We start from the raw sequence: 68,035 nt of genomic DNA, 5'->3' as shown, positions 1-68,035 counted from the left end.
GATACACATTTTATAAGGGTGTGAAAAACTTTCTCTAGACGCGTTTTAAACATTTTATAAGGGTGTGAAAAACTTTCTCTAGACGCGTTTTAAAGTTTTTAGGGAAAACCCAAAGCTAACGGTGAGTCTGGACCGTTACAGACCTAATGAGTCAGGATCACGAAAAAGGATTAGCTAGCTCAAATAAATCTAATCAATCAAAATCGACCATTTGTCCAATGACCAATTTGCCTCTTGCAGGTTCCCATATAAACATCATCGTCTTCTCCGAAGAGAAAATCATTCATAAATCAAATTTCATGGCTTCCCACAATCTAATCTTCCTAGCTTTCCTTATAACTCTATCCTCCATAAAACTCACAAACTAGCGGAGTCTCCGTCACCAATGCCGCCGGAAACACCGCGGGCGGCACTCGTTTGAACCTCGAAATCGAAAATTCTAACGCAGAGAATACTCAAAAAAAAATTGCTACCGATTTTATCTTTAAAATATTCCAACCGTGATAAGGATATTTAGTAATAAATTAATAGATTCATTTAGTGTTATTTTCATATCTTTGTAATTTATTTGATTATAAATAAGATAATATTCAACCGAGATCATTTCTTTTCAATGGTTTTTTAATCCTCTAATCTTCTTCTTCACCACCCCTGGTGGCTTTGACGCCGCAGGGGCAGTCTTCATGGCTGCCGCAGGCGGAGCCGATTAATTACTCTTCAGCTCCACCCTATTGACCTCCAAATCACCTTTAGTCATACAACCTCACCTTTTCCAACCCAATCGGTTTTTCCCTTGGCCAATATAGTCTCCCTCATTTTCTTCCCAATCAACCCTTCATTCTTCCCAAAAACCCTAATCTCAGGATTCTTATCAGTGTTCTTTTCATAAATATACGGAATCTCGACAAGCCCATCAACCTTTTGCAGAGATTTACCTTTGTAATCTGGGTGCCGCACTGACCTATTCGCCAACCAAGTTGCCGCTGCCCTTCCTGCCAAAATTGGCTCCTTCGCCCAATGTGGCAACTCTTCCGAGTGCCCTTCTGGCCAAAATTGGCTCCTTCGCCCAATATGGCGACTCTCCTCTTCCGACTTCAACATTGTCTTTGTCCCTTGCTCTAGGTTTCCCTTTCTACTTCTTGAGGTTAGACATATTCTCACTAGAGCCAAGACAACATCGTCGCTAAGTGACAATCCCTCTTCATGGGTTAGACATATTCTCGCCGAAGCCAAGGCAGCATCACCGCTGAGCGGCGATCCCTCTGCAATCTTTGATGGCCAAGAAATTGTTTCTCTACGCCTCCTCTGAACCAGGTTGTTGATATCTTCACGAAAAGTGTTTCTCAACCTCTTTGAATTTTTTAGATTCAAGCTTCACGTTCGTTTAAATTCGACGCTTAACTTGCGGTGGGGTGTTAAGGATATTTAGGAATAAATTATAATTTACCATATATATTATATTTTATATTTTATTATAAGACAAATATTAGATATTTGTCTTATTATCAATATTTTTCTATTTATTTTTATTTTCATTTATTATTATTTCTATATCTTCCAATTTATTTGATTATAAATAAGATAACATTCTGAATGGATTAATCAAACATTCTTAAACACGTCAACGCTGACATAAACTGTCCACAAAATCCGCCTCATCATCGACGCCGAAAACGAAGTCGTTTCCTACACTTCCGGCACTGACATATTCATCGCCGCAAACTACATCGTTGAATATCCGGCGACCTGAGGAGCGAATTCGCCGGAATTTTGTACCAGGAGCTGGGAAAAGTGTGGCAGTGGACTGGAAACGGTGAGGCGCCGGCCGGGCTTATCGAAGGGGTGGCGGAATTCGTGATGCTGAAATCCGGGTTTGTCCCAGGAGAGTGAGCGGCGGCGGGAGATGGTGAGAGGTGGGATGAGGGCGGCGGAGGGGTGACGGCGAGGTTTATGGAGTATTTGGAGGGGTTGGGGAGTGGGTTCGTGGCGGAGCTTAACCGGAAAATGAGAAATGGTTACAGCGAAGATTACTTTGTGGAGCTGATGGCCGCGACGGCCGACGAGCTTTGGGCGGAGTGCAAGGCGGAGTACGGCAAAATAATTAAATACTAATTACAAATGATTAATTAAAATTAAATATTGTTTGCACGTCTTTGTAATTTTCTTCAATATTTTAAATTTTGTTTTGATTGTGTTGTCGGAGCTTATGGAAGAAAAAAAAAAACGTGTTGACATTTTCAAGCACCTTTGAACATGTTGACTTTTTCAAACACCTTTGAACATTTTCTTTCTTCAAAACTTATATCAAATAATAATAATAATGTCGCTGTTATACTTTTTCAATAGCATCGGGAGTACTTCGACCAAAGTCAACCAAGTAAGTGACCTTCCTTTAAGATAGGCTAGAAATTGCATGTGTTACCGTTGTATTTACGATGTATGATGATGTATAAGTTATGATGTTTGAGCTGCATGATAATGTGCATAATTTATATATTTTGATGTATGAAGTACATGATATGTTTGATGCACTTAATGATATTATGATGATGAGTATGATGATTGCATTACTTTTATCTTAATATGTTGATGTTTTTCATATTAAGCATGTTATATGATGATGAGTGTCATATTGCATTATGTCGAGAGATCGATCTAGGACACAACCTTAAGAGCATGGAAATGATATTAATATAAATATCAAACGACCATGTGTTACTTAATGTAACAAAGAGATAAGACTAGAGAGTTATGTCAGAAGAGATGTTAAGATGAGAATTAGAGGGACCTCATGCATGTTGTATGTACATAAACATTGAATACTTCCCTTAGAGATGATGAGTGCGGACGCTCACAGTATGATGAGCACGATGATCATGGGGAGCATGACACCAGGGGTTCCACTAACCTCTAGACGTCGTTACAGACAACTAGCTTGACAGAGAGAGTCCATGGGGTGTGCAAGCCCCCTGAAGATTCACACTTGCACATGTGGATCGTAGGTAGAAAAGTACTACACATCCATAATAGTTCGAAATTGGAGGCCACCGCTAATAGGAGATGAGATAAAGATAGGTCCTTAAAACATGATTGCATACGATTGAATTTAGCATGACTTCTATGGTGGGGTCACTTACTGAGTATTTACTAAAGTTGTGTGTCACATCATTATTCAGGTAAAGGCAAGACGCTCATGTATAAATGACGACGTCATCGCAAATACAGACTACGACATAGGATAGATGCATATTTAGATTTCTAGTCTTAATTTTTCTTGCATTTCATCGTTTTAAATTATTTTTCTTTGTATTTGTTTTATTTTTTAATTCTAGTATTTCGTTTGAAACACGGACCATGAGACATTAGTAGCGACTAGAATAAAAATTACACAAACTACCACACAAGGGTAACAAACCCATTCTTTTTTATTCCAATTTAAAAACTTACCCTTTATTTCTAATACTCAACCACCACATCCTTCAATTCCCAAACGCCGCCTTGTACTCCGCCCACAGCTGAGCCACTGGCTTCCCCTGCAACTGCACAAAGTAATCGGGAGAGTACCCATTTCTGAGCATCCGATTCAGCTCCGACACGAACCCGCTCCGCCGCGTCTCCAAATAGTCCAGAAATCTCGCCGTCTTGTCGTACCCTTCCTCCCAACTTCTCCCGCCTCCGGGCTGAACCCAGTGCCCCGGAATGTACCCCGCTTTCAGTCGTATGTAATCGGCGAACCCTTCAATCAGCCACCCCGGCGTCGCCCCGTTTCCATCCCATTGCCAGACATGCACCATTTCATGGTACAATACTCCTGAAATATATCAAGAAATTTTTTATTTAAGATATAAAGTTTAGTTATGCAATATATTATATATAATTTTTTTTCTTAATTATTAATATATTTTATATTATTTTCATGGTAAAAGTTAATGAAATTGAACTTCCGATTCCGATCCCATTTCTGTTTCTCAATTCTTAATTAATGAATTTTCATGTTTGGTGGGAGTTCAATTAGGGGTAGCTTTATACCTGTTACCTCCCTCTTCACGTCCCCGTTGATGCCGGCGATGTAATTAGCACTAACGTGAATTCGGTTGTCGCTAGCAAACGCCACTCCGTTGTAATCTCGGTCGATCAACAGGCTGACACTCTGCACATTTTTCCGGTCGGCGTCGGTGCTTTGACGGAAAATGCTCCAGATAAAGCCACTGGCTTCTATCAGTGTTTGACGGCAGTAATCCGCTCCAATTTGGGTGTCGAAGCGGTCGCCGCCGGGAGTACCACCGGCGTTGCTGGTGACTGTGTAATCAACGGCGGAAACCACCTGTAGGAGAAGGAGAGAGAGGAGGAAGAATATTATGTTGTTGGAAGCCATAATTGTTGCTTGTGAGGCTGAGGTGGTGAGCTTCGTTGCTTTAAATAAAGGAAGATGGAAGAATTGTCTTGTCAAACTCATTTCCTAGAAATTTCATAAATTTTTATTTCTTTTTATTTAGATCGAGTATGAATCACACCGACCGATAAGCCTTGAAGCAAAGGACGAAAATGAGTGGAATCAATGTGTTTTAAATTTCTAGCCTTTGCACCATCCATTTAATGGACCGTTTGTAGAGTCTGTGACAATGATTGTTTAAATTGTGTGAAAGTTCTCTTATTTATAATGAAATAAATTACAACGATATGAAAAAATAGAAATATATCAAACAAATATCTATATATTTGTCTATATTTACCTTATAATAAAATATCAAATATGATATATATAGTAAACTATAATTTATTACTAAATATCTTTAATAGTCTGAGTTTGGGTCGTGTCTAAATCTCAATGTGGCTGGTCATACTCTCAGGTCCAATGATAAACTATTGTTTAAAATAGTAATTCACGAGCTATAACTATGACTATGGTTACAAAATTATAATCTCTAATTTAAAATAATAGATTAAATAAAATATTTCATCTATTAATTTAATCTTAAACTTTATATTTATATCGTAAAATATTTTTATCATATGGTGACTTAGCTAGTATTTATAATTTATAATCGCATTATATCTTTAATAAATTTATTGAGAAATTTCATTAAAAAAAATAATAATAAGAAAAAGAAAAAAAAGACAGTTGACTGTAAGTCAATCGTCAACCTGGTATTGATTACAGACCAAACAAATCTGGTTTGAAAAGTCTCTGACGACCGTTTCAATAATGCGAGGAACTATTTAATAAATATTTTTTTTATTAAAAAATATCGATAAATTAAAATTTTGTTAAGAATTTTATTAATATATTATCATTAATTGTTAAACGAATGAGTATTTTGTTTATTAATATATATATATATATATATATATATATATATATATTAAAATAAATAAATATTTTTAAGACTTGGTTGACTACTTGACTGTTGACTCTGAGTCAACTACGAAACTTACAGAAGTTTTTAACATATTTGGTCTGCAAAATCTCTATTTAATTTAGGTATAATTATTTAAGAAAATAGAGATATTTCTATTTAATTTAGGTAAAATCAAAATTTAATATTGAAGATCGAATTTTAATATGAAAAATAATTAATATTTCAGAATTAAATATTATATTTGTTTAACAACTTTTTTATATAAAATTTACAAGAAATTAAAATGAGTATTATTTCATATATTGCCGTATAACTTAATTGATAAAAATATAATTATCCATCAAAACATTAATAAAAAGTAGTATTAAAATTAAATAAATATTAGTGATAAACAATTAGGTTAATAATAAAATTTATATGAAATAGTTAAGATAATAATTAAAAAAAATTGGTAGTTATTCTTTATTAAAACTCTTAAATTTTAAACGTAATATTAACCTTTCTTTTTCACAAAAATTTCTACCGACAATCATTTATCATAGCATTAACACTATTTTTATTTAAAAGTTCGTAGAAATTTATACGGTTAATATATAGACGAAAATCATCTATCAACATCGCATAAATTGTCTAAAAATTTTTTAAGGTTAATTTTGAAACATTAAGATTATTTTTTTAAAACCTATTGATAACGATAAAGTTAGAAGAGTATTTTTAAAATTTATTTAAAAATTTCAGATGGTTTTTAAAATAAAATAAAATATTTTCAAATTTGTTTAAAGTTAAAAATGAGTATTTTTGTTAATTTATATTTTACAAAGAAAAAAAAAAAAGGAAGAACGTAGGCCACGTGCCACGTGTTGAGATCATTCTGCAAACTTCTAGAGAGCGGTGGTTTGGTCTAGAGGCATCTACATGGGTGTGGAAGCAGTCAGAAACGAACAGTTTATCCACAAATGGCGCCTCATACGTCGCCGTCGCCGTCCTATAAAAGCCTCCTCCGCCCCCTAATCTACACCATTCGAACTGCAATCAACAAAGCTTTCTGTTCTTTGTATTTGAGAAGACGGCGATGAGTACGGGGCTACACCGAAGCATGGTTTGCATCTTTCTTCCACTCGCAGTGTTCCTGTTTGTCACCCACCAACATGCCGCCCACGCTCTCATGCCCTACCGCTCCATATGGGACATCATGCAACCAGGTAACTTAATATAGACCTCAAATCTGAGTATGTCAGGAATCACGACCATATGATATTGTCTTTTTGATTTCGTATTGATATTGTCTTTTTTATTTCGTACTCATTTTCTCTAATTAGTTAGAGTGGGACTCATTTTCAATAATTTAAAGGTAAAATTTATATGTTTTTAGAGGACGTACTTGATCCATTAGACCTTGAAACTCGTAATTTAGCAACAAAAAAAACTTTAGATCCTCCGAATAGTCTCCTCTTAATTGAGGCTCAGACTTCTTTTTTTGGAGCTCTCAAGTTACATTTTGTCTGTAATGTTCTTGAATGGTCTCTCCTTAATCAGTACTCTTTTTTTGTGGCGTTCTAACTCTTGAATCTAGAAAGTAGGGTTGCTTAACTTTACAAATTAGAGCTCATTAAAGCACGATTCACATTAATCTTTGATAGAAAGAACGGGGAAGTTCTAATAGAAAAATATTAGAAGAGAAAATAATAAAATTGATATTGTCATGGTTGACATGGCTTTGATATGATCTTAAAAATTGATATTGTCGAGCATAAGCTTTTATGTGTGATTCCTTAATCCTTATTAGAATTATTCGGGTGGGTGTCACAGGCGGGTTCTCGGAGGATCCATTCAGAATCCTAGAGCAGAGTCCCCTAGGCGTTTCAAGATCAGCGGTGGACACAGTGGCAATAGCACGCACAGACTGGAAGGAGACAAGCGGGGAGCACGTGATATGGATGGACATTCCCGGCGTGAAGAAGGAGGATTTGAAGATCGAGGTGGAGGAGAACAGCGTGCTGAGGATCAGCGGAGAGATGAAGGGAGAGCGAGAGGTGGAAGGGGAGAGATGGCACCGGGCAGAGAGGAGTTCGTCGGGGAGGTTCTGGAGGCAGTTCAGGCTGCCGGGGAACGCCAACATGGAAGGGATCAAAGCCCACTTGGAGAACGGGGTGCTGAAGGTGACGGTGCCGAAGCTGCCGGAGGAGAAGAAGGAGGCGAAGGTGGTGAAGATCGAGGAAGGGAGCATGTCCGGCGGCGAGGATCTGAAGGCTTCCAGAGCTGAAGTCTAAAATAATGAGACGGATGTTGAAGGATCTTATTTAATAGGTTTATGCTTTGGATGAAATTTTTATGAGAATAATAATTTTGGAATATATATATATGATTTAATAAAAATTTATAGCTATTTTCACTTTATAATTTGTATTTAAAATTAGTTCGACATAAAATTATTATTTTAGTTAAAATTGGGTCAAACCCACCCCATTAAATTTAATAAAATTAATGTATTTTTAATATTAATTTTTAGATAAAGATCATCCATATATATATATATATATATATAGTTTTTTTTTTATTATGAGAATATTAATTTTAGAGATACTTTAAAAAAAAATTACTCATTTTATTTAAAATTAGGTTGAAATCACTTGGATCTAATGTATTTTTATCCCGAGAATATTAATTTCTAAATAAAAATCATTTATACATACAGAGAGAGAGAGGGGATGATTTTGAATAAAATAAGTAAAAATAACTAAATTTTTTATTAATATATATAAAAATTATATATAATTTTTTTTTTATTATTCTTATAATAAAAAAACATTAATTTTATTAAATTACGTATATATATATATTAATAAAGATTTATAATTATTTTTACTTATTTTATTCGAAATTAGTTCTAAATCAAAGAAGGGAAATATACGGATATGTATATTTCCAGACCAATAAGGTAACTTGTTCGAACAATAAATCCATGAAACCCATATGAGAGACGGAAGAATAAGCGATTGATCCGAATGTTGAGTATGGGTTTAGGAAAAGGATTTCCGAATATTGGGTAGTTGTTGTTAAATCAGGTAGAATACCTATAATTGATTTGCCGTACAATATTAGTTATTTTTACTTAATTTATTCAAATTTAGCTCAAAATCATCCTACTTATTTTATTTAAAATTGGTTTGGTTTAAAATTACCCCCATGAAATTATTATTTTATTTAATATTGGCTCAAAATCACCCCATAAAATTATTATTTTATTTAATGTTGGCTCAAAATTACTCATATTGGCCCCTAGAGTTCTTATTTTGTTTAATATTGGCCCATAGAATTATTATTTTGTTTAATATTGGCTTGATATTATCCAATAAGATTATTATTTAATTTAAAATTGGCTTTAAATTATCTAAATTAAATTATTATTTCCCAAAAAAATATCAATTTATGGCTCAAATAATAATTTATGTTCCTTCCAAAATTTGTTCCATTAATGGATATAAATTTGGATTTTCTGCTGTAATGTTTTTTTTTTAATTCCTAAAGAGATTTTTGATTAGGAAACACGTTTTTTCCAAATTAAAATCGTGCCCTTCTCAAGCAAGGAATAACCTACACGCGCTTCCAGTTGCGCGTGAGCGCGTGGGCGCAACCACCAACGGACTCGATGTGTGGAAGGAAGGGTATCTTCTTGTTTCCTCTTTCCCCAGATAATATATATATATATATATAATGAACGGCCAGTCTTACAAGTTCGCGTCTAATTTGGCTCGCTGTTACTTTGATGGTCAATCTTGTTCCTGAAGATGGCGAAGCCATTGATGGCTATGGTATTTCTTCTTTGCTTCTTTGCTCTCCATTCTGCCAATGATTCCTCTTATCGTTCCCTTGAGTACTCGATTCTCCCTCGCGCTCTGTCTGACCAGAAGTCCTTGTGCTCTCAACTTGTTCAACCTGCTGGCTATCCTTGCGCGGAGCATCAGGTACTGTGCTTCTCTCATCTCGGTTCTGATTTTTTGGTTGATTGGCTAGTGGAAGTAGTGGATTAGGAATTGTTTGTGGATGTTAGTGTTCATTGCTCTGTTTTGACTGGTGAAACTGGAGTGGATTTAGTCAACTAATTGGCTCTAATGCTTCTTGTTTGAGAGTTTTTTTTTCTCTCTCTCTCTCTCCTGAGGTGCGAATGATGGAATGATTTTTAATTTAATTCTTAGATTCGATGTCCGTTCTGGTTTGATTTGTTTCTGTCGAGTTTCTGGATAGTCCGATGCGTTTGTATTCTTCTTTGTGTTCATGATGGAAAGTATGAGTACAGAGATAATACGCGAAGGAAAATGACCGTATTGGCTTGATTTTATCAAATTTTCATTAGCTATTCGGAGGCTCAAGCATTTGTAGCATATATTGGATGATGAAAGTGAACGATCATGAGTTTATAATCAAGAAATACTTGGTATGAGGCCTTTTGGGGAAGACCAAAGCAAAACCATGGGAACTTATGCTCAAAGTGGATAATATCATACCGGAGAATCATGTTCAAGACAGCGTATACATATGTATCTTTAAATAGTATCTTCTTTTTATCACTCTCTTGAATTCTGAGGAATGCTATTCATTATTGCAGACCGGGATGATGAATTGTGGTTTTAGTGGCGTACTTAATTACGGTTGTGCATTACTGACGGACGTGATTTTGTTATAAATTTCTTAGATACAAACGAAGGATGGATTTTTATTGGGTCTTCAACGTGTATCTTCATGCGATGGAGATTTGGAAAAGCAAAAGGGCCCTCCAATTTTGCTACTCCATGGACTGTTCATGGTGAGTCTTCCTACAGTTTTGCAACTGTATTTGTAAAATTACTTTACTCTTTATGGTTCAACCCTATCAGCGATAGTTCGAAAGTTTTCAAGGTTGCCTGATATTTTGATTATACGATTGAGACTTATCTCGTTTCTTTGAAATTTTCAACTGCATCATTTCTACAAATTCCAGTTAGATGATTAGTTTTCAAGAAAAAGTAATTATGGTTTTCTTTTAGGTCAGTATTAACCTTAAACTTCTACAGTCCAATTGTTCAAACATGCCTTCGAGTTCGCTTAAAGAATGGTATCGTAAGATGAATGACATAAAGGCTCCAGGAAAATTTTTAGCCAAGAAAGTATCTTATACTTCTGTCTTTCTCTGTATCTTTGTTTTTCTTTTTTTTCCTTGTTATTCTTCTCCCTTCTGTTTGCTGCACATTTCAAAGCATTTTGAAACATGGATTGTGAATTTTGAATAATCTGTAGACTGGGATCATTCTTACAGATAGGAGTTCCAACTACTAGCTTTTTATTTCTTTCATTGCCTGAACTGGTGCTCGTGCAGGGTGGCGATGCATGGTTCTTGAATTCTGCAACAGAATCTTTAGGATTTATCCTTGCAGATAATGGATTTGATGTGTGGATAGGAAATGTGCGTGGAACTCGGTGGAGTCACGGGCATACATCCCTATCAGAGGATGAGAAGGTACTTATAGATTACTTGATTATAATATGCCTAAGGTGGGTAAGATGCTAATTAAATGCAGAGTTAGAATGTATTAATAGAAAATTTCTTCATTGTATTATGTGTATATTGGATGTATCTAGAAAGTTATATAACATACAAACATGCTGCTGCTCATCCATGCTAAATGTGTTGATCTATGTGTTGAGGTGGAGAGTGTCATACAGTTAATTTTGGAGGTTCAAACAAATTTGAGTGAGTTTTTTCGGAGTTTTGCAGTTACATGACAGATTATATTTAAGAACTATTTGTTTCATGCTAACTGTGTTCATTTGCTAAAACCTATTTTGTGTCGAACCTCTGCACTATATTGACAGTAATTTTAACATAAGTTGAACATGTTTAGTTTCTGGCTATGTCTTTGACTCTAGCATATTCTGATTGTAGGAGTTTTGGGATTGGAGTTGGGAAGAGTTGGCTTTGTATGATCTTGCAGGCATGATTGACTACATAAATCCATTGACAAAGAGGAAAATTTATGTTGTTGGGCACTCACAGGTCTCATATACCCTCTTTTATAAGATTCTTTGTTGAGGATTGTTGGGAGGGAGTCCCAAGTTGAGCTAATTTAGGGAATGATCATGGGTTTATAGTGAGGAATACGTCTCCATTGGTATGAGGCCATTTGGGGAAGCCCAAAGCAAAGCAACGAGAGCTTATGCTCAAAGTGGATAGTATCATACCATTGTGGAGAGTCGTGATTCTTAACATTCTTTATCTGAAATCTTTTATCGTTGCTTTTGTGCCATCTTTTGTCTTTTTTCGCAGGGAACAATTATGTCTTTTGCTGCTCTTACCCAGCCAGACATAGCCAAGAAAGTTGAAGCAGCTGCTCTTTTAAGTCCCATATCGTACTTGGAGCATATCACTGCTCCATTAGTACGTCTAATGGTTGACACACATCTTGATACGGTATTCCTGGCTTGTTATTGTGTAATTAGCATTGTTAAATGTATTATTACTGGTAATAAGCTTGTTCCTATATTTTTCTCGGCAGATAATTCTTGCCGCGGGATTTCATGAACTCAACTTTAAAAGGTTGTCATCCTATGCTATGTCCAATTTTGATTTTGCAATTGGTTGCATTTTTTAGCTTCAGTATAATTCATAACACTAATGTCTATCTTTTGTTCCCTACTTCAGCGATTGGGGAACAGCCCTTTTAGATGATCTTTGTGATCGGCTCGTTAACTGCATCAATGTTCTAAGTTCAATAACAGGTTCTCTAAATGCAAAGCACATCATGTTTCTTTCTCTTTTCTTATTTTCCTTCTGTTTGGCTTCCAATCCAGATAGGAAATTCTTGCTACTTTTTGATTATTTAGTAAATTGTCTAGCAATTCAAGAAATGGACTACCTACTAGCTAAGCTTCCATTTTTTACTCTCATGCATATCTGCATTTTCATCCATTTTGTTGAACTTAACTTTATATACATCTTTTTCAGAATTTAAATGCCCTTGGATGGGAAAATTTCAATTATGGTACTTAAAAAAATGTCATGATTCAATGATTATTGATGTCAGGATTGTCATGTTTCTTTTTGTTGTCGAAAAAATTTGGGTCACAACTAGAAAAGAAACTCGATAATGAGTTTTTGATTGGAAAGACTACAAAATGTTGCTTTGTTCTTTATAGGAAAATATCAAATTTGAATGTTCAATCTATTCAATTGCAGACGTTAAATTTTCTAACAAGGCCTTCTTATAATGTGGCAGGTGAAAATTGTTGCCTTAATGGTTCACGGTTCGACTTATTTTTCGAATACGAACCACATCCATCATCAGCAAAAAACTTGCACCATCTTTTCCAAAGTACGCTCTGCAGTATCCTCTTTAGCTTCATGTTCTATTATACTAAGACTTCGATGAATCTATAAGTTTTTCACTTGCACATCTGTTGGGAAGTTACTTTTAGTGGTCCCTTGTGAAGTCTAATATAGATCCTTAAAACATTTGATTGTGAAACTTTGTGAGACTACTCTTGGGAAGTTACTTTTAGTGTTCCCGTGAGACTACTCCATAAAGGGATTTCCATATGCTCTTTAATCTCTTTCCTGAGCGACTTTTCATCTCCAATAAATCCCTCGCTTTCCAGTTTTCATCAACTTTGTCTCTAATTAAACCACCCCTCCAGCTGCTCAAGAAATTCCAGAATCATCATCCCCTTATAAAAGCCCGAGGATCCTCCCATCCTTGATTGAATTTCTACTACCTTCCCTTTCCACCCTTCCCCTGTTCCTTTAAATCAAAGCTCCAATTTTTGCTTGACTTTTTAAATCTTCTTATTTCGTTTCACGTTTGCTAGGTGCAAACAACATGACCAAATGTGAGATTGGGAGGAGAACGAAACACCTTTTATAAGAGTGTGGAAACCTCTCCATAGCAGACGCGTTTTAAAAACCTTGAGGGGAAGCCCGAAAGGGAAAGCCCAAAGAGGACAATATCTGCTAGCGTTGGACTTGAGCCATTACACCAAACTTCGGTTATTATTCCAAGCTGTTTTCTAACGCGAGTCATCTTTGTCGTATCGTAATAAAGTGAGAACATTATTAATGATTTAGGATCAGTTTTTCTGTTGTTAAATCTGTTGATACGATAGAATTTGAAAGAAGAAGAATTAAGCAAGAATGTATTCTGACGTCCATTTCAAAGATTTGGAGATAGTGCTATTTGTCTCTAACTGCCGTATTACCGAACTGACAAAACTGTTAGGAATCACAACTCTCCACGATGGTATAATATTGTTCACTTTGAGCATAAATTCTTATGGCTTTGCTTTGGGTTTCCCCAATAGGTCTCGTACCAATGGAGTATGTTTTGAGGACCAATCCTCAACAAAAACTTCTCCTTAAAAGAAAAACTGATCCTAAACCATCACTAGTATCCTCACTGAAATTGAATTACTGGTTTGAAGAAGTGTTATAGATTACAAATCAATAACTTGGTTTGGAGTATGTTTTTCTCCTCTTGGGGGGGAATGGGAAGCTGTTCGACATGGCTGATTTTACTGCATTCCTTTTCTTTTACCAGTGATCCGCAAGGGTACTTTTTCCAGGTATGACTATGGATTGTTTAAGAATCTGAGAGTCTACGGTCAAAGGAAGCCTCCTGCATTTGATCTCAGCCATATTCCTAAGTCCTTGCCACTGTGGATGGCGTACGGGGGCAGCGACGAGTTGTCGGATTGGACAGATCTGCAGCATACGATCAAGGAGCTGAAGTCGGTACCAGAATTGGTTTACCTTGAAAATTATGGCCATGTGGACTTCATTTTGAGCATGAAAGCGAAGGAAGATGTGTATGATCCTATGATCAAATTCTTGAAATCCTTCGGAAAGTCAGGTAGTTTGTAAAATACAAAAATTAGTTCTGGTTAATGTTATTCATTGTAAATATGTGTTGATGTATGGGGAGTTAAATGTTGTATTTATGTATTAGTTCTTGAACTTTTTACAAACTCAAGAAAAAGAAAATTAAAGAAAATGATTTAATTGTCAGCCCGGTAGTGGCCAACTAAGGCCTCCACATGCAGGCATCGAGTATGGAGATAGCGGTCGAAATCCTTCTTGGGGAAACGTGGATACACTTCTTGATAAGGGAATCCGCGGACCAATGAGGGATGACCATAATAAGGTTTATAAATCGTTTTCTGATGTCATTGAAGGCAAAGATGGAAGATTTCGAAAAACTCTACTTGGCAAATGGGTCGATTATTAAGGACGTTTTATGATTGTTGTAGGTCCCTCACTTTCATTACATCAATGTGGATTGTCTAGCGAGACAATATTTTGTAACCAAGAAAAGTGCATTGTTCTTGAGTTTCTTTTGTCTCATTGATGCTTGTCCTCTAAATTATAACTCAAATTCACTTGTTTTTCTTTATATGTATTAAAACTCAAACGTGTTAAAGTGCAGCTTTATTTAATCACATAAATCTTGTCTTCCTTACTATTTTTTTTTTTAAATAAAGATATACGATTTAAATAAGCATCGTTTAGATTGAGAATAAACTCCTAAATTATGAGTTATTATGAACATAATTTAACGAGATATAGATATATATATATATTAAAAACAAAAGAAAAAAATCAAAAACACATGATGCTTGAAGTTCGTAATTTTCTAGGTAGTAGAGGGACAAGTGACATGGAATCTCTCACCACAACCAATAGACCGTTTCCTAATCTCATCAATGAAGTGTTTGAAATTTCTGTCGGAGGACCCACCTTCAGCCACCGCCTTCTCCGCCGCCATTTGCCGCTCCACAGCCTTCTGTTTTATCTCCACCGCCTTGGGTCCTACCATGGCTTCTCTCAGGCACTTCTCAATCTCATCTCTTTTGATTACTCTGTCTTCTCCGACTCCACGAGACAGGCGGAGACCGACGCCGAAGACATCGACGAGACACTTGGCGTTGGTGAGCTGATCCCCCCACTGCGGAAACGCCACCACCGGCACGCCGGAGCTTATCGCCTCCACGGACGAGTTCCATCCACAATGCGTCATGAAACATGCCACCGATGGGTGTGATAGTACTCGTTCTTGTGGACTCCATTGAACCACCTTCCCTCTCTCGCCGGCCTCTTCCATGAACTATAATAGAACAAGAAACAATATGAATAAAAATTGAATTCATGGTAATCTATTGGTTTAATTTTTGTTTGTTTTGGTGTTTTTTTTTTTTTTTTTTTTTTTGTTGGGTCTAGGGTGATGTTTGTGTTAGGAATCATGACTCTCCATAATAGTGTGATATCGTTCATTTTGAACCTAAACTCTTTTGGCTTTGTTTTCGGCTTTACCCAAAAGGTCTCATACTAATGGAGAATGTATTCCTTAAAACCTATGATCATCTTTTAATTAGCGGATGTAAGACTCCTCTTTTTAATGATCCTTAACAATTTTCCGCGAACAAAGTACATCATGGAGTCTCCTTTCAGGTCTATGTAGCCCTGAACAACTTTCACTTAATCGAGATTCAAATCCTTTCTCTAGAGCCCTCAAACAAAGTATAACATTTGTTTGACACTTGAGTAAGTTTTGATTATACTTTCGAGACTCCCAACTTCTTTGTTCGACATTTGAGGATTTTATTGACATGACTAAGTTAAGAGCATGACTTTGATACCATGTTAGGAATCACGACCCCCACAAATGATATAATATTATCCACTTTGAGCATAAGCTTTCATGACTTTACTTTTGGCTTTCCCGAAGACTTCATATGAATAGAGATGTATTCCTTACTCATAAACCTATAATCAACCCCTTAATTAGTTGATGTGACCACTATAGAAAATTTTACGAACCTCTTTGGGAAGGACATGGCACCTGACCTCAAGATTTGGAGCCGGAGGTTTCAAAACCCACAAGAAACAAAACCCAGAATTCAAGAGTCCATAAGCAATCTCATCAACCTGTTCTTGTTTCAAATACACCAGGCTTCCAAACGACACGTAAACCACCGACCCTTTTGGCTTCGAGTCGAGCCACTCCATACACTCATCAATTCTCAAGAAATCACCAGAAATACTAGTTTTGATTTCATTACAATTCTTGAACAACGGCCCCACCGTCTTAATGGGAAAAATTTTCGACATGTATTCAACGATCTCAGCCTCGAGCTCTTCGAAAGTGTCGATCAATATACAGAAGGGGTTCGAGAGGTACAAAAATTGATCCAAAATGGTCTTTCCAATTGTATGATAAATGTCGTTGGGAAGCAAGAAGCTTGGGATTTCATCGTACTTCAAAAGCGGCAAACAAGGCAGCTGAATGTCGAGATTTGGTTGGGTTTCCGATGGGAAGGGGACAGAGCCATGAAAATGGTGATAATAAATGGATAACACAGCCAATGATTGGACCCATAAGACGGCGGAGGAGATTCCGAGGTGGTCGGCCACGTTACACACCCAAGGCACAAAAGGGTTGCCAATAACGCAGGCGACCGGTCGGTTTTCTTTGGTTTGGTTTTTCAAGATTTGGAGAAGTGAAATTTCGCCTAGTCGCCGGAGCTGCGGCATGTATTGGTCGAAGGAGATGGCGGGGCTGGTGTCGGTGAGGCCGTCGTCGAAGAATTCAAAGCGGAGGAAGCCATTGCCAAGAGGCGTTGGGTTGTCGGAGATGCTACCGGCGTTTTTCATTCTGCAACCGGCGTTGGCGGTGGTGGAGAACGTGACGAGAAGGCCGGTGGCAGCTAGTTTTTTGCCGAGGCGGAGCATGGGGTTGATGTGGCCTTGGCCGGGGAAGCTGACGAGGAAGACATGGGGGAGGGAATCCATGGAAGTCATGTTGGAGGGTGGAATGATTGATGGGTTGCACTTATATAACGAGAAAGTGCCGATCAACGATCACACCTAAATTGTCTAGACATAAATTCTCGTGTTTTTACTTTCGAACATTTGAAATCATTCAAAAAAATCTACCCACTTTGAGTCACGGGAGCTTCCTCTTCATCCCTATACACATCTGATATCTTCTGTTAACATCCTAATAACGCATGAGCAAGGATCACACTTGTTTATATTAAATCAGAGAAAACGATAAGGTCATCTAGATAAAACACAAACGAGCATCACTAAATTTCTCTCTACCACTCACGTAGTTGATTTGAATATGTAGCTTGATAGATAAGACTATAAATTTTGATTAATCGTCGTTTTTTTGGAATACCGTTTCTTGATTTCTTCCAAATGAATGAACAAAAACAAAGCGTTCGATTGAAGATAAGGTTGATGAAAGAAAAGTATGATGGGGAAACCAAAGGCATAAGGACAAGAGCAAAAAAAAACAAAGAATTGGAAAGAACAAAGAGCAATACAAACCCTTTTGTGATGGTAAAAATATATTGGAAATGTCAAATCTTATCCAAAGTTCCATAGGATGCTAACAAATGGCAAAATTTACAGCCTCAGCATCAGTATCATTTCGATTGTCACGTAACAGCCCAAGTTTACCTCTGATAGATATTGTTCGTTTTTGTTCGTCATGTATTGTCGTCAGTCTCATGGTTTTTAAACACATTTACTAGAGAGAGGTTTCTATACTCTTATAAGAAATGCTTCGTTCTACTCTCCAACCGATGTGAGATCTCACAATAGGACTTTGAGGGTCCAGACTAACGACAAGAAAATGAGTTACAAGTTATGTTAACCAATGTGGAGTTAACCATCGGGGTGTTACCATACATATTTTTCATGCCGTCTTCTCTCTTTTATTTTTTGTGTTCTTTAATAATTATAGAAGTAAAACTGAGCCATTAATCTTTAAAATGATAATTAAATCATTTTATGCCGGTTGAGCGGTTCGAATTGACGGATTGAGTATACAAATCTAAGTTTTACTTCTCAATGCCTCGAAAAAGATGTTTTTGTATAAAGACAAAAGTGTGGAGATAAAATGATGTGTCTATGTTTGGACATAGGAATGACATCTGAGCATTGATAATACCTGGCAATGCTAGCGGTGGACTCAAGGGTGTGGAAACCTCTCCCTAACACCTAACAAGAGCGAGGTTGACGGCGGTACAAGCTAAAGCAGAACATATCTCCACATTCCACAATCAAACCCTGTGCCTCTCACATGCGAAGCAAGCGCTCTACTATATGAGCTACACCCTCATGTATTGGTTGATTGATACAAAACATTTTATAATATTCTTAAAGCAAAACTTCTCGCTCCAGTTTCCAAATAATATTAAATTTATTTTTGATATAATAATCTTAGCCAATTGAATCTAACAACTCTCGTAAAACTTCTTTGAGATTTAAATCACTCCACAAACAAAATCGATCATGTTAAATTTAAATAATTTTAAGCAGACAACTTAAACTACATATAATTACAAAGAAATTTAACATTTAATTAAAAGAAAGTACCATCCGTTTTTTTACTACATTTTCTAAGTTTATATTAGAAAGACAACATATATGACCTTATATAACCTTAAAATAAAACTCTTGATCTTCTGGGATATATTTTAAAGGTTGTAATATTCATATTTTATGACCATAATTAGTGATCGGTAAATGTAATATTAAAGTAAATAAATGTAATGTTCATATTTTATGACCATAATTAGTCTTCGTGTAAATGTAACATTAAAATAAATAAATAATTCAAATTTTTTAACCATCCAAAAATAAATGAAATTCATTTTTTTTTAAATTTTATATTACATAATTGAGATGTTTCCGGTCTATCATTTTTTTCTAATATTTATTTATATAAAAATACTGTTAAATTAAAGCTTTTGATTATAGAAATTAAAAAACCAAACTCTCTCTACAATGGTATGATATTGTCCACTTTTAGCATAAGCTCTCATGGCTTTGTGAGCTTCGCAGAAGGCCTCGTACTATGATAGTATTCCTCAATTATAAACTCGTGATCAGTCCCTGAATGAGCGAACGTGGAACTCACTCCCAACAACCCTCAACAATAACTTTTCATTTCTATTTAAAAAAAAATTAATTTAAGAAAATTTTTAAAACGTTTTGAAAACATGCTTTGTTTTGGGGATTGCTTATATAAAGGTGAAATTTGAAAGGACGAAAACTGTGAAATACATATGATGAAAGTGGTCGATGAGATGTGTGGCTCATTTGTGGCCATAACTCATACCTACTCCATTCCAGATATTAAACACATGATACTCACTAACTCAAATAAAATATTCATATAAATCCAAACGCTATTCATCTTTCGATTGATGGTTTGAATTTATTGTCGTCAGCCTCACGGTTTTAAAACACGTCTATTAGTGAGAATTTTTCTCATCATGTTTCGTTCTCATCTCTAACTGATGTGGGATCTCACAATCCACCCTCTCCTTAGAGTCCTGCGTCCTTGCTGACACAGTGTCAAGTGTCTAGCTCTGATACCATTTGTAACTGTCTAAACCCACCATTAGCTGATATTGTTTTATTTGGACTTTCTCTTTTGGGTTTCCTCTCAAGATTTTAAAACGAGTCTACTAGAGAGAGATTTTTACACTCTCTCTAGTGGGATCTCACATGTTGTTTGTAGAATATGATGACCCACGAGCTTAAATTTATGTTCACTATATACAAATCATGGCAATGACTACGTCCTGCATGAATATGATGACCCACGAGCTTAAATTTATGCTCACTATATACAAATCTTGGCAATGACTACGTCCTACATGTCTTGATGAAGGCGACGTATCTGCCAACATCTAGGTTGGCTATGTGATGGAACAAAGACGAGCATGAATGAGAGAGAGAAAAAAAAAACGTGAGGGATAAAAACCCTTGTACAACTCTACTGTTAAACATGGACCCTAAACTTGCACTAATCACCAAGATAACAATTTAATATTTAGCCTTCCAACGCTAAGTTTAAACCTATGTAATTTGACTGATTGAACTCAGTCTCGTTGCCACAACTTGACTGATTGAACTCAGTCTCGTTGCTTCTGTCCTTTTTACGGTCTCATGGCTGAGCTACTGAACCTCACAGGACGAGGGAAACCTGTAGTTGCTGATCTGTTCCAGGTTGATCAGAGGTTCGGCTTGCTTCTTCCCCAATAGCTTAGTTAGTAAAGCAAAGGACTCAAAATCCTCGTATTACCGGTTCAAATCTGGTATGAAAATACCTTGTTGTTCAATTAGGGAGAGAGAGCGAAGCAAGTAGTGAAAGTAAATTCATTAGCTGCTTATAATAAGAATACTTGAGGCTAGGTTGTTAGGAAGTTCATTCTAGTCTTGTAAGGTTAACGAGTTACTTGGGGAACTCTTCACAAAAGTCCTTTGTTTTCTAATAACATCGAAGTCTAGTTCAGCAACAAACTTTTTCACTTCAACTTCACCTACTAATCGAACTATCTTGTCTTTCTTACTGCGCCTTCCACTCTAGAATTGGTACCTCGCAGAAGAGTCCAGACCTATGCATCTAGAGTCAGAACCAGAGTCCGGGTCTGATTTACCTCGTGAAAGAATAAAGAGAGGCCCGAAGCCACGAAACCTTGTTCAATCAGTCGAAGGTAAAGCTACTACGAGAAAGCAAGACAAGATAAATTATCCTTTACAGAAGGAGAAGCCCATGTGTTTACTATTTAGGCAGAATATCGTCACCCATTCTTATTAAGAAACTGAAAGAAACGGAAATTCATGGAAAGAAGGTAGAACAAATTCCTTGCAGCCCAATCACCTATTTCTTCTCTATTAACCGTAAACTCCTGATTCAAGAGTATAATAAGTCAATTTATAATCTTTAACACCAGTTTTGAATCCAACACTTGCTTTAGTTTCTGTTTGTGGTGCAAAAGAGGAACAATGAGTTGTAGCATTTCCTATAAATGGATCGTTGGGGTTTCTCGTCTAAAGACGACAGGAGGGTACTCTATTCGTTACTTGAAGATCCAATTAATTAATAGTCAAGTACAACCCAAAGCGGCGAAAAACAAATAGACATAAGCACCAAATCTTTTCCCGAACAAATCATCTTCATCGCATAAGCCCATTACAAGTCATTTCTAGATGCTTCCTTCGGAAGAGCAGGCCATCTGATACTGATAGTCGACTGCTCTCTATAGAGCTTGATAATGCGTATTCTTTCTTAAAGGTAGTTTTATAAGTCTTTATTTAATTCTCTCAATTTCCTTGCTTCTCTTTTTAGATGCTTACAGGGATTTCAAGGAGCGAGGAATAGGCAATTCTCACAATCACGGTCGATCATGGTTCAACTCCATGTCGTGAAAGTGAAACCAAGAAAGAAGCCACATTCTCTAAAAATTTCAAGCTAAATGTAAGACACTCCTATATGGGTGTAGACACCACGGTAATAACCATGAAGCCGAAACTAGGGTAGATGCGTTCATGATATTTTTCTTTCGTAGCCCTTAAGTTAGATTAAGACAAATACGATAGTCGGAATAAGAAATAGAAAACTAATAAATTATCCAACTCTACCATAACTATTTTATTGCCTCGTATAAGAACATAACTACATTTGAACTAAAATCAGGTTTGAGGTTCTACATCTTTTTCTTTTTTCATCGAGATGTGCATCACTCTTAATGATAGATCTGAATCACTTTCATACATACATACCAACCTTTTCACTTTAATGCACGTAAAATTATCCAAAATGTTTCTAACTTTATGTTACATTTGGACCTAGAGGGTTGGGGTTGGGGTTGGTAAGGAGTGAGTAGGTGTGGAACACGATGGTTATAAAGCACCACTGACGCCTTCCCCTTCACCTCATCCACTGCCCATTTTTCAAGCTCAGAGAAATGCCGGCCGAGACCCAACCCCCTTGCCATGTCTTCCTGGTCACCTTCCCCGGCCAAGGCCACATGAACCCCACGCTTCGGCTCGGCAAAAAGCTCGCTTCCAAAGGCCTTCACATCACCATCGCCACCACCCTCGACTTCGGCCACTGCCTCAGAAACGCCGGAAGCATCGCCGACCAACGTTACCCCTTCGGCGACGGTTTCATCGACTTCCATTTTTGGAACGACGGCTGGGAGAACGATGACCTCCGACGCAGAGACTTGGACCTATATCTGCCGCAGCTCGAGCTCACCGGCAAGGCGGCGCTGTCGCAAACGCTCAAAGACCGCGCCGCTGAGAATCGGCCGGTTTCTTGTCTCATCGGAAACCCATTTGTTCCGTGGGTCTGCGATGTGGCTAATGAGTTCGGAATCCCCTGTTCTGTTCTCTGGGTTCAATCTTGCTCTGTTTTCTCCGTTTATTATCATTTTTCTCGTAAAACCCTGAATTTCCCTTCCGAATCTGATCCGTTCTGTGATGTTGAAATACCCTCTCTGCCTCTGCTGAAACACGATGAAATCCCAAGCTTCTTGCACCCATACGGCGAGTACAAGGCCATTGGTCGGTCCATTTTGCAGCAATTTAGAAACGTCTCTGTCCCATTTTGTATTTTGATGGATACTTTCGAGGAACTTGAAAAAGACGTCATCGATCATATGTCGACGATATGCTCTGTTATTCCGATTGGTCCTCTGTTTCAGACGCTAAAACTCTCCGACGAAAAAGGGTCTCTCTCCGGCGATTTCTTGAAGGCGGACGACTGCTTCGAGTGGCTTGATTCAAAGCCAGAGAAATCGGTTGTTTATATCTCGTTTGGAAGCATTGTTCATTTGAGCCAAACCCAAGTCGAGGAAATGGCTCACGCGCTCTGTAATTCTGGGTTTTCATTCTTGTGGGTCATGAAGCCATTGATGAAGGACATGGCGGATTGTTTGGGGCTGAAATCGCATGTTCTTCCAGATGGGTTTTTGGAGAAAGCAGGGGAGAGAGCTAAGATTGTGAAATGGAGTCCACAGCAGAGAGTTCTGTTTCATCCTTCCATTGCTTGTTTTGTTACTCACTGTGGATGGAACTCGTCGGTGGAGGCTCTGAGCACCGGCGTGCCTATGGTGGTGCTTCCGCAGTGGGGAGATCAGGTGACTAACGCCAAGTTCTTGGTGGAGCAGTTTGGGGTTGGGCTCCGGCTGACACGTGGCGTGACGGAGAAGAGACTGGTTCTGAGAGATGAGTTTGAGAAGTGCTTGAGGGACGCCATTGTTGGGCCTAAGGCGGAGGAGCTTCGGGAAAACGCCTTGAAGTGGAAGAAGGCGGCGGAGAAGGCAGCGGCGGAGGGCGGCTCCTCTGAGACTCATATCGATGAGCTCGTCGGCGAGATCAGGAAGCGATCAGGTACCGTAATCAAGCCCCAGGCAAGCCTGTGCGTCCGTACTGACAATTAGATTTTATGTTATTTTTATATGCCATTTTTTGGCACACAATAAATTAGTTTATTAAAAAAAAAATTAATTATCGCAAAACTCTTTTTTAGATAATTTATTCAAATTTTGTTTTTAATAAAGGTAAAGGTTATCTCAAAAATATTTATTTGTTATTTTTTAATTATTATTATTATTTTTTTGCATTGGGTTGAAATTTGAGTAAATAAGTTTTTGAATTTTGAAAGCTTTTTAAATTTTTTTTTATTGTGTAAACAAATTTTAAATTATTAATTTTGTATGTATTAACTTAAATGGAAAGTTGAATGTTATATTAAATATAAAAATTGATTTCATGTAGAATAAATTTAATTATTTTATATTTTTTAAAAATCAAATCACCATTAGTTTTATTAGCTTTGATAAAAAAAATAAAAATAAATAAAAAAGACTAAGAATTAAAATCTTTAATTCTTTTTATAATTTAATTTTTTATTAGACATAATAATAAATATTAAAAAAATATAGGATCATTAAATATAACATAAAATATCATAGGCTAAATACTTTTAATATTAGAAATATAGAGAAATTATTTGATAATATTTGTATTTTTTTGTTGTTTTATTTTCATTTTTTTTAAGAAATATGATTCTAAAACTCATATTTATATTTGTTAAAATATTTATTGCAATTTGAGATTCATTTTAGCTTCTGCCCTTTTAAATATTTAAAATTTAGAATTAATATTTATTTAAGATAAAAATTAATATTCTTATTTATTTCCACAGTGTAAATTAATAAAAAACATATATTTTATTTATTTTAGATAAAATTTAGAATTTTTATTTGTTTCAATAAATTATTTATTAACAATTTGTAATTATTTTTACACTGGGTAAGTGAATAAGAATATTAATTTTTTGTTTCTTATATTTCAATTATTTTTATTATAAAATAGAAGTATCAATTTATACGATTTTATAATGTTAACGACTCATAGATATAGCAGTCGGATATATCAATGAATATTTTAATCCATCATTTACAAAAGATATTTGAGATATTGAATAATCCTCAATATCGATATCAAACTCTCTTATTTATAAGTATATTGATAATGGATATGTTGAACACAACTCTCTGTGAAAAACACTCGTACTCTTTATTAAGATCAATCGATAAGATAATACAAGACACTGTGTAGAATACTTTTTGGATTTCGTAGGTAGGGTGGAGGGGTATTTGAGGCTACGCAATGTAGACCTAACAAATCTAAATCTTCTTGGACTTGACTCTATTGGACTAGTGATGATATTCCAATCGGATAAAACAATATAAAGAACTTAGGAGAAAGCGTTTTAATATGGACGAAGGAAATAATGGATAATAGCTTCTTTTCGAGGTAGAGACCTACCTCGAAAAGCTTGTCGACTTTGATTTAAGGCTAGAGATATTCATTGGACGGGACACACAAGTCTTTTCCATTTCCATTTTGAACCACTCATGATAATTTTTATTTTTTAAAAAATATTTATTTTAAAGAATCTTTTTAACTGACCATTTTTATTTTTGAGTCTAATTTTTATAAAAAAAAAATATTTTAACAAATTCAACTAAAAAAACATAATATTATAGGACATTATAGTACAATGTACTTAGCTGAAAAAATTAAATGCATATATTTTTTTTTGTCAACACGATATACCTCGTATGCATTAAATATAGGTGATCGAATAATAATGGTAGAAAATGTGATAGAATATTTCTGTGTCAGGAATGAATTTATTACTACAATAGTTTTGGTTTTCTTTTCTATTTTCTTTAACAATGTATTTTTCTAGTAATTTTAGGATATTCACATAAGTAAACATAATATATTATAAACTATACGATATATTAACACAAAAGATATAAAAGACTTTAGGACATGAAATTGATAAATTTCTAAAAATAATGGGTATCAAAGTTATTATTCAGTTATTAATTTGTACATTGTTGAAATAAATTCGTATATAAAACTTTATTTGATCGAAATAAATGAAAATAGTTGGACTGTTTCTGAATAGTGTTGGGCAGCGTGCATGAAAGGTGGGTGAGGGAGCCAAGCCGAAGACAGGTTGACAAGACGAAAGGAGTTGTTGTGGGTGTGGCTATGGGCGAACGAGATGAACACAAATGGGTACCTCACTTCCTGACCCACGCAGTGCATGATTCAAGAACGCAGCTGGTAGGAGCCTTGGAAATAGATATCTATTTCAATTGTGATGAACATTCATAAACAGCCTCCAAATCTTCTAAATGAACCCGGAAAGGCAAGAGATAAGAACATGAAAACAGAGATAATTATCTCGAGTATAGGACCAGAATTTGAGTTGTAGTTGAGTCTGAGTCATACTAAATAAGAGCTAGCAGATGTTTCTACACCTTTATCTAGATAATCTACTCTTGATTAGTTAGAGAGACAATGTCTGTTACCCGTCGTCAGTTTTGCAGTTTTAAAACGCGTTTATTATAGAGATGTTTCTACACCTTTATATTGTTCCGTTTTCCTCTATAACCAATATAGGATCTAACAATTTACCCCCTTTAGGGGTTCAATGTTCTCACTCGCACACGACTTGCTGTCTAGCTTTGATACTATTTGCAACTTGCTCGTACACTGCCTGTTGACGGGGTCCAACGTTCTCACTCGCAAACGGCTTGTTGTCTAGCTCTGATACTATTTGCAACTTGCTGGTACACTGCCTGTTGACGAGGTCCAACATTCTCATTGGCACACTGCTTATTAGATTTACCCTCTTTGGGGGTTCAATGTTCTCACTCGCACACGGCTTGCTGTCTAGCTCTGATACTATTTGCAACTTGCTGGTACACTGCCTGTAATGCTTATTGTCTAGCTTTGATACTATTTGTAATTTGATGAAACTTGTCTACTTTGACCCAATCCCAGGGCATAAGGGGCATGATGACTTGACGTCATCCTCACCTTCCTCCGACTTATCATCATTGGCAGTCTGCTGAGGGTTCCAACCTCAATGGTCGGCAACTAAACATGAGGGTTGCGCTTGTTGCGGGACTTAGCAATCATGCACCACCTGTGTCCTGCGTTCCCGAAGGCACCCTACTTTGACCCATATTGCCACTAACTACATAGTTGGTTGGTGGAGCGAGTTCATAAAAAACCTGAGTGAGTTCATAAAGAGAGACAAACCCAAGTCGCACAGAGACTGGAAGACAAGCTACGAAGACAAGTCGCACAGAGACCGAGACCGTTCAACTGAAGTCGGGCCAATGAAATAAAGCATTCGAATTTATGAAAAGATACTTGCATAATTATTATGGATACTGTATAGCAACTAAGATACTTATTTAATACATTATTCACAAATATTAACTACAACTAAGGGGTAAACAATATTTGAACTGGGCTTGGAGGGGTGCGCCTGGCCCATGCTATAGTGCAACACAAGGGCGACGCTCGAAGACCCCAGCAGCAAGCTACTGTGATGGGCCTTCACCCATAAAAAATTAATTTAACATCATGTGGGCCGATGGCCCACGTATCAGATATTAAACTGATAAGAACAGATACTACACTTGATCTTAGCCAAAAGGCCGAGAAAGGTATGCATTGCTTCGTGGTTGACGGCTCATTTTATAGTGCCATATGGTACACGCTTCAACAACGCTTTTCGATGTGGGACAAACTTTTAAATTATTCTCTTCAAGCACACTTCCAATGTGGGCCTAAAAATTTATGCCATTCGGCCCAGTGACGTCAAGATGGGCCTTGTAGGCAATATACCTTCGGCCCATTTTTTTTGTTTTCAGTCTAAATATGAAACCCCTTGTTTTGTGTGTTAGTTTCCTCCTCCTTTGACGCCCCCGCCATGGTACTTCCGGCACTCCTCCGTCGCTCTGTTATCCGACGTTCTTTCCCATCTTCCGCCGCTCCCGGCGGAGAAAGCCTCCATTTCTCAATTTTTTGTGAGCGGAAGTCCACCTTCGCCTTGAGTAACGCCACCGAAACAGTATCCGAACAGAAAAATGAGAAGGGAAGCAATAGATGGTTCACGTTGCCTCCATTTACTGCGACTGTAAACGGCTCGGCTTTAGGTAATCGCATAATGAACGGAGGAGCTCAATCCGAAGCAGAAACTTCCACCACGGCAATCACCGCCCTGAAATGGGTGTTCCGCTGCTGCCCGGAGCTTCCGAGGAGCCTTGTGCAGAAGCTATTTCGACTAAGAAAGGTTTCATCCTCAATTTCACTTAATCCTATGTTAATTCTTGCAATTGAATGATCAGTCAAGCTAGATCAAATAAGATCTCGAAATGTCATTAATGCATGCAACTGAATGTTAATGTGGTGATTAGCATTGTCAGATTTCGTTTTCATTGTTAAATTTTAGCATGTTACTCAGTTTAATGAATCTTTTCCTTTTGATATCTTTCAGGTTCGAAGAGGGTCTTCTATGATTGAAAATTCTGAATGTAATTTGGAAGCTCGAGACCAACTTAAAAGAGTGAGCAGTTATTTTCTCTACTTCGATTGATATTAATTGCTATGTTTATATTCTGATTTTGTGAACGTTTCATTATGTACGCTGCTAAGCATTGAAGATGGTTATTATCGTGCTTTCCACATGGAAGAAAACTTCCTTAACTTGTTACTAACATTTTGAAGTTATTGCAAGGTGGCAGCCAATGACATTCTGAACATAGGTGATAAACTTTGCCTCCCCATCTCCGTTCAAGTATTTCCTACAGAGAGAGCTCCGGATTGTTGCAATAAAGAAGAAAAGAAATTCATTCATAGTCTAGTTTTATATAAGGTTTTCACTTTTCACTGTTTTTTCCCTCTGTTGTTTCCCGATTGTTGCAATTAAGAACTGTTAGTTCCTTCTGCTGCTTGTGACGCTTTTTTATTGTGTCAGGATCCAGCTATACTTGCTATCAATAAACCTCCTGGCTTGCCCGTACAGGTATGCATTCAACTCGTACCATTGATTGGTCCTTTTGAGTAGTCATGGTCTTCAAATTTACAAAATTCTCGCAAATAAATATGTTTATTCAGGGTGGTATCGGCGTCAAAAGAAGTTTAGATGAATTGGCTGCCAGTTGTTTAAGTTATGACTACTCAGAGCCACCTCGGCTAGTAAGTTTTTCTTCGAAATATTAGATTTTGTTATAAAAACCATAAGCATCAATTTTTTTTCCCAATTCTTTAGAGTTTTGCTTCTTTATGTTGAATTCAGTCAGAAGTATTGTACTTTGTGCTTGGCGTTAATTGGTGGTGTTTGAACTTGACCTTTAAATGATGAACTTTGACGCTGGTGTCTTTCTAGTTTGAACTTGAAAATCCTTATCTTGTTACAAACAAAGATATGGGCTTTGCTTATTGCTAGGTACACAGGCTTGACAGGGACAGCAGTGGCATCTTGATAATGGGCAGGACTTCCACAAGTACTTCAGTTCTTCATTCTATCTTCCGTGAGAAAACTCTCGGGGCATCGAAACATGTATTTTTCTCTGTACCTATACTGTTCTTAAGAAACATAAATCTGATAGAGATAAAGACCCGAATAAAGTATTGCTATCACTCAAACTGACATGATAAATTATTTTATTATTTTATTTTTTCATTGCGTTTAAGGCGAACCATGTTGATAGGGAGAAAATGATTTTGCAAAAGAGATATTGGGCACTTGTAATTGGTTCTCCAAGTCATACAAAGGGATTGATTACAGCCCCACTTGTAAAGGTTTGTGTATAATTTCTTTCTAGCAACTATCTTGAAAGTCTTATCTTATACTGAGTAACCATACACTTGCATTGGTTTCTTTGTGATATCTGTTTCTTTCCTTATATGTTGTCTTGAAATTTATGTATGCTTCTAATGGTTTCAGATGGTGTTGGACGATGGAAGATCTGAGCAAATTATGGTCGTTGACAATGCTGAATCTATTATGCCTTTTCAGCACGCAATTACTACATATAAAGTGATCAAATCTCATCATGGTTTGCACTTCACCCTTTTGACATGAAGCATTTAATGTTTCACATATGATTTTCCAAGCAGTAGACATATTTTTAATCCGAATAGTGAAGGCATACTAGAATATCTGTTAGACCCCAATTACAAAAGCTTACACATGAGAAATATTAGTGTGTGTGTGTGGGTCCTAAGGAATGTTGCTAGTTAGGAGGGAGGTGGGGGTGCAGTGAGAAGTATGTAAGCTGTTTAGTTGAGTGGGGCAGATATATTTTGCTAATTTCATTGAAATCGAGTCCTCTTATGAGAATAGAGGGAGACCGGGAAGCCCTCAATTCTTCACCTGAGACTGTTTATAGATAAAATTGAGGTTGAGGCCTATCAACATCATACGAACATGCATAAAAAGAATGAACTTCGTAGTTTTTCATTCTTTAGAATACTTGGGTTGTTTGTTTTATGCATATGAGATCATCGCTTGATCTTGTTTCTAATAAAGCTTGCATCTGATCATTTGATTGGGAAGGGAAGGGTCTTTTTATAATCATGAGGGTAGGTGTGAGATCCCATATCGGTTGGAGAGGGAAACGAAGCATTCCTTATAAGGGTGTGGAAACTTCTCACTAGTAGACGCGTTAAAATCGTGAGGTTGATGACGATACGTAACAGACTAAAGCGGACAATATCTACTAGCGGTGGGCTTTGGGCTATTACGAATAGTATCATAGCCAGACACCAGACAGTGTGCCAGCGAGGACGCTGGCCCTCGAGGGGGTGGATTGTGAGATCCCATATCGGTTGAAGAGGAAAATAAAACATTCCTTATAAGATTGTGAAAACCTCTCACTAGTAGACGCGTCAAAACCGTGAGGCTGATGCCGATACGTAATGGGTTAAAACGGATAATATCTGCTAGCGGTGAGCTTGGGTTGTTACAGTAAGATACGACTGAGAAATTTTACACACATTGTCATTCTTTCTCTGTAGTTGAGAATGAGAAAAGTTGAATACCGACCCAAATTAGCTAGAAGACAGCTTTATGCTCAAGTAATTAGATATAACTCTACTTGACTGACTTTTGAAAGAATGTCTCACATGTAAAGGAAAAAGCACTTTGCACTAGGTTATTTTGATTAAGAGAATTAATAGTTTTAAATAAACCATCTTAAAATATTTCCATGTAAATATCAGATTATGTTCATTTATTACAAGGCAATCGTGCAGGATACACTTGGGTGGAGTTGTGTCCCCTCACTGGAAGAAAACATCAGGTAGATCGAGCACCCTATCGCTCCAATTACTATACGTTTTAGTCTCGTTTTCTACATATTTTTAGCTGAATATACCTCGTCTTGTGTGTGTCTAATGCAGCTTCGTGTTCATTGTGCCGAGGCATTAGGAACACCTATAGTTGGAGACTACAAATATGGATGGCAAGCACATAGAAACTTGAAACCATTTCCTCATAATTCCCACAAGAATCAAGGAAAGAAACAATCCCTTCCTTTTGGTCTTGACTTTGAAAGTGGAAGTATTGCAGAAAACAACCCTCGCCTACACCTTCATTGTAAGCATCTGACTTTACCAGATGTCTCTTGCGCACTGCATAATGATTCTCTAGATCATGACTGCTCAAGATTGGAGCGTCTGGAGTTGGATGCTCCTTTGCCTTCATACATGCAAAGAAGTTGGGATATCATAAATAATTAGAGTTTGCCATCAAATTTTCTGGACCAACCACTTTTTCATCCTTTCAACAATCCTGCCTGCCCAAACCTTCACCTTTAGCGATTGCTTTTACCCGATCACTGCAAATCGTTATCTAGATTATGACTCCTCAGGGACGGAATGGCTCGAGTTAGGTTGGATGCTCCTTCGCCCACGTAAATCCAAAGAGGCTGTGTGATACTGAAGCACGATCTATTAGATACAAAATTGAAAGTTTACATATCCATTAGACACTTAGCAGAGGATCCATTGTCATCATCGAGAATCTAATTCTCTTTAGCCAGCCCCATTCTTTGCCTTGAGAAGTCTGGATGACTCGTCTCGTCCAATCAGAATAATACTTTTGAGGTTGTTTCTGGATGTTTAATCTTTTAAACATGTTATTTGGGGCTGTAGATTCATCAACGCTCTACAGTGCAAGTTTAACCAAAGTTATTAGGTAAACGATGCCACTCATTATAGCTGTGTTCTTCTGCTGTATTCGGTCGGAATCCCTTTATAAGGTATGAAGCAAGAAGGGAAAACTTCCCAGCAAGAAGTAATCCCATGACTGTCTAGGCACTGCCAAATCTAAGCTGTGATTTTATTTTTTATTTTTTGAGCTCAACTAAGTCGATGTAAAGGAGAATTGAATATTTATCATTCTAGTTATATGCTCGAGTTGATTCTAATAACTAATTTATGCATGTTTATTATAGCACGGAACTACTTTCCATAGGAGCCTATGTCAACTAGTTAAGATGTATATGGATTGCACGAGATAGAGTAGGTATTACTCTCAATGTTTAACAGTGAGCATTATAACTGGTACACTAGATGTGCATACTTCCCGATCCTCTCTTGAACTTTCAAAATTTTTTAATATTACTATGAATATCTTTATCATTAATTTTGGATAATTATTAATATTTTATTTAAAAAACACTATTAAAATTCTGTTCGCAGATCCTTTAAAATCTTGTCCATACTAACATTTTTTTTTAAAATAAAATTTTAATAATACGCTTTAAAAAAATTTATTTAAAAATATCTGTAAGTAGAGGTATGAATTTGAAAATTATAAGAACTTTTGTAACATTGACACAGATAACAAGAGAGGTATTAATTTAGCCTACGTTTAAAATCTCTGCCATATCTTAACTACATTTTCCTTATCCATAGGCTTCATCAAATCCAAGTTTATAGACAAAATAGACACAAACTTGAAACTTCCCAGTTCCCGATGGATCCATCGTAAACATATAGAGGAGTGAAGGGCAATACTCCAATTCCCATATAGCCATTCCCAGTAAGAATCAAAATAAGACCAAACAAAATCTAACAAAATAATGATTCTTTTACCATTCCCTGTCCTTGTGATTTAAAACTGAGTAAAATTCTGAAACATGATCATATGCCATAAAAAATTAGGGATGGGTCATGTCTGTAACTAATTTACCTGTTTATCATCCGTACTTCATAAGACATCCTTTTCCCAGAGCAGATGGCAAAGGGAACACGGTTGTTTCTTGTCAACTGGAAAGAGATCTAAAAAAATGTTTCAAGTGTTTTTTTATGTAAACTGCAAACAAAGTGTATCAGGTAAAAATCATTATAATATATTCAACAGATCTATTTCATCAACAAATCAGCCGCGTCACCTCACTTGCAACTGTGAAGCACAAGATACCAAGTTCCTACCCCCTACAGTTCCTGATATCACTCATTAGCAACTGAGGCTGTAACCACCGCGGACTCTTCCTCATTTCTAAACAAATGCAGTCATTAGTGACTTGCGTGGATGAAATCATTGATCTATTAATCCTCCTGCCTCAAGGTAAGCTGTAGCCGAATTCCGTAAATCGAGAGATTATAAGTTCTGACTAAAGTACATATTCATGAAATATCTTGAAGGGTTGAATCCAATCAGGATAACTGCAGGCAAAAAAAGGGAAATGAGATGTGATTGAAGCATAAGAGCTCTGAAAATGGGAGTTCGAGGTTTCGTTATGACTTACAGATTGGAGTAAGGACAAAGACCACGCCAATTGGATAGAGGAAGACGGTGGTTTTCTCCAAAAATGGCAGTACTGCATTGGGGCACACGGTCTCAGTTTATGGATTGTTTTATTAGAACACATGTGTCATTGATTAATAGCTAAATCATGCACCTTCTCTCGTACCAAATATATATGACATAATTTGAACAAAACTTTCAACTGAGTCCATTATGGACTAAGAAGAGCTAAAAGTTGGGAACAAGCACTTCTTTTCACCTCCACCAATTGCAAACTGAAAAGTTTTAGCCTACACTCAACTCATTCACAGGCCATTTGTCGAATTAAAATCTGTCTTCTAACTCCACCCCACGCTTCAACCACGCCCTTAACTCATTAGATTATCAAACGAGTTTGAGGCGATTTCTCTGGTGGGAAGTACTTTTAATAGTTAAAAAGTCCATTTTCAAATTTGTGTTGAAAATATGATTAAAGAAGTATTTTACTCTTCAAAAAGGCACAAGCACTTAACTAATGCTTCTCCTAAAAGTACTTCTACAAAGTTTTATCATTTTTTTAAAAAGAAAAGTCCTCAGAAGCCATTCTAAACCACACTTAATCTCACCTCAATATTGTAGATACAATAACCTTTAGATAAAATCCAAAGCATGACTTCCTAAATGGCACCTAACTGAATTTCTAAAAGAACCAAAAAGTTCTAGCCATGAAAAGAAAAAGGCTCTGACCTATCTGGTTCAGTATTCCATAACATTATTTATGCAATCGACACAAAATATATAGATCTGATAGGAACATGAAAGAAAATATTGCTTACCATCATAACCTAAAAAGTTGACGTAGTGGTAATACGAAGCCCCAATCATGAAAAGCAAATTTGATAGCAATAACGGAATGAAGCCATGGGCCACCAGAAGCGGTGATATAAAATAATGGATCACTGCAACGAAACCAGGACTTCAGAGCCGCAATTAAATGTTTGAAAACAAAACATAAACAAAAGCTATTATCATACTCACCGTAAAGCAAAACAAACATTGGGAAGAAAGAATTGCAGTGCACATCAAATGCATAGAGCCTTGAACCAGTGAAAAATAAACAAACAAATAAACCATATGTCAATACACTAATTTTTAGGGAACAACGGGAAGACATTGCGTAAATATAATAGAATATTAAAACCCTAAAGGCCACCAGAAACACAAAACTAAAAGCTGCATCAAAATAATTTGGTCCTAAAAACTGATGTTTAACAGAAGTTGAAATAAGCTATAAGTAATCCTGAGTAAAGCTAAAATTGAGAGTTAAAGATCTTACCACTCAACCCGTTGCTCAACTACATGACTGCCCGGTGTCTCTTCCCGAAGGTAAGAATTTGTTAATAACCTGAAAGTACATTTGAATGATGAAATTGATCACTATAAATTATGTCGGCATGTAATAAAAACATTTTGAACAATAGAGATTGAAGGAATGTGAAAAATTTCATACAAATGCTCAAGAGGTCAACTGTGATGATAATTCAGCATTAACAGGTTGTTAAAGGACAGGAACTACACGTGGGACTTCAACATAATTTTACATAGACATCTGAAAGGAAATTGCATCAGAACCAGAGGACCTCAGCAAGGAAAAAAGAAAAGATCTAGATTTACTATTCTTTGTTTGAAGCTACATCATCTCTTTAGCTGATAAAGGAACGCATAATTACTGAAACTCATGCCCAACACACGTAACAGGAAAACTATAGATCTATTATTCTAAAAATTAGGGTGGCTCATGTGCTTAGTGCTGATGTCAACCATTATCCAGAAGATTTGATCCACCAAAATGTATGAAAAGTGACGAATCCTTCTGGGAAAGTTTTCTAACTTTCATTCATATTGTACATATGCCTATTTCATTCAGTGCAGAAACAAATATCTGACATTAAAGTCAGGGAAGCATTAAAAAAGGCACGTCTAATTAAGAGGAGTCAAGTCCCAAGTATAAATCAAGACAGTCAAGAGAACAAATAATCGTATCTAGAATGTAAGATCCATTCGAGATTATAGCAAATGATGAATATTTCTTGGTACAAAGAAAAATAATTTGTTGGCAAAATGATTTAGCAACATGCACTCACAGCATGGAAATAGCTTACCAACAACCAGTAGCCAAAATCGCCCCAGTTATTAGCAAATGGAAGAGCAGTACTGAAATAACTACAAAAGTGGCATGTGCTGCACTATGATCATATCTGAAATTATTAACAAAATTTGACAATCAGAAAACACAACTAAGGCATAAATTAGCTGGATTTTTTAATAGACAACTTTATAATAATATATATAAATAAAACTCCTATTATAACCAATCGAGAGAGAAGAAAACAACTATCACATAAAGTGTATAGGTGTACATGTTTCTTTCAATTTATCTCCTGTTTTGGTGTTTGTACGAGTGTAAGCCTATATGTTCTTTGTGTGAGAGACGAAGAGGCTGGTACACCTTCTCAAGATTCCCTCACTCACACACAAACAAACAGACACAAATATTTAGAAAATGACCTACTTTAATGGACGTGTGCTTCATTAAAAAACAAACCAACAAAGAGATGAGATACTGCATAGAAGCATTGGCTACACTTACGCAGCACAGTAAGCCAAAGTTGCGATTGCCAAAAGAAGACTGCAGATCACAACAAAAGCAGGATCATCACGTGCCCATTGATTCTTAGTTTCTGACACAAGAAAATAGCAAACAACTTTTCATTTGAGTTCTAACAGATGAAAAGCTTTTATAATACACATATTACATCTATCGTTAAGATACTTTTTTTTTTTCTTTTGGAAAGGGAAACAAACTTCATTAATGCCATGAAATATAACAAAAGGAAGAAGGTCACTAAGGCTAACGGAGGTTATACAAAAAAGTTCCAAAAAAAGTATGTAGCTTACTCTATGTGGCTTCTGTATACAAGATAAGATCATAAAGATAAATAAGGTTTCTACCCTGTCTTTCAAAGGTTATATTGTTCCCTTTAAGCCAGTAAAACAAGATTGCTAACCGATTTTTTTTTTTTCTTTTGTAATTTCCAGATGAAAATAGACATCCCATAAACTTTTGTGCATATGAAATAAAATAGTGACAAAATCACATTTAAAAAGAAAAGATATTGATCTTGGGTTTAAACACTACACTAGATATGACCCCCATGTAATGGCCTATATAGTCAATTTTGTTTCCCTCATAACAATGTTGGAGAGATCTTTGACTCCATCTCAACTAGAGAGTTCAGGGGCTAAATAGATATAAATCTGAAAGTCTAGAGACTAAACTTGTAATTTAACCATTAGAATAAGATTAGATATTAACTTCAAATACTAATTTAAAACTTATGTTCTAGGATGGATGATAACTTCACCCAAAGGGTAATCCTAACAAGCAAGAGTAAGAGGCCTAAGCAACGGTGTCCCAAAATTTAACAATACACCCCGATATCTCCATCACTTATTTCACCAATGACTTCAGACATTTTTTTAAAAAAATAGAAATAATCTTCCCCTCGGAAGTACACATGCTAATCCAATACATGTGTATCAATCTGAGTATAAAGCCCTGCATTCTTTTAAGAAAAAGAAATTGTTTTGAGTTTAGACAAAAATTCACTTTCTCCACCTGGTAGCATATTACGTTGGTAGTGATTAAATATGAGAGGAAATCAACACACTGTTAAAGGGAAAAGTGCATATTGGAAAATATCTAAACAACTTGTAAACTGGATTACATATGACCGTAAATCGTGAGTACAATTATGGGTTCTTCAGCACCATTACAATCAGCACAAACAAACAAACAAACAAACAAACAAAACAGGACTCTTTGATGGGAGATGTACTTACGCTTGTGATACTTGGTATGCTGATAGCTGCATCCAAAGCAAAATTCCACCAAAAGTCCAAATAGCAACGATTAAAAAAGGGCAAAAACAAACTTGAAACAGAGTACGCTACAGCTGTTAGTGAGTGACAATAGCCAATAAGAACCAATACGTACACAACTTTTGGTGAAGTGCATAGATGAAGCATTTGCCAGAATGTATATTCGATGTCCATTTGTTGCCACTGCAATTAGCCAAATAAAGTGATGACTTATGAAATTAATGGCATCCAGCAAGCAACATCACATAAGAAGGAAATTGAAAGAACATTAGCTTCATTTTGAGGCCAATTTCCAACAATTTAATTGTAACCAAGAAAATGACAATTTCAAGAACTGCAAAAGAACAGAACTAGCTAAAGCATGCAATAAACTACATTACAAATCCAGAGGGCAACTGAAACTTGTTCTCATCAAACACGACCAATCTCTGAACTATCCAACTATTACTGCTTGGATTCACAAGAGCCAAGATCCACGTGGCACCACACCCAACACATCAAGGATCAAACAGTGCTTGAACAGCGTGAAGTAAATCACCAATAACGGAACAACAAATGATCTAACCAAAACGAAGCAGGTAGGAAGAATCGCAACTAAAATACAAAATAAGAACAAAATTTCAGAACGAACTATAACAACACTGTTCCAATGTCTACACTGAGAGAAAGAAGAGAAAAAAAGAATGAAGGCACACAAATTCCTCAAATTAACAATAATACAAAATCAAATGATTTTATACAGACTTCATCAGCCATATCCGTGAAGATGAATCGTTTACAAATTAGATGCGAAAAGTAGCAGTTTGATTAACATATGGAACGGATCTGCTAGAAATGGAAAGTAGACATAATATGAAGGAGTGAGATAACCTTGACAATTCGACGGAGGTACTGTGGATACATGGAATTAGCTCGAGATGTAGAGGCCGAAGAACGCCCTCTGGAAGCTGTAGGCAACATCTCTAATAGCTTCAAATTGCACGTCCTTCTTTCTCCTGCGACCGTCGAGTATTGCAGTCACTTCTTTGCAATGAGATCTGCGAATTTTCCGAACAGACGATCTGTTCTCTTCTCCGTCGACGAGTTTCAGAAAGCGAGCGAGGAAGATGGAAATTATCTCTCTCTCTCTCTCTCTCTCTCTCTCTCTCTCTCTCTCTCTTCAAATGTTACATTAGAAATGATTTTAGCCCAAGTTTATACGCATACTTTAAAATAAGTACATTATTCGTTATCTAATTAATTAAACATTTTTATCAAATAAAATGTTTTTTTTTATTATATTCTAAAGATAATTAGTTAAATTTTGGCTTTACTAAACGTCCATGTTTTTGTTTAACCATATACCGTGAACTATTAATTATCCTCGTATTATTGAATTAAAAAAATGATAAAAAAAAATATAAGTACGATTTTCGGTCTTAAAAAATATTCGTAAATTTTCAAAAATTTTAATAATACTATAAAATAATTGCTTTATTTCAAAAATACTAAATTTTTAATAGTGTTTCATATATTGTAGGATGTTTAAAAAATACCCATGAAAATTTTAAAGTACCACCAACATATTTTACCTTTTCGAAAACTGTTTAATATTATTTTTTAAAGTTAATGTGGTATTAACGGTAAGTGTAATTTTTCTATTTAATTTTAGTAATATTTTAAAGAGAGTGACAATTTAAGAATATAGTACTAAATTTAGTGTCTATTATTATTTAATTTAGTACTAACTTTCTTTTTAACCATAATCAATTTTAAAATGAAACTAATAAACCCCTAAAAACTAAAATTACGTGATTACATTTTAATAAATTTTGTAATAGGTTAGATGTAGAAGTTCCAAGCATGTAAATATTTTTCATTAAAGAAAAAGAAAAACAAAGTAAATATTAAAATGGAAGAGAGCTTAAAACTCAAAGAACCATATTTGAATCTACAGTTTGATAGTAGAGTTTGACATGGCCGATACAGTCTTCTAATACAATTGAAGCTATCCGCAGAAAACACCTTCAAGGACCTCTGCAACTACTCAAGTTCCCTACCAACAGCGGCTTTTGATTCCCACCCACACCAGAAAAGAGAGCGCCCTGGCCCTGATCAGATGGTCACGAGAACGCTCGCAACCAAAATACAAACGATACTTGAAAATGGACACTGAACTCGTGATCAGTTCATATTGTGTCACCTCTGATGTCGAATCTAACCAACTAGAAGGGCGACGGTGGAGATTATGCTATTTTGGGTATAGGAATACTCTCAGCAGCAGGCATTGTCACCGAGCGCAGTAGCTCCAATGAGAAAACGAGCCCCAGGAAATGAGAGAGAATAGTGTTTGCAGAAGCCTGCAAAAAGGAAAGTTGAGTCATTACATGGCACACGGCTATCTCATCAGAATCAATGCACATTTTGATATGCCTTATACAAGTTGGGTTCATTGTATGCTCGAGTGAGCTTTTGTAACGTTCTAAGCCCACCACTAGCAGATAGCAGATATTGTCTTCTTTGGGTTTTCTCTTCCGGACTTCCCCTCAAGGTTTTAAAACACGTTTACTAGGGAGAGGTTTCCACACCCTTATAAACAATGTTTCGTTCCCCCTTCTCCAACCAACGTGGGATCTCACAATCCACTCCCCTTCGAGACCTAGCGTCCTTGCTGGCACTCATTTCCTTCTCCAATCGATGTGAGACCCCCCAATCCACCCCCCTTTGGGGCCCAACGTCCTTGCTGGCATACCACGTCGTGTCCACCCCCCTTCGGGGCTCAGCCTCCTCATTGACACATTGTCTGGTGTCTGGCTCTGATACCATTTGTAACGACCCAAGCCCACCGCTAGCACATATTGTCCTCTTTGGGCTTCCCCTCGAGGTTTTAAAACGCGTCTACTAGGGAGAGGTTTCCACATTGTTATAAAAAATGTTTCGTTCCCCTCTCCAACCGATGTGGGATATCACAGCTTTCCTGTGCGTCTCTCCCAGTCTTCACCTATCCTAACAGCCATGCTCCTATTGTTCCTTTCAGAAGAACGCATATTCTTTATACTCTCATGATTGTCAATACTTACAGGAGAAGTAGATTGATATGCTCTAGCAGTCAATACAGCATATAATATTATATTCACATCCAAAATCTGAAGATCTTTTATGTTTTTCAACAAAATAACCATTGAGAAGAGGGGAAAAAAAAAAACGTACCTGTACTAAGAATACATCCAAAGCAAGAACAGGGCTATTTCCAGGGGGGACTCCCTGGTAATATGGAATTGCTGAGGAAGTAAGAGCCTTAGCAACTAACAATCCTACGGTCGCTTGCATCCCCAGAATGGCAGCACCCATGCCCAGTAGGTTCACTACTATTCCATTTTTTAAGCTATTCACGACATCGGCCCGAGGAGGAGCCTGAAATTAGGATCAATTAATAAAAAGAGGAAGCATGAGTTCAGTCAAAATTCTACTTTATTTTGCACATGCTCGTATTTAGCAGCTAAAATAGTCTATTGGAGGTAGTTTTGAAAAAATAAATAGGGGAAAAAGAAGGAAGCACGCCAAAAGCTGGGATATATAACCTATTGTATTCCAAGAGGTGGTGTACAGGTTATCTTTCTCATTTTCAAATAGATAAATCTCATAACAAATCTATTTTTTTATAGCAAAAAAATCCTATTTATTGTTAGATTAAATTGGTCGACTTGGTTCTGTGGTTTAGAAGGCTGAAAGAACAAATAAATCGTTTTTTGACCTTCCAGTAATCTCGAGCAATCAGAAAACACAGAGACTCAGAAATTATAATACCTTGGAAGGTTGATTTGCAGTCCGTTGAAGTTTATCAGAAAGCCGAATGTACCCGAAGGACCAAAATACAGAAATGAAAGCTGCCACAATACCACCAGCAGTAGCATAAAAAGTGGCAGGTGATGTAATTTTCCCGGTGACGACAACAGAGAATGAAAGAATAACAGCAGCGACAATCGTGCACACCAACTGTCCCCAAAATCCGAGATTACCCAACCTCTTGAAATACCTTGATGTCTTCTCTAATCTCTTTGCCACCTAAACCATCAAAGCAACTTAGTTCATTATTGATGGCAATAATGATAGTGATGCAGTCTAGGAACCTCTCAAGAAAAACCACGAGAAATTGTAATAGAGAAGCATTTGGACATAATTCAAGCTTCATATTATCCCACCATGGCTTCCCATTTCATAATATATACATATAAGACAACGGAATCGAATCCAAAATTCGATGATATTCTCAGTGATGCTTGTTATTTGTGTCCCCTCTTAACTGTTTATATTTTTTTTCCATAAATGTACACCCCATTTGTCTAGCTCTAGCTGCGTGGAGCTACAATTACAAAAGAATTTTTTGTGATTTAAACACCACCATGAAGCCGTACACTGTACATTCCTAAAGAATAACAAAAATAAAAACTCTCTCTAACACCCTTGTTTTCAAACGATCTCTGGTTTCTTTCTTTCCATAAGATCCAGACAAAGGCTCGAATAGCACAGCTCCCCAAAATCCTTGCTTTGTTTTTGAGAGAGCTACCTGTCAAACATCCAAACAAGTAAACAACCAATCCTCTGTAAACAAAATGATAACTGAAACTCCCGATCCAACACATCCAATCGTTAAAGGTATAAGAAAAATGGAGGAAAAAGTGGTCTAGCGCTTCCTTGTGCTTCAATGAAAGGCAGTAAACTGAGGAAGATAAGGCCCAATTTGGAACCTCCTTTGGAGCTCACGAAGTAATCTCTTCCCTTGTACAAAATCACTCCACCTTCCCTATTTAGACTGACGCTAATTCACCCTAAATTAGTTAAGTGCACTGGCGCCTTTCCACTGTTATCACACTACCATATAAAAGTTAAGAAGAGGCTACCTTTACAGAAGTTGAAAACTTGTAAGGAATGATGATAAAGATGAGGAAAGCAGCAGCAATGGGGACTATCACCCAGCCAGCAACAGAAGAAATTTGACAATCTATCCTCGACAATGAAAGCTTGAGAATTTTGTGTATCCCATAGTAATCAATCTCCACATATTCCCAAAAGTTTCTTTGATCCTAGGATTAGAGACCCAATTAGAAGGTAGAAGCCAATGCATGGTCACAATGATCCTATCCCATAAAGCGTGGACTTTCAAAGGGAAGCGCCAAAGCCTTTTAAGCAAGGCCTTTTCCGAAAGATTCAGATTTCCTATCCCTAATCCTCCTAAAGAAATTGGCTTGGACACAATCTCCCATCCGACAAGATGAAAGTCTCCACCCTTCTTGGATCCCTTCTCACAAGAAATCTCTTAACATCTTCTTGATCCTGGAACCCACCAAAGGGAAGATCTTAAAACGGGACACGAAATAGATTGGGATCCCACTCAGAACCAACTAAATGAGAGTAACTCTCTCACCTTTTTAGATTTTTTTGTTTTGTTTTGTTTAAAAGAAGCAAGACACTTTTGAATCTTTTCAATCGCTGGATTCCAAAAGGAGACACAAAGTTATTACTAAAGGAAAACCTAAATGATTGAAAGGACGAGAACTAATCTCATTACTTAAACATATCAAAAGGGTGATGCGAGTTTTTAAGGACAACCTCAAGGTTCAGTGACTTTAAAGTCTACAGTAAGTTGCAAACATCTCTTCATTTTTACCAAAAATAGAGGACTAGAATAGAGACTGTGGTTCGGCTCAATTATGTTGCCAGCTAGAATTTCTACATCACCACTCAATCTTGTTCTTCTAGACTTGGAGGAGGTATCATTAAGATTACTACGCGATCATAACTGTTGATAGTGGGTAAACTCAGAGGCATGGTGAACACCTTTTCATACTCATTAAGCACTTGTAACTTAGCTAGGATGGGATTGGTTCTTCCCTTGAGATACGATCATCATCATTCTAGTAACAATCCCAATCCCGTTACAAAATCCTTGATCATAGCTTTTAGTAAAACTAGGGAATGGCTTAGGAAGGAACCCCTTCTAGAACAACCATCTTTGTTCCCCTTCATAACCTCATCTTGAGTCGTTTAGTTCATTTGCAGGCTTCCACGAATGCTTAACCACAGTTGCAACTATAATATTAGACTTACCTACCTCAAAAAGAAGATAATCCTCGATTTCCTCCAAATTTGGAGGAGTGAACTCTCAGGCAAAACTCTTTTTCCTTAATTGCATAATCTAAACCCAGTGGAGTCCCATACTCATCTGTTCCAGATTGGATTAAATGAAGCTCATCCAACACCTTACCTGCAATGAAGCTGTGCATTGCATCACACTCTATTAGGAGAACAACAGGCTCCCCTTGTAACTCCCCCTTCATTTTCTGTATCAAAGGTTCTGTATGCATTCTTTTAGGAATCTCCACTAGCCCTAGTTGCTTATTTTTCATGCGGAATTGCTTGTGCTCAATATCTAATCCACCCTAGCTTAAATATGATTTATTTGTTTCCTTATCCTGCTTTATCAGGAAGGAGCTAAAAAGTTACAAAGCGAAAATCTTCGTAGGAACTTAAGAAAACATCCAGAGTCAATCAAATTAGATAAAGCAAACCTTCATGAAACTAGTAAACACGACGCTTCATCTATGATTAAACCGACATAAAATTCTTTTGGGGTTTCACCCAAGAAATTAAAGCAAGGTCAGCCTAAATTTCAATACTAAATTTCCTGGTCATATCAAAAACGTTAGTAAAAAAGAACCAAAAGAATTAGAAGAAAGAGAACCTGAGCCAGTTTTGCCTTTTCAGCCTCATCGTTTGGGGGAACCGTCGGCGAAATGGGACTAGAAGAAGCGCGTGTATCCGAGCAAAACTGTCCTCTTCTATGCTCCAGAGCACCAAAAATTTTCAAAAGCAACAACGAAAAAGAAGAAGGAGGTCGAATTGCACTAAATGAAGGGAGGGAATTATGAGGTGATTTGAGATTGGATGCGTATCGGACAGAGAAAGGTCGACGATTGAAACAGCTGAGGTGTAACTCCGATGTATAAACTGCGGCGGACGGGAAGGGACCGCCGCGACCGACCGGCGAGAGTAGCGACTGCATTATTGATGATCGAATAAACCTTTCGATAGCGCTGCAGGCAGAGAGCCTACAGTGGATGTTACAGAAGGCGAATTTCTGGCTTTTGGGGATGAGTTCTAATTAACAATTTATATAAAATATATATATATTAATAATTTAAATATTAGGCCTCACAAACAGGTTAGAGATTCGAATCTACCGTTATATGCAAATGGTTGAATTCAAAATCATAATAATAATAAATTAAAGAATATGGCAAAACCAATATAGTAGTGTCATAGTGCATCACCTAACGCATCAAGAGAATATTCATGAGAAAGTCAATTGAATGTATAAACAAGATTGAAGCTGTAATGGCGTCAATGGCATCATTGATAAGCCCAGTTAGGGTTAGATTGACCTCGGGCCACAACATGAAAAGAGGGAGTTGTATCGCGAGTTTCAACAAGCAACTTTAGAGTCACATGCATTTAGGTCAATCAAGGATCAAATGGGCACCAAAGAGTCGCATGCAACGTGGTCACGATATTCACTCTTCTTAAAGAGTAAAAACTATTTCCACAGACCAACACGAGTCATTCTAACATATTTTATCATTCTCAGTATTCCATGCAACATGGTCACGACACTCCTTCCTCGCTTCTTAAAGAGTAAAGACTATTTCCATATACTAACACAAGTTCTAGCATGTTTTGTCCTAACTCAATTTCTATGATTGGTTCATAAAAAACGACGACTCGAGCTAGGTTTTTAAAGTACTTATATAATTCTCAATATATAACTCTCAATTATCGAACCTAAATCATCCCAAACTAAATCATAAAAGTTGAGTCTCGGTTGATGGAATTGGAATTGGAATGAAATATTTGATATTTGTAATTTGAGTTAGCTGAATAAAAAATAACCTAACAATTTAGTTAAAAAAATAACCTAAAAATAAATCTATTAGAATTGTGAACCATATTAGTTCAAACGATTCTTGTTAACTCAACTAGTATATATCTCTGCCCGCTTCCTTTGAGCTCACAAAAGGCCAAAACGCACGTTAACAGCCAATCGCCACGACGGAAGCATAAAAACCCACCACCGCTACAGCCCTCAATCATTCAGATCATGGCGGCGACGACCGATCTAGGTCCGATCCAGACAAATGCGACTTCCAATCCACCTCCAAACAAGCAGATCTTCATCCTCTCCGGCCAGAGCAACATGGCCGGGCGAGGCGGCGTCTTAAAGAAGCTCCACCGGTGGGACGGCGTGGTTCCACCAGAAGCGCAGCCGCATCCGTCGATATTCCGTCTGAGCGCGAAGTTACATTGGGAGGTAGCGCATGAGCCACTGCACGCCGACATCGACTCGAAGAAGACGTGCGGAGTGGGGCCAGGAATGGCATTCGCGAACGGCGTGAGAGAGCGAGTAGGGACGGTGGCGCTGGTGCCGTGCGCTGTTGGAGGTACCGCCATCAGAGAGTGGGCGCGTGGAGAGAAGCTGTATGAGGATATGGTGAAGAGGGCGAGACATAGCGTGAAGGACGGCGGGGAAATTAGGGCAATTCTGTGGTTTCAAGGAGAGAGTGACACCTCTACTGAACATGATGCTGATGCGTACCAGGGGAATATGGAGGCGTTTGTTGCTAATGTGCGCCGGGATTTGGCCTTGCCTTCTCTCCCAATTATTCAGGTGATATTTTTATTACATTTATTTTATTTTATTTTATTTTTCTGACTATTTATTTATATGTTCATATTGGAATTTAGAAACCTTATTAGAAAAAAAAAAAACCCTCCCACTTCTACTTTAGGAAAAAAATTGAAAATTAAAAGGAATTAACGAAAATAAGAAATAAAAAAATTTAGGATATAAAATTTCACCTTCTAAGCCCGTAGTTATTGTCATTTTTGGACTTCCCACGAAGGTTAATTTTTTATTTTTAAAACCTGAGAGGTTTTTTACAACCCGACTTTCATTATATGGGTAATACCGATCGACTTTAGTAGATCATATGGATGTAGAAAAAGCTTCGGATTTGAATGAATTGGAAACATCTCTTTTCCATTTCTATTTACCCAGTTCATATCTTTCTTTCGTGTGTTCCCGGGAGGAATTCTATCTCGGGATACCACCTAAATAACAGCAGAGGGTCAAATAGGTCGGGAAGAAAGAGTCTGAGGTCGGGTCGAAATACTATAAGAGGAGCATATGACTTGAGTTTCAACTCATCCCAATTAGAAATATTTGTAGTCTAGTGCACTAATTCTAGTTATGTGAGTGGTGTATAAAGATTTGAGAGTTTTTTGGGAAATTTTCACATTGTGGAGTTCCTTTCTGGTGGGTCATAATTTTTCTTTGATTTCAAAGTTCTTTACTTAAATTCTCATTTTCTTATTTTTGTTGTCTTCTTTTCAGTTATCAGTTTATCAGTTATGTTTCTACTTGTTCGTACGTTAAGAGTGAGATGTTTTTTCTCCCGTTAAGTGATCTCAGAGCTTTAAGTTTGTAGTTTCTTTGAATGGTTGGATTATTGTCTGCACTTCCACATTAGAAAATTTTCTTGAAACGAACCGTGGTTCGATGGTTCAGTCAGTGAGTAATACGGGTCTCTTTCACTCTATGAGTCTACTAAAGCTTGACATAAAAAAAATATAATGATAGAGGATTAACTTTAACTATGGTAAGTGAAAGTCGAGGACGTGTTGATACAATCTGAGTTACACAAGGCCTTGAAGCAAAGATCGAACCGTGGTGCTTTTGAAAACTTAAGTGGTGATTGTGGTTGAGTGGAGTCGAGCGGTAGTTCGAACAAATGTTTTAAGAAGTTTGACACAAGTGATGAAGATTGGGAGGACATGGATTTGAAAATTTTGACTAAAAATATTGTTGCTGAAAACAGGTAGCACTGGCATCAGGAATCAAGTATATTGAAAAAGTGAGGGAGGCTCAATTGGGAATGAGAGTGGAGAATGTGGTGTGTGTGGATGCAAAGGGATTGGAACTTAAAGAAGACAACCTCCATCTCACCACACAGGCTCAGGTCATTCTTGGTCAAATGCTGGCCGATGCCTACCTCACCCACTTCGCTCCACCACTCAAATCGAAGCCCTCGACCTAAATACCTCATCTCGGTTCACAACTATAAACTAAATGGTTATTGAACAACGCCTTATAAATCTTATCTAACTGTCTGATGCTTTGTTTTGTTGTTTGGGAGATTGGAACTCAAAGAACACGACCTCTATCTCACACGACACATGCTCGAGTCATTCTTGGTCAAATGCTGACCGATGCCTATCTCACCCACTTGGCCTCGTTCATAGCTAAAAACTAAAAATGATTATCGAACGACATTTTATAAATCTTATCTGGTTGTCTACCATTTCGTTTTGTTGTTTGAGGGTGGTTTCTTTGCTGGAATTATCATTTAAATAAGCCTTATTTGTGCTTTTGTAAAGTCATATATGTATTGTATGTGTTATCCTGTTTGATTATTGTGAGTGTTTACATTTAGAGGGTTCTCATTTTTTTTTCCCTTTTATAGTCTAATTTTGATGGTATCTTTGGCAGTTTTTTGATTTTTGTACCAATTGAGTACTTAAAAAAAATTGATGGTACTAGAAATGTTTGAAGGTACTAACGTTTAGAAACCGAGGGTACTAAAAAAGTTCAAAGGTACTAATGGTAGGCTATCGAGGGTATTAAAAAAGTTCAAAAGGACTAATGGTAAGAAATGAAGGTATTAAAAAAATATAAAGGTACTAATTGTAAGAAGTCAAGAGTATTAATATATTTGCAATGGCTTAAGCCCACTACTAGTAGGTATTGTTTTCTTTATGCTTTCCTCCAAGGCTTTAAAACGCTTGAGTAGGCCCTCGTAGGGTTTATTTTCCTATGGGGACATCACAATATTATTAAACTTTTTATCGAAAATAAAATTTAAGAATATTTTTATTTAAATGAATTTTCGAATTTTTCTAAAATAAAATTTAAGAATATTAATGAAATATTTTTAAAACAGGTAAAAAAAAAATAAAAGTAGTTTTATTAATGGAGTGTACTCGAAAAATGAAAAAGGTGAAACACGTGGCAGTCTGGCATTCCTCAAATAGCAAAATGCGGAAGAAAACGGCCATCGTCAACCGCTGGTATCTGTGTATTTGGTCATTGAAGAAGGGATAAGGAATTTCAGGAAAGAGCTCAGGATTTCTCCGGCGTCAATCGAGATCTTAAAATGGCGGCTCTTCATGCTTCTGCCTCCCTCTCTCTCGTCGTACGCGGTACTCTATCTCTCTCACAGCTTCTCCGTCTATCTCTTCGGTTATGTGATTGTTGAATATCCAAACCATTGATAAACCAAAACAATGTTTCAGATGCTTCCTTCGCAAGAAGAAGAGCACCAGAAGTCTTTCCTCTCCACAGAGGCTCCCTACCGAATCTATACCGACTTGGAACGACGTTTGCTACTGGCTCTCCACTCGGTACTGATTCTTATTATTTCTACTTTTCGTCTAGTTCGAATGTTTCTGCTTGATTTTTTGATGATTTCTATCATTTGACGAGTTCTTCAGTTCAGTTTTATGTTGAAATCCAATATCAAGTATAAAGTAGGGTATATTACGAATTCTGTTAATGAACATTGAACTGCCCTAACATCTAAATAAAATCGGGATGTTACATGTGGTTTTATTGTTTCTTGCTAATTATGACGGTGTTAAGAAAGAAATATTGCACAAGTTCCAGTCTAAGTGATCTAATGCAACTTTCATTATGACTTAGAGAGTTTTATGGTTACCGTTGGATCAATTGGAATATTAGGAAATTGGAGCTGGAGCCATTTGAAAAATAGTATGGTAATTGCAATTTTTTAATTCTTCGTAGATTTTGGCAAAGGAAGCAATAGATTCCATTTGATTTTATGAGTATCAGCTGATGGTTACTCTTGTTCCCAGTGTTAAGCAAGCCAACTGGTCAAAAGAAGCATACAGTGAAACCAAATTCTGTTTCTATACGATGTAAGCAAAGTAGCCAAGAGAGTAACATTCTGGATGTTTGGCTTGGGCGGTTTGCGATGGTTGGATTTGCAATTGCAATTAGTGTTGAAATAGCAACAGGCAAGGGACTTTTAGAGGTATGGCCTTTCTAATTACACCAAATGGGTCATCGTTACTTATATTTCTGATAGCTGATAGAAATTGTTTAGGAATTTCTTTAGCTTTTGGAAGCTCGATTTTGCCAAGGTTATTCTAAAGATCTTATTGTCTATAACTAATAAGATACTAGCTCCACAGCAGATTGATATCAGGCCTCATTTTCTGTTCAAAAAATTATATTCTCCCTAATTATTTATACCAAAGTATCCTTTGTACCACTTAAGAGTATTCCATTTGAAGTGTTGGGTTGCTCTAATGATGGCCTCTGAAACGTGTCTAGATTGTATTCCTATGGCTTTTTTTCGTCACTCTGCCATTTTTATTTTCAGACACTTGTCTCGCTGATTTTGGCTTGATATAAAAGTGACCATTGAATTATTCTAGGCTGGTCATTGGATGTGCGGCGTCTGCCTGATTGATTTTGGCCTGATATAAAAGCGACTGTTTAGTTATTCTAGGCTGGTCGTTGTATGTGCCTAATTCTTTAGCACAGTGTTTGATCTCCCCATTTGTTTATTTTGTCCAGTTAGAGGAATTCCCTGTGTCATGCCAGATAAGTTTCATAGGAGATACCACATTAAATTAACTGAAACCTTACCAGAATCACTGTTTTCATGATGCAGAATTTTGGAGTAACGACTCCTCTGCCTAGTGTGGCCTTGGCAGTTACCGCACTGGTTGGCATACTGACAGCAGTTTTCATTTTCCAATCAGCTACCAAAAACTGAACAAATCTAGATTATTTTCACACTTTATCTGTATAGTTTGTAATCCTAAAAGATGATTCCATTGATATTCATCTTCAATCGTTGTAATATGCTCGAGTGCGAACAACGGGCAACCAATAGAAACTTCGTTCACAAAAATGTCTCCTACCAACATCAATGAGTCAATGACTGTTTTCAGCTTTCCTGTAATGAAAAGGCCATCATTCTTGTGCATAATATTAATGAGTCAATGGCTACTTGGAGGAGACCCTTTGTTGCCCAAGATCAATATATAACGTGTCTTCGTTTAAAGAGCTGGGCCACAGTTTGTGTTTCAGTAGAAGATAAGTGCTTTATATTGCTTTCTAAAGTAGTTCAATATATTCCTTTCAGATATGAAGAGAGCTTCTCCATCAGTCTAAGTAAGTTCATTCACTCTGGCAAACAAATATACTTGAAGGAGAGACAAAGAGCTTTATTGCCTTCTGTCCCAAAGAATCAATTCTCTTTCAGCCTTTACATGTAGAAGTTTTTGGTCTAATATTCACTTGGAAGACAAGGTATCTCTCATGCCATCTCCCTGTAAACTGATGCTTTGGCTTTGTCTTTTTCAGTTGGCCTTACTTTCTCCCACAGAACTAAGATCTGGTGCACTTGCACTGAAAATTTTGCCATCATCTTTATATTCCTTGTATACTGCAGCATGGGTGCAGTGATAACCAGGTTGAGGAAGCGACTCTTCCAGAACCGTGAAGTGAGAATCCTGATGGTCGGTCTTGATGCATCGGGGAAGACAACCATTTTGTACAAACTAAAACTTGGTGAAGTTGTTATGACCGTACCAACTATTGGTATGCTCTCTGATCATTTATTTATTTATATATTCTGGATAGGATTTTACTCTGAAAACCTATCTTTATTTCCCCACATTTTTTGACAAATAAATTGGTTTGAGATAAAATGGATATTAGCCCGTGTTATTATTTAGTTTTTTCTTAAAATTATTTTCAAGAATAGTTTTATTAGAAAATTTTGATCCTGCTTTTTCTCTTTTGAAATTTGGTTCGATAATGTGCATGTCTTGGACAAAATGGAGAATATATACTTTTGTTTGTATTCTTTAGCTACATATTACAACTTTATGGAGTATTTTCCTTATTTTACCCTTTATATATATTAATAATTACTTAGTTTTGATAATAATAATTTTCAATTATTTTATTTGTACAAAATAGTTTTGTTTACTAGCAATTTGTAATATTACTATTTCAACTAATTGTTTTCTTGAGAATTTTTGTTTTAATTTTTTTTTTCAAGTATTCTACTACTATCAACCTGGAGTGTGTGAAATTGAAAAGAAGACTTCTGCAAAATAATTGTTGGACAGTTTTTTTCATAGTTGCATTTTATGATCCAGGGTTCAATGTGGAAACATTAGAATACAAAAACATTAGCTGCTCTGTCTGGGACGTCGGAGGACAAGATAAGGTTTGAAATCACACCCTCTCACTCTGCTTCTGCTAATACTTTAATTCTATTGCAATCTGAAAAATTAAAGAACATATGCCTCAAAATTTATGTTAAGGAAATTGCAACAATAATGGTCAAAACATATGCTCGTGAAAGTTCTAAAACTAGAACATAACATTTCAAATAACACTGTCAAAAATTTAATGTGTAGGAAAGTTTTAAGTGCAAAAATATTTCTTTGTTGTTTATTGTACTAGTGGTTTGAAATTAAAAAAATAAATAAGATGAATATAACTTATCTAGATATATTTCCAATTGGTTTTAGTGGTAAAAATAGCTTTGAAAGCAATTTGAGTTAGGATTATCATAATTTGAACTTCATTTGTTATTCATATATATATATATATATATATATATATTAAAATTTTAAATTAAATGTAAAAATGTACCATAAAATCTAGTTCGAATCTTAATTAAATATTTAAAAATAAATAAATAAATATTTTTTTATATGACCATTTTACTTTTATCGAAACAAAAATTTGACTAAATGACTTAAACAATCGAACAAATACAACCCAATATTTAGTGATTGAGTCTAGTTGAGTTCATTATTTAATAAATATTACTGAAGTTGAATTAAGTTGGGTATAATAAATATTTCAACTTATCCCTGCTACATGTTAATTTGATTATTTAGATAGTTCTGGTGATAAAACTATATTTATTGGACTGGGAACAAAATATTTAATTTGTTTTGAACCAAACAGATAAGGCCATTATGGAGGCATTACTTCCAGAACACACAAGGACTTGTATATGTTGTGGACAGCGGTGACAGAGGGAGAATCTGTGAAGCCAGGAATGAGTTGCATCGCATTCTCAGTGAGGTATAGCACTCAACCTTCACTATGTTTAGGTATGTTCTTATGCTTGTTGAGATGATTTTAAGATGCCAAAAGAAAAAGAAAATGACAGCCAGAGCTAAGGAATGCAGCTGTGCTTGTGTTTGCTAACAAGCAAGATCTTCCACAATCAATGGCTGTGTCTGAAATTGCAAATAAACTTGGTCTCCAAACCCTCTCTCAAAGAAGATGGTACGCAAGTTCTTTTGTTCTGTTGAGAAATATCTGGGAAGAATATGCACTTTTGAATCTGTTCTGAAATCATGGTTTACAACAATTTTCTGTTTGTTAAAAGAATGTTTTTAAGTTGGAAACTTGTTTTGTTGATTTTTTTTCCAAAAGATTTTTAATTTTTTAAAATGTTTTAATTTGGTTAAATCTTTTGTGTACCATTTAAATTTTTAATTTTTTGTGTCTGATTTATTTTGAGATTATATTTTACAAGCGTCAATTTTAGAAAAAAAATTCAGCTGTAACTTAGCTTAATTATGTACGTACTTTCCTCCATTTTTATCTTGATTTCTTTGCATGATAGTATTTTAGGATTAGACAAATAAATCCTAGTTTTTTCGATTGGTCCTAGACATCGTGTTTACCTAATTAGTTCATAATTTTTTTAAAAAATATCATATTTGAAGATAAATTAAAACCTTAATAATTATAAAAATTAAAAGTTTAAGAATTTATTGAATATTTTTTAAATTTCAAGAATTTATTAGATATAAATAAAGTTATTCACTAAATATGTAATTAAAAAACGAAGATTAATATATCGAAAAATTGATGTATATATATATATATGTATATATTGCTTTTTAAAGGTACATACAAGGTACGTCTGCAACTTCTGGGCAAGGGCTGTATGAGGGTTTTGATTGGCTATGCAACAACATTATCATCAAAGACTCTCCATGATGCTTTATACTTTACTAGTAATATTAGTTTGAATTCTCCAATTCATTAAGAGGTGATGAATATATGTGAAAATACCACTTTATCAATTGAGTATTTTTAAAAGATCAAATCAAAATCATAGAAACTGTTGAGGTTTTCACTTCATCATTGTCGTATTCATTTGATATTCTTGAGGTTTAGTGTGTTTAGTGCCTTTTTGAAATAAAATAATTTCTTTTTCTATTTTGGTATTATTGTGTTGGTAGCTCTGCATAGACAATTGATTTACAAAGACGTAAATCAGAGCACAACATTCCAAACGTATAATCCAATCTTATCTTAGGTTAGATAATTGGTACAAAACCCGTATAAAAATAGTGTTCTAGGAAGGTTTCAAACCTACAACCTTAACATTATTAGCATATGTACGAAATAATGGGCTATGCAAGTTTTGAACCTGCGAAGTGAACCTGCGACCTTCGCGTGCAGATTTCGCATGACGCTCTAACCAACTAAGCTAAGAGACCATTGATTATGAAAACATTGATTATGAAAACATTGTCATAACTCTGAGAGCTAACTAACTGAGCTAATAGATAATTGTTTATTTAATAAAACAAAGACATAACCGCAATTCAAGATCTTCGTATAAAATAATGGCCCCATGCAGGTTTCAAACCTGCAACCTTCGCATTATTAGCACTCTAAGCATAACATTTTGAACGTGCAATACAAGCTTAGATTAGATGTTTCGAACCTACGACCTTCGTGTTATTAGCACGATGCTTTAATCAATTGAGCTAATAGGTCATTGATTACAAAAACATTGACATAACTCGATCATAACATTCAATCCTAGCTTAGATTAGATAATGGTACAAGACCGATAAGTATCATTCTCTGGTACGAAATAGTGACCCATGCAGTTTGAGCTTAAATACAAGATCCATAAGTCTAATCCTCGTACAAAATATTGGCTCATGTAGATTTTAAACCTGCGACCTTCACGTTATTAGCACGACACTCTAACCACAACATTTCGAACATAGATTAGATAATTGGTACAAGACCTTAAAGTTTGATCCTCGTACAAAATTGTGGCCCATGCAAGGTTTCAAACCTTCAACCTTCGTATTACTATCACAACACTTTAACCAACTAAGCTAATAGACCATTGATTACTAAAACATTGACATAACTATGAGTTCTAACCAACCGAGCTAATAGACTATTGATTACCATAACATTGACATAACTTTGATTAGAACATTTAGAATATGCAATGTATACTTGTAGTATCAATTGACCTACCTAGTAGGTAGCCCGATAGTACACGTCGGGCTCGCCGCTCACAGTCAGTAGGTAGCCCGAGCATACTGTACGTGTCAGCTTCCATCAACGGTTCTTCAACCTCCCATGGTCAGCTCCCATCAAGTTGTTCGCACATTGCCACAAATCCATCCATAACCATCCAATTGGTTCAATTTTTTTCCCGTTATGTTTAGCATATATTTAGGTAGTTTTAAATTAAATTAGGTCCAACGCTTATGTTTTATTCGTATATTTGGATGGTTGGAAGCATATTATGTCCAAATGTTTATAGTTTATGTAAATAGTTGAGCGGTCTGCTTTATTAATTTAGAATGAAATTTACATATATTAAATTACTAACCATCACGAAAAGACTATTAATAAGATTATTGAGAGTTATTTATTAAAATTAAAGTTAAAATTCTCTATCTTAAATAGAAAAATACTACACACAACCTGGCGTCCATATAATTAAATTAATTAAATGGTTTAATAATATAATTAATTACCTTTCTTACCCACAATTAAAAAAATATATATGAATTTATTATTCGAACTTAATTACTTGAACTTTAAGCCTTTCATAAAGAAATATATTCGAAGCTCCAGCTGGAGTATTCCATCTTTTTAAAAGTTCAATTTATTTATTTACTTATTTTCTGGAATCTTTTTAGTTATTTTAGATTAAAAAAAATCTTTTAATTTTATCAAATTAAACTCTAAATAAGTTGTATAATTTTTATTTTGATTTTAAAATTAGGAGTGAAAATTAATTTATTTTTAATTATATCCTAATTTTTTATATTTTTTAAATTCTAAATAACTTTAATAATATTTGATAAACAAAAATATAAATATAATACGCTAAATCTTTTTTATTATTATTTTTTTTTTGTTTAAATAAAAATTTATCGATTAAATTATGCAATATTTGAATTGGATGGATCTCCCACATCGGGAGTGAAAGTGTTGTGAAGACTGACATTGTCACCGACAGTAGTGAAGTACCCAAAGCCATTAAAAAAAGAAAGCTAATCATTTCTACCACCACTCTCGTCCAATGGAGCGTGATCTCACCTTCTTCGCCCCCACTTTCTTTCCATCATTCACATTCGTGGTGGTGCACATCACCATTACACTACTTGTTTATCCTATTTTATATTACTTCGAATTAAATTTATTATTATTATTATTATTATTATTAGCTCAAAAAATGCAATTTTTTCGACTCGAGCTTTGAATAATAATTTTAAATGGTCCTTTAACTATTAACAAAAGCCTGATGAACTTTGAGCTCATCTATAATGACGTTGTGCTTCACTGTTGTCGACGTAAGTCAAGTCCCTTACGTATTTCATTAGGGAAAGGAGCTTTCAATCACTAGAGAGATTTTCACACCATTATAAAAAAAAATGTTTCGTTTTCCTCTCTAACTAATGTGAGATCTGACATTCCACCCCTTTTGAGGGCTAGCATCCTCACTGACACAGCATCCACCCCTTTTTGAGGGCCACCCCCTTTGAGGGCTAGCATCCCTCACTGACTCAGCATCCACCCCCTTTGATGGCTAGTATCCTCACTGACACAGCATCCACCTCTTTTGAGGGCCACCCCCTTTGAGGGCTAGCATCTTCACTGACACACCACCCCGATATCTGGCTTTGATACCATTTGTAATAATCAAAGCCCACCACTAGTAGATACGAGTAGATATTGTGCACACCTTTATAAGGGATGTTTCGTTCCTCTTACCAACCGTGAATCTCACAATCCACCTCTGTTAGAGAGAGGTTTCCACACTCTAATAAAGAATGTTTAAGAATGTTTCGTTTACTTCTCTAATTTATGTGAAATCTCAACGTGCTTGAACTTGTTATAATTTGTTTGATTGAAATGTAATTTTAAATTTTGGAGACTAAATTGACACTCACAATTGGGTTTATTTGATTATTAAATTTTAAAAACTAAACATATACACAAAAACACGAAGCATTTTTCATAATCCTCGAGATTCATCCTAAAAATAATAATAATAAAAAAAAAGAAACAAAAAGCTATATAATTAATTCATTAACCGACATGTCGGGTTTCAGGTCATCGGTTTTCCTTTTCCCCTCCCGCTTCCGTACACTTCCTTGCAAATAGCGTTCGACTTCTGTGACGGAGCGCACAGCTGAGACGACTCTGGACATCCCTGCAGACAATTATTCCCCAAGCTACCGGAAACCAGATCATCGCCGCTAGTGAAGAACGCCGCCGGCGGTTTCCCAGTCAAAAAGTTCCCGTCCAAGTACAACCTCTTAATCGTCTTCTTCTTACTGAATTCCAATGGGATCGTGCCACGTAGCCGATTGTACCGAAGCGACAACGATGACAGCGCCGGATAGCTCGCGAAATTCACCGGCAAATTCCCTTCAATTCTGTTGAATCCCATATCGACGGCTACAAGATCGCTGCCGGAGGCTGCGGCAGGGAAGATCTTGAGACGTGTTAGGCTGTTATTGGCCAGGTTGATCTGCTGGAGGGAAGGGAGGAGAAAGAACCAGGCCGGCAAGGCTCCGGCGAGCGAGTTCTCACTGAGTTCAATCACCTCCAACTGAGTGGACTCGGAGAAGGACGATTTAACCAAATACCCAGAAATTGAATTTCGTTTTAAAGCCAATTCGAGCAAGTTTGGTGGGAGTTTGGGAATGGAACCAGTGAGTCGATTGAAGCTGAGATCGAGGTGTCTTAAAACAGAGAGGAAATGCAGAGATTTGGGGAGATTTCCGGAAAGGGAATTGTGGGAGAAATCCAACGATTCGAGGGATTTAAGGTTGGAAATCGAAGGGGGAATGGATCCGGTGAAGGAATTTGATCGGAGAGTGAGGATTTGGAGATTGGGGAGAGAGAAAATTGCAGAGGGGATTAAGCCGGAGAAGGAATTATCAGAGATATCGAGAATGGTCAGCTGAGTGAGGCGAGAGAGGAGCGGCGAGAGGGTGCCGGAGTAGCCGGCGGGATCGAGGGTGAGTTGGGTGATACGAGTGGCGGCGGAGTTGCAAAGGAGGCCGCAGGAGAAGAAGGTGCGGCGAGGGAGCGCACAGGGATCGACGGAGAAATTCCAGGAGGCTAAACAGGACCAAGGGGTGATGGAGGAGGGTTTGACGGCGGATTTGAAGGCCTTGAGGGCGGAGATATCGGAGGGGGAGGTGAGAGATTGAACAAGGGAGGAGAGAGAGAGGAGGAAGAGGAGGAGAGAGAGGGAGTTGGAAGGGGTTTTCATGGCGGAGAGATTGTTGTGGCGGAGAGGTTTTGTGGGAGAGATTTTAATGGAGCTTCGTGGGAATGGAAGTTGAGGAGGATTTTTTTATTAGCTGTTCACTCTTATCTGTCCACTGATCCGCAAAACAAGTTCGGTCTTTCTTTTCTATTTTTACATATTAAAAGAACTGCACAATATACTGTACATCTTCTTTAATAAAGGGAAAGAAAACCCATGTCTTTTTTTTTTTCTCAAATCAAATTTATGTTCGGGTATGTTTGTGTGAGATCCTACGTTGATCTGTTGTAGAGGANAATGAAAATGAAGCATTTCTTAAAAGGGTGTGAACATCTTTTACTAACAGAGAGTTGTTAAAAATGATATCAGAGCTGAACACTGGGTGGCGTGGCGTACCAGTGTTAGAGGGTACGCTGGCTCTTAAGGAGGTAGATTGATTTTTTATAAGAGTGGAAATGACGGGAGACAAACTATGGTACCCAACGAGACCCTAACCCCAAGGGTGGATATTGACTCCTTAGTGGAAAGGATGAGAGATAGCATTAGGCTTGGGCTGATACCTCGTGTATATCTTTAATTCATGAAATAAACTATCATGTCAATTTTCATCTTTTATTTTAGATTAAATTATGATAAATACCTATTAATTTTATGTTTGTTTAAAAAATACTCCTAATAAAGTTGTATCTAAAATAGAGATGTATATTTATTTTTAAAATAGCTAAATCATTTTCTTAAAATATCCCATATTTTTATTTTAAAGTATCTAAATCATTTTTTTAAAATAAATATATAATGGGCTCATTCTATTAGGCTGGATCATATTGGGTTAATGATGATATTTTAACATACATGTGATGGTAAACATGCTAAGAGTTAAGAGTTTACTGATCGAGGAAAAGAACAAAACATTTTTACAAGAGTGAAAACTTCTTCTAGCAGATACATTTTAAAGCCCAAAGAGAACAAACCCCGAAAGGGAAAACTCAAAGAGAACAAAGCCCGAGAGAACAAAGCCCGAAAGGAAAAGCCCGAGAGGGAAAACCCAAAAGGACAATATTTGTTAACGGTGGGATTAGGCCGTTACAAATGGTATTAGACACCGCTCGATGTGCCAACGAGGAGGCTGAGCCTCGAAGGAGGGTGAACACAAAGTGGTGTGTCAGTAAGAATGCTGGGCGTCAAAAGGGGTAGATTGAGGGTCCCATATTGATCGGAGAAGAGAACTAGTGTCAACCAAAACGCTGGACTTCAAGCAAAGTGTATTATGAGATCCGAGGATGTAAAAACAGCAAAAAAAAATTAAATGAAAAGTTCAAAAAGAACAATATCTTCAAGGATTATTAGATGATTATGACGGTTCTAAATGATGATGACGGTTCTAACAGTGGAATCAAAGAGGTCGGTTCTAGCCTGCCCAACCCCTTTGCTTATTGTTGCTGGAAACGAAAGGGATGCCCTTCCTTTCCAGCGGGCACCGCCGCGGTAGCCATGGATGGAGGAGTGAAAAGGTCGTGGGGGAGGAGTGAGAAGGAAGAGAGAGGAGGGAGAATATCATTTTTAAATATATACTTTTTAATAAAAATAGATTGACACATCAACTTTTTAGAAAGGGAGACCAAAATATTACTAAAATAAAATTTTATAAGCATCAATGCACCCATTAGATTGAGTTAGAAAAAATGACATGCATATCGATATGAAATAACTCTTCCGTCTCGTATAGATATGATAATATTGTTGGATAAAAGTCTTACATCGGTTAATTTAGAAAATGATGAGTTTATAATCAAAGAATACTCTTCCCATTGACCTGAGATTTTTTGGTGAAACCGCCCTGAGAGCTATGCTCAAAGTAGATAATATTATACCATTGTGGAGAGTCGTGTTCATTTAACAAATAGCACATAATTTTTTTATATATTTGGTTTGGATCAAGCTAACTCGATTTTTTCCACTAAACCTAAAACTGAACCGAATCAGATCGATTCAAAAAAAAAAAAAAAACCCAACCCTTATGATTTGGGTCGGGTCGATTCGAGTATTCGTATTTTCAAATTCAATGTACACCCTTAACAACAATGAGTTTGAAAAACTAAGAGACAAATATTTTACGAAACTCAAACTGGTTCTCTACCGTAAAGTTTAGTTGAAGAAGGGATATCTTTGATTCGAGACGTTTTACTGAGCAAAAAAAAAAAAAAAAAACTCAATCCAATCCAACCCAACCCTTGTGATTCGGGTTGGGTCGATTCGAGTTTTTGTATTTTCAAATTCAACGTACACCCTAAACAACAATGTTTTACCGTGAGAGTCTCACACTTATAAACCTTTCCCTAGTAGACGCATTTTAAAATAGCAGTTATCAGGAATGAGGAAAGAAGTTATTGCATTCCACAGCAACTAAAAGTGAATCACTTGACTACAACTCAAAAGGAATCATATCATGCAAGCCTTTTCAATCCCAACCCTCTTCAACAAAACTCCTGAATTGTACGTTGAATGTATGAATTATAATTAAATAAACCATATCGAAACTATAAACAATATCCAATTATTCAAATTTCTCCCTTTATTTCCAAGCTATATAGTTGAAATTCAATTGAATAATTTCCCAGAAAGCAAACTTCTACCTTAAGTTACTCTGATCTTGAGTGTTCTTCTTTGGCAAAGCTTCTACGATGTGGGAAAGGCCTCTTTTTTCATTTTAGAAGCCAACAATTTGGGATGCTTTCACCTAAATTGTTGCGAAGTTCCAAGGATTTGGCATGTGGGTGCTTACAATTATGTGTATAAATTGGATGTGGGTTTTGGGTATGCTCATATCTCGTGAACAACTTCCTTTCTTTTGCTTCTTGTTCTCCAATGGCGTCTTGTTCGACATTTCGGGTTCTTGTGCCGCTTGTTGTGGCGGTGATGGTGGTGGTGATGGCGGATGCGACGCCGCCTGGGATCGCTAAGAACCCTAGCCATGCTTCGTGCAAGATTAAGAAGTATAAACATTGTTATAATTTGGATCATGTTTGTCCTAAGTTTTGCCCTGATCAATGTACTGTGGAATGTGCATCTTGTAAGCCTATTTGTGGTGGTGATGCTAATCCTCCGCCTGAGGATGATCCCACTCCGGCTACCCCGTCTCCTCCATCGGATAATTACTACTCGCCTCCACCACCGGTGGTCGTAACTCCGAGCCCTCCTCCTTCAGAACCTACTCCTTCATATTCCCCGCCCTTGCCTTCACCGACACCGGTAACTCCTTCGCCTTCGCCTCCGACAAACCCTACCCCTCCATCAACACCTCCAACGCATTCCTATCCTCCGGAGAATCAAAACCCTCCATCATCACCTCCGACGAGCCCTAATCCTCCAACACCATCTACTCCATCGACACCTCCGGCAAACCCTAACCCTCCGTCATCACCTCCAACGCATTCCTATCCTCCCGAGAATCAAAACCCTCCATCATCACCTCCGACGAGCCCCAATCCTCCAACACCATCTACTCCATCGAACCCTAACCCTCCGTCAACACCCCCGACGCATTCCTATCCTCCCGAGAATCAAAACCCTCCATCAACACCTCCGACGAGCCCCAACCCTCCAACACCATCTACTCCATCAAATCCTAACCCTCCGTCAACACCTCCGACGCATTCCTATCCTCCCGGGAATCAAAACCCTCCGTCAAACCCTAACCCTCCGCCACATTCCAACCCACCGGAAAATCCCAACCCTCCATCGACACCTCCATCAACACCCCCGACGAGCCCCAGCCCTCCAACGCCATCTACTCCATCGACACCTCCGACGCATTCCTATCCTCCGGGGAATCCCAACCCTCCATCAACACCTCCACCATCTTCCTCAACCGGCGCAGCCAAGAGAGTAAGATGCAAAAACGCAAATTACCCTCAATGTTACAACATGATCCACACATGTCCCAGCGCTTGCCCTAATGGATGTCAAGTTGATTGCGTCACTTGCAAACCCGTCTGCCGTAAGCATACTATCATCACCCAAACACCCACCTTAAAATATCCGAACTTTTATATTTAATTCTTTTCCCAATAACTTTTAAAATATTTTAAGATCTGAAATTCTTAATTTTGGATTGCAATTGACAGATTGCGACAGACCAGGAGCAGTATGCCAAGACCCACGTTTCATCGGCGGCGACGGCATAACCTTCTACTTCCACGGCCAAAAAGACAAAGATTTCTGTCTTGTCTCCGATCCCAATCTCCACATCAACGCCCATTTCATCGGAAAACGAAACCCGTCCTTAACACGAGACTTCACTTGGGTCCAATCCCTCGGTATCCTCTTCAACACTCACCGGCTCTTAATCTCCGCGCAAAAAACCGCCGTATGGGACGATTCCATCGACCGTCTCACAATTGCCCTCAACGACGTCCCGGTGGCTCTCCCGGAATCTGAAGGCAGCCAATGGCAACACCCTACTGAAAACCCTACCGTCGTCATCGTCCGACTCGGTGCAGCCAACCACGTGATGGTGGAAGCCAAAGGGCTGTTCAGAATCACAGCCAAGGTGGTGCCAATAACAGAAGAGGACTCGAGGGTTCATAGCTATGGAATTGATGAAGGGGATTCATTTGCACATTTGGACGTAGGGTTTAAGTTTTTCGAGTTGAGCGGCGGAGTGAACGGCGTTTTGGGGCAGACTTATGGCGCCGGGTATGTGAGCAACGTGAATTTGAAGGCGGCTATGCCGGTGATGGGTAGGGAGAAGGAGTTTGAAACCTCCAGCTTGTTTGCGGCGGATTGCGCTGTTGCTAAATTTGGCGGCGACGGTGGGGACGGCGGCAATGGCCATGAAGAGGTAGCTTGAGGGTTTGAATTTGAAGAGGATGAGAATAAGATGTTTTGGCTTTTGATGGCTTGAAAATTGGAAATTAGAAGTCGGAGTCTATTGTTGTAAGAATAAAGGCACGGGAGGGAAGTATGTTTAAGATCCTCCAATGGAGATGCCAATTTAATTACAGGTAATATATAATACTATATACTATACATTATTTCTTAAGATCTTTATGTGTTATGTTGAATTTGTCATCACCTAATTCAAAATTTTAAGTTCTATCTTCGAAAAACTACAATTTTAATCGTTCTTCGTACTTGTCATCTTACTTGCCATGACTAACGGATTAACTTACGAGTAACGTGACTACAAATTAAATGTATGTATTTAGTGATAGTTAGAGCATAGTTAGGTTAAAAGTTCGAATTTATGTATATAATATTGATACGTGTATGCATGCTTTGAACAAGTAGGTCATAATACCAAATTTGAGCACTGACTTAATAACTAATTAAGATATTGTAGTCTTTTAAATGTTAGAGGTTCGATTTTCCGCTTTATTTCGTACGTGAACTTAAAAGGTTGCATTATGAGATCGAGCTTTATATGTCGGCTGAGTTGAGGTAGTAGGTTGAGACCAAGAAATTTACGCATCTAGTCTCTCAAGCTATTACAGTACCAATTAGTAACGGCTTTTTTATTATAGATTCCGTGATAGCTCTTGTTCTAGCTCGACATTAGGAGTATAGGGGCACAAGATATCTAAAAGAGGTAAGGAACCCTAGTGAAAAACGTAAGCCCAGTCTATACAAATCAAACAAGGGCTTAAGTTATCTTTTTCTTTTTTTGAACTCCTAGCCACTTCCCTACTCGTGCTCTTAGCTCAATTGGAGGTCGACAAGTGTGGTCCGACGGAAAAAACATATAACTTTCTTGTTTTGTTCGAGTCTTAGAAATAAGAGATGAGTAACAGTCTAGCAATTGCTTTTAAATTAGAATAGAAGGAAGGTGTGCAACCCCGTAAAAAACACGTCAAAAAATTGAAGTCTCGTTTGATAATGATTTCGTTTTCGTTTTCTATTTTTGACACAAAATTTAGGTGTCTTCCCCTTATTTAAGAAAGAAAATGGATATGAAAAGAAGACTTAAATGAGCAATGAGTTGGGGGTGGTATCATCCAGGACACCAATGAGTATTGGCCAAGGCCATCGTATTTGCTATCATAGCCCTTTAATATATGAGAACTAACCTTTTGAAGCTTTTGATGTGATTGAAGTCTATGATGTTGTACGTTTTGTTTCCACAACAATAAATTTGTTGCTATTCTTCAAATGCAACAATTGGCTTTAATCTCTCTTTCTTTAACATCAGCTGTTGAGGAAATTAATGAACTTCCATTCTTTTTTAACACCAAAATAGCCTTAGATTCTTTGAATGTAGCTGAGATAAATGAATGAAGGGTTTATGGACATGGCTTCCTCTCATAACATTTTCTCTTTGATGGATTCTTTAATGCTTGGTAATCAATTTTGATGATGTGAAGAACACTCAAAATCATTGTTTAGAATGATTTAAAGCATGTTTTTGAGCGATTTTCAACACGATTAAAGTGATATGGACCATTTTAAAATCACTAACTCACGAAGAATGTGAGATCTCACAATGATTGAAGAGAGGAACGAGTGTCAGCGAGGACGCCGGTCTCGAATGAGGTGGATTGTGAGATCTCACATTGATTGAAGAGGGAAATGAGTGTCAGCAAGGACGCTGGCCTCGAAGGAGGTGGATTGTGAGATCCCACATTGATTGAAGAGGGAAATGAGTATCAGCGGGGACGCTAGGCTCTGAAGAGGAGTGAATTGTGAGATCGTTCATCGGTTGGGGAAGAGAACCGAACAAAAACATTTTTGTAAGAGTGTGGATGCCATTTTTGGATAAGGGATTATGAAGAAAACATTGGATGCCATTTTTGTCAATCATCAAATCATTAACTATCAAATGCAGAGAAGGGTCAAAGACAGTAAGAAGAAGAACTTTTGGTACAAACCCACGTTGAAGCTGCAGTGTCCATAAATACCTTTGTTCAGACACAATTTCGTTCCGTTTAATAATCATTTAATCTTTTAAACTCGTGTTCTTGGCTGGCATGAACCACCACGTTATTCATGTTCTCACTAATTTGTATCATCATCCTATATATATGCGACCAAATTTTTTTAATAAACTATCATTTCAAACCACTGTTGAGAAAGGTGATATATTATCACGCTTGAATGAGAGTACTTTTCCATTAGGAGCTTCACACAACTGGGTTAGACTACTTGATGTATAAAGGTAAGAACCATCGAGTTGGTCCCTTAGGCCAAATCCTATGGTCGAGAACGTTATAATGAGAAATTAGTCATGAGAAACATTTTTAAGTATGCAAAAGAAAATCTGAATTCGACACCAAATGACCCCGACATTTTCCTACATCTCTTATGACATGGTCACGTTACCTACACTTTGTTTCTTAAAAGTGAAGACTTATCCCCACAGACCCACACGAGTTCTTGAAGCATGTTTGGTCCTTAGTCTCGTACATCCGAGAAAAATTCATAGGAGATCATCCAATATAAAATTGGATGCTTAACCGGGTAGCTCCTATGATTAAGTCATCTTAAAGGAAGGTGAACTGCGTTAGTATAAATAGTGACTTTCAATTCTTTAAAAATATTTCTTAAGTTATCGAATCATTCATGTACCTCTCATTTACTTTTTTACATATATCCGTATTAATTTTATTTATTTTTTTTAAAGAAATTCTCCAAGGATACTTTTTCGACAAAATTCAAATTTCAAATTTGAGAGATAATTCAATCAATTATTTTTAAAAATCGATACCATACCATGTGACTCTTCTAGATACGATGAGTCACGTGCATATATAAACAAGCACTTAAAAATTATCGACAAAAATAAAAATCGAAATTTCGAATTTTATCAATATCTATAAACGATTAACGATAAGTATTAAGTTAGAAAGGTTAGAGAAAATAACATTTTACCAACCACCATACCTTTTCCCCTGTGTAGTACTAGATGAATATGCTATGTTTTGCCTTTTGTGAAAATTGATATCTGTTCTTGAAGGGGTCCCATAGATCAGAGCTTGAAAACATATTTGAGTACCCATTACAGCTTTATTTGATGATATCAATACACACAGGAAGGACATGAGAAGGGCAGCTTTCACTAAAACTTGTGATAGGCCATTTCCCTATGTTCCTTTGTATTCAAATTTAGTTAATGTCAAGTTTCTTTCATCTTCCTTTTTCCTTCCCACTTTTTTCACCTCATTTTGTCAAAATCTTAGCTATCCTTTTTTAAATTATTGTACTCCACACGCACATTTACTTTTTTTACCGCTTATATGATACCGATATTTCAACACGGTAAAGAAGAAATGACGTTATAGAAAGTTTAAACGCATGGGTTTCGAGATATATAACCATGAATCAACTCAAAGTTTAAGTTGATGGTAGAGATGTTCATAGGAAGCCTTCTCTATCTCGTTCTCGTATCCTATTTCAATCATGTAGATTAAATATGAGATCCCATGTCAATTAGAGAGAAGGACCTTGAAAAAGAGTGGATTATGAGATCCCACATCGATTGGAGAGAGGAACGAAACATTGTTTATAAGGGTGGAAAGCTCTCCCTAGCATATGCGTTTTGAACACCTTGAGGGGAAGCTCGAAACAGACAATATCTAAAAGCAGTGGGCTTAGACTGTGCCTATGGATTGAGTTTCTCTTTCCCGGGTTCGAAATTAGATGAGTTTTAGAGAGAGAGAATAGAAAGGAAAATGGTCCATATGGTGTCCTTTGAACTTTACAGGCTGTGTGAGAGGGAGCAAAGAGAAAAAGAGGAAGAGAGACACAAAGAAAGAGGGAAATATTTAGAATGTGGGATTTGAAGTTTAAATCATTTCATTGTGAGACTAAGTCAAAGGACAGAAGATTATAGAACATGCAAAGGAGAGACAAAGGCTATAGATATTAGATCATGGGGTTTCCTTTTCTTCTTGCTTTCTCTTTTTCTGTCTCCTACGCCAATCTAATTCCGGTCTCGTCAAACTTTAGACCTTTTGAACAAAAGAAATATCTTAAGATGGATGGACCCTTATGCAAGGATGACATGCTCATATCGAGAAATGGCATTAGAAGCTGACACCGAGCGATGTTCCAGTGAGGAGACTAAACCTCGAAGGGGGTGGACATGAGGTGGTGTGCTAGCAAGGACACTGGACTCTGAAGGGAAGGATGGGAGGTCCCATATCGATTGGGGAAGGGAACGAGTGCTAGCGAGAACTCTGAACCTTGAAGGCGGTGTGAAAATCTCTCCCTATCATATAAAATCTAAAAACCTGAAAGAAAATACAAAAGGGAAAGCTCGAAAAGAACAATATCTGGTAGTGGTAGACTTTGAGTCTTACATCTAACTTCAAGAGAATGAGTACATGTCAATTACGGTTAAACGAAACTCATGTTGAGAATAATTATGAATGTCACTAATGAACACGTGAAAACGTCGATACGTCAACAAAAGTTTAACACGTATATTAGAGGAAGAAGACGATGAAATGGAGTATAGGGTGGGAAGAAAGAGAGAGAGGGAAAGGCATGATTAATACGTTGGTTCATGGAGTGGGTCTGATTCTTTTGGAAGAAGAAGGCGTGTATGGTGACAGAGGCGACCCCATGCCCCACGAATGGTTGGAGCTTCCACAGCTGAAATTGGCCTCTATTACTCCATTTGGGCTCCCTGCTTCGCCTTCTGATTCTGCTTCTGCTACCTCCTCCTCCACATGCTTCCTCTTCCCTGATACCTTTGCTTTGGCCTGCCCTTTTGATACCTCCATTATCACCTTGCAGCACTCCTTCACTCTTCCCTGTGTTCATCAAATCAAACCTCATGCTCATAGGTTACTAACTTTAAGTTTTAAGCTGAATTTTTTGAGTTTGATATATTTTTATTAGGTCAACCGACTTAACCTAACAAACATGAAAATGAGGTTACAATTCAACACAACCCAACCCGACGGTATAACATCTATAATAAATGAGTAGAATTTTTTAAATAATTTAAATAGACATATGATGACAAAAAAATAATAGCAAAAAGTAAAAAACTATTACTTTGTAAAAGTGAATGACAAAAATACATTTTCAAATTTTTGAAACAAAATACTTACTTTTTAATATAAAAATTAAA

The 68,035-nt window shown here is 36.8% G+C and overlaps 13 protein-coding genes and 1 non-coding gene across 18 annotated transcripts in view; 7 read left to right on the top strand and 7 right to left on the bottom strand.

The window, feature by feature from the left end:
* The window catches only part of LOC111470953, an 8,784-nt gene extending 4,377 nt beyond the window's left edge, over positions 1–4,407 (bottom strand). Inside the window, exons 1-2 of one of the 2 annotated variants that reach the window (XR_002715147.1) lie at positions 4,030–4,407; positions 3,398–3,811 (exon numbers count right to left, since the gene is read on the bottom strand). Coding sequence is in view for 1 of the 2 variants with exons in the window: in XM_023116615.1 (XP_022972383.1) it covers positions 3,480–3,811; positions 4,030–4,375 (678 nt within the window). In the remaining variant the exon portion in view is untranslated. Of the gene's footprint in view, positions 1–3,284; positions 3,812–4,029 lie in introns of those variants that run through there. The other variant, XM_023116615.1, reaches the window with a different exon arrangement.
* Positions 4,408–6,378: 1,971 nt separating this feature from the next.
* Positions 6,379–7,734, top strand: LOC111470955 (22.0 kDa heat shock protein-like). The gene is made up of 2 exons (XM_023116616.1): positions 6,379–6,562; positions 7,170–7,734. Exons 1-2 carry the CDS (start codon positions 6,433–6,435, stop codon positions 7,628–7,630), a joined length of 591 nt encoding a protein of 196 aa, XP_022972384.1. The 5' UTR covers positions 6,379–6,432; the 3' UTR covers positions 7,631–7,734.
* Positions 7,735–9,089: 1,355 nt separating this feature from the next.
* LOC111470951 (triacylglycerol lipase 1) lies at positions 9,090–14,688 on the top strand. Of its 2 annotated transcripts, none has more exons than XM_023116612.1 (10): positions 9,090–9,325; positions 10,054–10,164; positions 10,714–10,854; positions 11,281–11,391; positions 11,662–11,805; positions 11,891–11,931; positions 12,037–12,113; positions 12,611–12,706; positions 13,925–14,236; positions 14,427–14,688. In XM_023116612.1, the coding sequence occupies exons 1-10, from the start codon at positions 9,149–9,151 to the stop codon at positions 14,609–14,611; spliced, it is 1,395 nt and encodes a 464-aa protein (XP_022972380.1). In that variant the 5' UTR covers positions 9,090–9,148; the 3' UTR covers positions 14,612–14,688. The 2 variants fall into 2 exon arrangements, with proteins under 2 accessions (XP_022972380.1, XP_022972381.1); XM_023116613.1 differs by having other exon boundaries at positions 9,091–9,325; positions 14,401–14,449.
* A 266-nt stretch (positions 14,689–14,954) lies between these two features.
* On the bottom strand, positions 14,955–17,324 carry LOC111470949 (gallate 1-beta-glucosyltransferase-like). The gene is made up of 2 exons (XM_023116610.1): positions 16,201–17,324; positions 14,955–15,487 (listed from the first exon to the last, which is right to left on the bottom strand). The coding sequence occupies exons 1-2, from the start codon at positions 17,179–17,181 to the stop codon at positions 15,017–15,019; spliced, it is 1,452 nt and encodes a 483-aa protein (XP_022972378.1). The 5' UTR covers positions 17,182–17,324; the 3' UTR covers positions 14,955–15,016.
* Positions 17,325–22,087: 4,763 nt separating this feature from the next.
* LOC111470948 (putative UDP-glucose glucosyltransferase) lies at positions 22,088–23,700 on the top strand. The gene has a single exon (XM_023116609.1). The coding sequence runs from the start codon at positions 22,152–22,154 to the stop codon at positions 23,628–23,630; it is 1,479 nt and encodes a 492-aa protein (XP_022972377.1). The 5' UTR covers positions 22,088–22,151; the 3' UTR covers positions 23,631–23,700.
* Positions 23,701–27,041: 3,341 nt separating this feature from the next.
* On the bottom strand, positions 27,042–27,237 carry LOC111471095. The gene has a single exon (XR_002715158.1). It is a non-coding gene; the product is annotated as a U2 spliceosomal RNA (small nuclear RNA).
* A 225-nt stretch (positions 27,238–27,462) lies between these two features.
* Positions 27,463–32,006, top strand: LOC111470950 (RNA pseudouridine synthase 4, mitochondrial). Its single transcript, XM_023116611.1, has 10 exons — positions 27,463–27,862; positions 28,067–28,135; positions 28,307–28,444; positions 28,547–28,594; positions 28,687–28,767; positions 29,018–29,131; positions 29,266–29,373; positions 29,519–29,630; positions 30,829–30,875; positions 30,976–32,006. The coding sequence occupies exons 1-10, from the start codon at positions 27,500–27,502 to the stop codon at positions 31,312–31,314; spliced, it is 1,419 nt and encodes a 472-aa protein (XP_022972379.1). The 5' UTR covers positions 27,463–27,499; the 3' UTR covers positions 31,315–32,006.
* An 830-nt stretch (positions 32,007–32,836) lies between these two features.
* On the bottom strand, positions 32,837–38,420 carry LOC111471026 (protein unc-50 homolog). The gene is made up of 10 exons (XM_023116707.1): positions 38,120–38,420; positions 37,365–37,432; positions 37,211–37,236; positions 35,958–36,048; positions 35,470–35,565; positions 34,644–34,712; positions 34,346–34,404; positions 34,144–34,266; positions 33,330–33,401; positions 32,837–33,246 (listed from the first exon to the last, which is right to left on the bottom strand). Exons 1-10 carry the CDS (start codon positions 38,207–38,209, stop codon positions 33,182–33,184), a joined length of 759 nt encoding a protein of 252 aa, XP_022972475.1. The 5' UTR covers positions 38,210–38,420; the 3' UTR covers positions 32,837–33,181.
* Positions 38,421–39,133: 713 nt separating this feature from the next.
* LOC111470964 (protein TIC 21, chloroplastic) lies at positions 39,134–44,381 on the bottom strand. Its single transcript, XM_023116628.1, has 4 exons — positions 43,971–44,381; positions 41,036–41,293; positions 40,439–40,642; positions 39,134–39,588 (listed from the first exon to the last, which is right to left on the bottom strand). The coding sequence occupies exons 1-4, from the start codon at positions 44,289–44,291 to the stop codon at positions 39,475–39,477; spliced, it is 897 nt and encodes a 298-aa protein (XP_022972396.1). The 5' UTR covers positions 44,292–44,381; the 3' UTR covers positions 39,134–39,474.
* An 878-nt stretch (positions 44,382–45,259) lies between these two features.
* Positions 45,260–47,785, top strand: LOC111470965 (probable carbohydrate esterase At4g34215). The gene is made up of 2 exons (XM_023116629.1): positions 45,260–45,950; positions 47,161–47,785. Exons 1-2 carry the CDS (start codon positions 45,384–45,386, stop codon positions 47,377–47,379), a joined length of 786 nt encoding a protein of 261 aa, XP_022972397.1. The 5' UTR covers positions 45,260–45,383; the 3' UTR covers positions 47,380–47,785.
* Positions 47,786–48,356: 571 nt separating this feature from the next.
* On the top strand, positions 48,357–53,590 carry LOC111470966 (ADP-ribosylation factor 1-like). Of its 2 annotated transcripts, XM_023116630.1 has the most exons (7): positions 49,214–49,392; positions 50,515–50,681; positions 50,824–50,972; positions 51,539–51,609; positions 52,362–52,481; positions 52,570–52,688; positions 53,318–53,590. In XM_023116630.1, exons 3-7 carry the CDS (start codon positions 50,825–50,827, stop codon positions 53,409–53,411), a joined length of 552 nt encoding a protein of 183 aa, XP_022972398.1. In that variant the 5' UTR covers positions 49,214–49,392; positions 50,515–50,681; position 50,824; the 3' UTR covers positions 53,412–53,590. The 2 variants fall into 2 exon arrangements, with proteins under 2 accessions (XP_022972399.1, XP_022972398.1); XM_023116631.1 differs by lacking the exons at positions 50,515–50,681; positions 50,824–50,972; positions 51,539–51,609; ... (1 more) ...; positions 52,570–52,688; positions 53,318–53,590 and adding exons at positions 48,357–48,541; positions 48,635–48,742; positions 50,038–50,358.
* Positions 53,591–56,649: 3,059 nt separating this feature from the next.
* On the bottom strand, positions 56,650–58,155 carry LOC111471060 (LRR receptor-like serine/threonine-protein kinase GSO1). The gene has a single exon (XM_023116747.1). The coding sequence runs from the start codon at positions 57,964–57,966 to the stop codon at positions 56,791–56,793; it is 1,176 nt and encodes a 391-aa protein (XP_022972515.1). The 5' UTR covers positions 57,967–58,155; the 3' UTR covers positions 56,650–56,790.
* A 2,648-nt stretch (positions 58,156–60,803) lies between these two features.
* On the top strand, positions 60,804–62,979 carry LOC111471000 (mucin-2). The gene is made up of 2 exons (XM_023116674.1): positions 60,804–61,960; positions 62,088–62,979. The coding sequence occupies exons 1-2, from the start codon at positions 60,829–60,831 to the stop codon at positions 62,810–62,812; spliced, it is 1,857 nt and encodes a 618-aa protein (XP_022972442.1). The 5' UTR covers positions 60,804–60,828; the 3' UTR covers positions 62,813–62,979.
* Positions 62,980–67,213: 4,234 nt separating this feature from the next.
* The window catches only part of LOC111470958 (cyclin-D3-1-like), a 2,264-nt gene continuing 1,442 nt past the window's right edge, over positions 67,214–68,035 (bottom strand). For both annotated transcript variants that reach the window (XM_023116620.1, XM_023116621.1), the window contains exon 4: positions 67,214–67,712. In XM_023116620.1, the coding sequence (XP_022972388.1) occupies positions 67,461–67,712 (252 nt within the window). In that variant the 3' untranslated portion in view covers positions 67,214–67,460. The remainder of the gene's footprint in view (positions 67,713–68,035) is intronic.

This window comes from Cucurbita maxima, unplaced genomic scaffold (genome assembly GCF_002738345.1).
Source record: "Cucurbita maxima cultivar Rimu unplaced genomic scaffold, Cmax_1.0 Cma_Scf00048, whole genome shotgun sequence".
NCBI lineage: Eukaryota > Viridiplantae > Streptophyta > Magnoliopsida > Cucurbitales > Cucurbitaceae > Cucurbita > Cucurbita maxima.
The sequence above is the reverse complement of the archived record's forward strand: the minus strand, read 5'-3'. Positions and strand labels throughout refer to the sequence as shown.

Bases quoted from the DNA above. Each gene is read 5' to 3' on its own strand.
- LOC111470955 (XM_023116616.1), top strand. From the start codon at position 6,433: ATGAGTACGGGGCTACACCGAAGCATGGTTTGCATCTTTCTTCCACTC. The intron at 6,563-7,169 runs GTAACTTAATAT...TGGGTGTCACAG, and splicing joins ATGGGACATCATGCAACCAG to GCGGGTTCTCGGAGGATCCA.
- LOC111470951 (XM_023116612.1), top strand. From the start codon at position 9,149: ATGGCGAAGCCATTGATGGCTATGGTATTTCTTCTTTGCTTCTTTGCT. The intron at 11,392-11,661 runs GTCTCATATACC...CTTTTTTCGCAG, and splicing joins ATGTTGTTGGGCACTCACAG to GGAACAATTATGTCTTTTGC. The intron at 12,707-13,924 runs GTACGCTCTGCA...TTCTTTTACCAG, and splicing joins CTTGCACCATCTTTTCCAAA to TGATCCGCAAGGGTACTTTT.
- LOC111470949 (XM_023116610.1), bottom strand. From the start codon at position 17,181: ATGACTTCCATGGATTCCCTCCCCCATGTCTTCCTCGTCAGCTTCCCC. The intron at 15,488-16,200 runs GTTCGTAAAATT...GTTCTATTATAG, and splicing joins GCCATGTCCTTCCCAAAGAG to TTCATGGAAGAGGCCGGCGA.
- LOC111470948 (XM_023116609.1), top strand. From the start codon at position 22,152: ATGCCGGCCGAGACCCAACCCCCTTGCCATGTCTTCCTGGTCACCTTC.
- LOC111470950 (XM_023116611.1), top strand. From the start codon at position 27,500: ATGGTACTTCCGGCACTCCTCCGTCGCTCTGTTATCCGACGTTCTTTC. The intron at 28,768-29,017 runs GTAAGTTTTTCT...GCTTATTGCTAG, and splicing joins ACTCAGAGCCACCTCGGCTA to GTACACAGGCTTGACAGGGA. The intron at 29,132-29,265 runs GTATTTTTCTCT...ATTGCGTTTAAG, and splicing joins CTCTCGGGGCATCGAAACAT to GCGAACCATGTTGATAGGGA.
- LOC111471026 (XM_023116707.1), bottom strand. From the start codon at position 38,209: ATGTTGCCTACAGCTTCCAGAGGGCGTTCTTCGGCCTCTACATCTCGA. The intron at 36,049-37,210 runs GTAAGTACATCT...TTCTTGTGTCAG, and splicing joins GCATACCAAGTATCACAAGC to AAACTAAGAATCAATGGGCA. The intron at 34,267-34,345 runs GTGAGTATGATA...GTTTCGTTGCAG, and splicing joins AATGTTTGTTTTGCTTTACG to TGATCCATTATTTTATATCA.
- LOC111470964 (XM_023116628.1), bottom strand. From the start codon at position 44,291: ATGCAGTCGCTACTCTCGCCGGTCGGTCGCGGCGGTCCCTTCCCGTCC. The intron at 40,643-41,035 runs GTATTATAATTT...TCCTAATTTCAG, and splicing joins CTGCAAATCAACCTTCCAAG to GCTCCTCCTCGGGCCGATGT. The intron at 39,589-40,438 runs GTACGTTTTTTT...TCCTTTTTGCAG, and splicing joins TGGATGTATTCTTAGTACAG to GCTTCTGCAAACACTATTCT.
- LOC111470965 (XM_023116629.1), top strand. From the start codon at position 45,384: ATGGCGGCGACGACCGATCTAGGTCCGATCCAGACAAATGCGACTTCC. The intron at 45,951-47,160 runs GTGATATTTTTA...TGCTGAAAACAG, and splicing joins CTTCTCTCCCAATTATTCAG to GTAGCACTGGCATCAGGAAT.
- LOC111470966 (XM_023116630.1), top strand. From the start codon at position 50,825: ATGGGTGCAGTGATAACCAGGTTGAGGAAGCGACTCTTCCAGAACCGT. The intron at 51,610-52,361 runs GTTTGAAATCAC...TGAACCAAACAG, and splicing joins ACGTCGGAGGACAAGATAAG to ATAAGGCCATTATGGAGGCA. The intron at 52,689-53,317 runs GTACGCAAGTTC...TGCTTTTTAAAG, and splicing joins ACCCTCTCTCAAAGAAGATG to GTACATACAAGGTACGTCTG.
- LOC111471060 (XM_023116747.1), bottom strand. From the start codon at position 57,966: ATGAAAACCCCTTCCAACTCCCTCTCTCTCCTCCTCTTCCTCCTCTCT.
- LOC111471000 (XM_023116674.1), top strand. From the start codon at position 60,829: ATGGCGTCTTGTTCGACATTTCGGGTTCTTGTGCCGCTTGTTGTGGCG. The intron at 61,961-62,087 runs GTAAGCATACTA...TGCAATTGACAG, and splicing joins CACTTGCAAACCCGTCTGCC to ATTGCGACAGACCAGGAGCA.